We start from the raw sequence: 72,089 nt of genomic DNA on the forward strand, positions 1-72,089 counted from the left end.
AAGATGCGGAGAGATTTAGTGCATCTTGATGGGGGATAGAAGTGTATAGAGACTGGATACTCAAGGTAAAAATGAGGTGGTCAGGCCAGTGAACTGAAAGTTGTGAGAAGATTGAGAGCATATTAAGTATCATGGATGTAGGTGGGTAGGGGCTGAATCAAGGAGCCAGGCTGTAGTTCAGTGGGCCTACCTGGGCAGTCAGGTTTGTGGATCTTGGGTAGGAAGTAGAAAGGACCTATATATTTGTTGGCAGTGAATTGGAGATCTCCAGATTTGATGAGGTTAGCGATGATGCAGGAGACAGTGGTCTGATGGTACAGAGTAGGATCCTTTTCAAAGGGTAAGAGGTATCTTAGAGTCGCTGCCTAGCCTCAGCAAGGTAGAGGTCAGTCCACCACACTACAATAGCACCCCCTTTATCTGTCTGTTTGGTGGCAAGGTTGGGATTGTTGCAGAAAGTAGAGGTGAGATCCCCATTCTGATGTTTGGTCTGAACAACTGAATACTCTTGACCATGCTTGTATGCTTTTATGCATTGAGTTGCTGCCATATGATTGGCTGAATATTTGCATTAATGAGGCGTACAGGTGTATCTAATAAAGGGTCCACTGAGTGTACTGTAAGTTTGAAGGTACATAGTTAACCATGTATAAATCAGAATAATGACTTCTGAACTATATTTAAATGCAGATATACAGATGCAAGAAAGTTTGCGAACCCTTTGCAATTACCTGGTTTACCTTAAATGCACCTCTCCAATTCTTCTTCTAAGGTCCTTTGAAAGTTGTTTTGGTCAAGGCATGGTGCACATAAACAGATCTTCCTTGAGAAAAGTAGGGTCTGTCAGTAACCTGACGTATCTTTTTTTAAAAAATAGGGCTGGGCAACCCACACCTTCAATCTTGCCTCACTGATTGGAACACCTGACTCCAAATAGCTTCTGTAGAAGGCATTACCCCAGAAGTTCACATACTTTTTTTTGAACCTGGACCATGACTGTTTAAACTGTATACTCAGTATTGATGAGAAGTAGTACAATTGTTTGTGTGTTACTAGTTTAGGCAGACTATTTGCTTATTATTATGACTTAGATGAAGATCAGACCATATTTTGAGTAATTATTGCAGAAAATCAGGTAATTGCAAAGGGTTGACAAACTTTTTTCTTGCAACAGCGCATTAGTAAATATGCTATGATTATTAAAATCAAATAAATCTAAAGAATTGCAAAGCAAGCAGTCATTTTTTCTTCAAATACACTTTATTTACAACCTGCACAGACATGAATGGTTTGAAAATTTTAAAATTAGACACTTGCATCATTCATTTCAGTCAATTTGATATTTAACACTGCCAATTTCATATTCAGTATCTTTGTAAAATTGTAAATCATGGATTTGGCAGTGGTACTTGATACACTCTGTAATGTGACAATGGCTTTAACACTGTGCTCCATGTAATGATCCATAGAATAACTTAATCATAATAGTTAATTTTATTTCACTCTCCTTTTAAGTATGCAGTCTCAAATCCGATGTTCAGATGGCTCTACATCTTTCTTACCCGAAATGAGTAGAAGCACATAGTTTAAAGGGGATATTGTAATTGTTTTTTAAATAGATCACATTTGATTTAAATGATTGCAGCTCCAGCACAAAATGTGGCAATACTGACCTTCATTATCATAGCTGACAATGTCAGAGAATATTGGCACACAAATTTTGGACAATTTTGAAAGGCTGATCTCCACTACCGGCAGTTTACAGGGAACATTACGATCATGGCAAAGGCCAATATTACCAAATTCTGCATTTTTCATAAGCAGCACAGGAGAGGTCTATAGGATCAAACATTAAATAAACATCAGACTGATTTCTTTTACATGAAGTCTTTTGAATCTCCAAGTCTATGTTCAACATGCTTGTCTCCATGTTCTTTAATCTTCCAAATCCAAATTGTCTAATTCGTCATCTAGCTCATCAAGATCTTCTCCAGTAAAGAGATTTTCATCTACTGGGACACCATCAATATGACCATCTGCTAATTCTCCATCTAGTTTACCATCTTTTCCATTATCAACTCCTCCCGAGGCCTCATCTAATTTATTTTCTGCAAATAAATGAAATAATAATGAGAACGATTCTGCAATGAAAGTAAGTGTTTTGTGCATATTTCAACATGTCAAAAGAAAACAAGCCACATCCACATATCCAGACATTTAGCAAAATTGAGTTACATGGAATGAAAAAGAAACAGTTATGGTACATTGATAAAACTAAATGAATGTTTGCCAATTCGATCTGCTTAATATTTTCAATTAACGTTAAATTAAATCTTATTTTGCTTTCCAGTAATGAAGCACATCCACCATGATTGCCAGTTTTTTCCCATTTTTATGTTTGTTGTCCTTTATTAAATTTGTTTTCTGATAATTTAATAGGCACTAGCTCCAATACAGGGGGAAAATAAAAGCACTACTTGACACACTAAAGTAAAATTTGACTAGATCCAGATATCAACCTGCTTCAAAAGGATGAATATTAAATGCATACTTGGCTTTTACCTTTCTCCTCCATTCCTCTATTTAAACCAGAGCACTACTCCAATGATCTTGAGAATTATAAACAGCTACGTTGTAATTTGAATTGGGGGTTCACAATGTTTTGAATAAAACTTTAGGAGAGGAATTGTGGTTTGTGCAACAAAGAGCCAAAAAGATACTTGACAGAATCCTATAAAGCTGCTTCAAGGAAAACCTAAGCCAACCCAATTTCAAATAGGTACAATAGCAAACATCCTTCAATTCAGCCAATTTGGCAATAGCTTTTCATTATTTCACCATTTAGTCAGTCAACCAGTCTATTAAGTTAAAACATCGTCATAAAGCCACAGCGCTTAATTTAGAATTTACAACACATCAGGGAGTCTTTATGTTGCAGGATAAGAAGTGTTTTAAATTATCCATATTGCCCCACTCCAAAAATTGCACCATGCCTGTAAACTGAGTCAAGTGTACACTACCAAAACAGGTCCTGAAATTTAAGGAGTTTATGCTGACATTGGTAATATGAAGGTGAATTAATAGTACAAATAGAACTAGGTTCAATCTAACCACCACTACAGAGACAAGGTGACCAATTAAATATCCTAAGAGTCTTCTCGTACATGCAGTATGAAAAATGGAAAAGGAGGCTGAATAGCATTGATATGAAACGCTCAAAGAGGAAGGTAGGAATTTGTCTCAGATGATTAAGTAGCAGGATTAGTCTGAATCAAGCTAAGAAACAGCAAGGGCAGGAAGTATATACATCATCCTAACACTTGCAATGCAGTGTACAATATAAAATCAGAAAATTAGTGATGCATGTTAAGAGTTAATAAACTAATTAGAGGATTTTTAATATATTAGGCAAACCAAATAACCCAGTGTTAGCGCAAAGGTTAAAATCAGTGTCTATAAAATATGGGTTTCAATATCAGTACACAGAAAAAATAGTAAGGTTTTTTGGAACTAGTAATATGCAATGAGACAATTGATATGATAGCATAATCTTACAGTATGATTGACAGTATTGATCGAGAATTGATAGAATGTCTTAATGTAGACAATTGAGAAAGGTGCAGCTCAGTTTGAAATTAAGCTCTTAAATCTAATCTCAGGAAACTCATAAACCATAAGAACTGATTATGGTAGATTAGGATATTAATAAATACCTAACATTGAAATAATTTGTGATAAGTTTACAATATACAGAATTCTTCAAGGCAAAGGTAGATACTACAATGAAGGTGAAATCATACTAGGTTGAAAACAGAAGTGTATAGTGTGATTAAATAATATAAACCCCAGATTAAGACAGATTTACATTGTAGTAGAGGGAAAAGTACAACCAGGGACAGTAAAATACCAATGCAAGCAAAAAATAAAATCAGATTGGATACACCTAGAGGCCTGCCTTCACAGACACACAAGTCCTCCCAGAAATAACAGAACAGGTCTCGAGCTCAAAGCCTGATTATCTGAATCCTAGAATTAAGTCATGGAGTTGGCATAAACGCTAATCAGTATTTTACAAAATTCCAGATTCTAGTATTGGTCAGAGATTAGAAAAGAGAAAATAAAACTCCATTCCTCCGGGCAAAAATACAGACAACAGCAAGCTTTAGGCTAGTTAGAAATATGGAATATATTAAGACCATAGGACATAAGAATAGAAATAGGCCATTTTGGCCCAATGAGTCTGCTCTGCCATTCAATCATGGCTGATTTATTATTCCTCTTAATCTCATTCTCCTGCCTTTGCCTCAGGCAACCTTTGGCACCCTTACTAATCAAGAACCTATCAACCTCCTCGAAATATATCCAATATAGCCTCTTTGACTAAAGAAATTACCCTTCATCTGTTCTTAAGGAACATCCTTCTATTCTGAGGCTGAGCCCACTGATTCCAGACTCCCCTACTATACAAAATACTCTCTCCACACCCACTCTATCTAGGCCTTTCAATAATTGTTAGATTTTAATGAGACCACTCCACCCCCCAATTCTTCTAGACTCCAGTGAGTACAGGCCCAGAGCCATCAACATTCCTCATATGTTAACTCTTTCATTCCTAGGATAATTCTCATGAACCCCCTCTGGAGTCTTTCCAACTTCAGCACATCCTTTCTTAGATTAAGGCCCAAAGATGCTCTCAATTCTCCAAGTAAGCAAGTGGTAACACAGCACTTGGAAAATAACAATCAGACTGAAGAGATTCATATCCATTTATGAAAGGAAAATCATGTTTGACAAGTCTGAAAGATTTTGGAGTTGTATCCAGAGTAACGAAGGGCATCTTGATGATGCAATTTTGACTTTCTGGAGGCTTTAAAAAGATGCCACACAGAGTATTAAAATTAGAGCACAGAATATTGGAAATAATATACTGGCATGGATTAAGGAGTAATTAACAGAACAGAAGCAGAAGGAATTAATAGGTCATTTCTGGGTTGGGAGATCATGACCAGTAAAGTCCTATCATTGGGAACCATGGATTCAGCAAATGATACCACTGATGTGGACGAAGGGATGAAATGTGTAAAAATATCATTTACCAATGATACATAAATAGGCAATCATGTAGGAGTGTGTGGAGGATACAGACAGGCTCTAAGAGAATAGAAACAGTTTAGATGAAACACAACACAAAAACATGGGATCACCTACTTGGGTCATAAAAACAAAACATTTTTAATATGGTAAGATGAGCTGAGATTCAGAGTGACTTGGGTATCCTTGTACCCAGTTACCAGAAGAGCAAAAAGCACATGCACATTGGCATTCATTGCAAAGGTGTTTTAAGTATAATAGCAGAGCTGCTTTAACATCTGGTACAGGCCAGGTTTCCCTGCCCATGGATGGACAAACTTAAGATGGATGTGATGCAGCAGTACTCCACTAAACTGATAAATGGAATGGCAGGTTTGTCATTGGCATCAATTTCGCAGTTGCCTCATACTCTGGACTAAGGGTTCCCAACTTAGAGACCACGGTCCCCTTGGTTAATGGTAGGTTGGAAGCCTTTGTTCTGGAGTTTAGAAAAATAAGAGCCAATTTTATTGAAGTCTATAAAATTAATTCAAGCAGAAGTGATGTTGTGCATGTATCACAGCAAAAAAAAATTAAGAACCAACCAATCAGGACATATGAGAAGGAACTTCTCCATCCAGATGGTAGAAAATCTTTGCAATTCTCAGAGGAGTAGTTGATTGGTCAGATACTGAGGGTCTTGAAAATAGTGAAGGGAAAAATTACCATATTGAACCCCAGAGCAGATAGAAGGGACCATCTGCTTTAATCCTCTTTCTTATTTGTTCATTGGATGGTACTCAAGATGACATAAGGAGTACCAATCTTCAGGAATCTAAGGCAATAAGCAGTAAAATAAAAGTGATATCACACTTAGTCAAACCCAGTTATAAAACTAAATTCTGACATCAATTTCTTAGGAGGAAAATCTGATATTGATTACAAGCACTGTAACAGGTGGATGAAATATTAAAAAAAAACAGGTGGATGAACTATACCACTTGAAATTTAACTGCATGAAATTATTACATTTTAGATAATTTAAACATCACCAGTGAAGATCATGTCACTCAATGGAATACGAAATAGTGAAATCTGTGGCTACACATTCCTCATTTTAATAAATTCAGGTGGGTCACCTAGATCTTGCAAGAAATATATGAATGAACCCACTCACCATCTGCATCATTTGACATTTCTTTAGGTAAACTTGCAGAATGTGTTTCTCCCTTCCGATCAAATCCAGTTGAAACCGTAATGCCAGTCTTCTCTATTTCTATTGGCACAAATCGGGAAACATCAATGTCACTGATCTCTGCTGCCTCTTCGACCTAGAATGAAGAGAATGAGTTAAAGGCCTTATGACAGAAGTAGCAGAAGGCATCGTGTAGTGAAACTTACCTCTTCATTTTGTTCCTGAGGATATTGGGTGTCATCTGCTTCATCGTCATCCGCACTGATCAATTCAGGTCGGAATTCAAAGACTTCACGTCCACTCACCTGGATGTGAAGAATTATTCCAAAATTGAGTCTTTAAATAAATATCAAACAGCATCAATTGAGTAGGCGATGTTATAAGTACACATACACCAAAAGCTTTGCCAGCATTGAAATCTGCTTTCCTCTTTTCTAGGTCTTGCCGAGATTTTTCAATTTTCTCAAGTCTCTTCCTTTTCTTCCATTCCAAGAAGGTTTCAAGAGTGATTCTAGTTACTTCTGGTCCCAAGGCTGCTCTCTTAAATTTAAACACAAAATCTTAATTTACTTTTTGTTCAAAAGCTTTACCTTTTGACTCCATAAAATAGGTTCGACTGACAGAGTTTAGTACAGGACCAAAACAGTTACATTGAATCGCTACAATACACTGTGGTTAAGAATTCAAAATATTAAAATTGTACAAAACTGATATAGTTGAAGATTCTGCAGCAGCATAACGAAAATCACTGTGCAACACTATTGCCATTAGATCATTTAATATCTAGCACCACCATGTGGACGGACAGGTATATGCTCAATTACTTGTGGGATTTGTAGACATGTTGTGTCAGCATTAAACTACGGTACAAAATTCAGTTCAAGAGAAAAAAAAAATAGGAGATGGTTGATTTAATAAGAATGCAAACAGCTTTGTTTCCAAAGCCTTAAAATTTAGTTCTACTTAATTTTTATCTAAAAACTATTTTATTCAATGAGTTACTGAACACTGACTAGGGTGAGATTAATTAACAAAATACTTTCTCTGTACCTCTGTTTCTATTAAATCTTCTAATGAAATCTCCTCCTGTATTTCTTTCTTCTGGTTTTTCTTCAGCACAAAGCCCGGAGGCAAGGCATGACGGTACATACAACTATCTCCTCCTCCAGGACAGATCCAGAACCAGCCGTACTTGTTATTCTCAATGGCTTCAAGAAAGTGTTTACATACCTAACCCAGAAATAAGGAAATGAAGCAAATTTCAGTACAATTCAGTTCACCACATCCCATTACATTAAAAGTATAAGAAAATGCTACTAAAAGTAGTTATTCTTCGTACTAAATTACAATTATAACTCCCATTAAGATGCACATAAAGACTAGCTATACTTATTGGAACAAAATGGCTGCAAATATGGAGTCTGTACAAAAGAAATTCCTCCAAAATCTTGCAAGCCAGCAATTATGATGCAAACATCCGCAGCCTATGTCATCCTTGACAGTGTCAAAATACAGTAACAAGTGTACCTGAATGTATCCCTAAGTGTATGTGCATGCTCACACGCACAATTGACATAAAGTTAACACTGTTTAGTGTTGAAGATTACTTACTATTGATGTTTTCTTCTGCTCTGCCTCACCGTGTTTTTTTTGGACTACCTCTTCCAGTTTTTTCACATCCCAATTATCCATTGTGTCTGAGAGAAAAAAAAATGAGACTAACATTATTCTGCACTCTACCGAAGGTGGAAAGCAGTGGCATATCCTACACTAAAAACAGAAAGCCTCTATTAAAACTTCAAAAGGCAAAATAATATTAACACCATGACTGGCACAGTGAATGTAGGGTATGGCTGGGGGTCAGATATGTTAGCAGACCAGCTGGATCCTAGGAAACCTCTGGTTTGACATTTTGCTCATGCTCAACCACTTTTCGCTGCATGCATCTCTCTAGCCTGGTGATCTTGCTATAGGTAATAATCTCAGCAGCCTGTGATTGCTTACAAGCTTGTTAACATAAATCTCCAGATCGGTTCAATAAAACATGAGGAGGAGACACCAATACCCTTCACCTAACAGAGGCGAGGAGTCTACAGGATCTAGATAGTGATTAATCACACGGAAAGCTGCTACTGGTATCAAACATGGCTCATTTTCACTGCACTCAAGACCCGCAACTCAGTGCAGCCAGCATCTTCCCAGCCCTCCTACGTCTTCAAATTGCCCCAGTGGCTCACATCATACTTGGGTGCACGGAGATGATATCATTCATTTACTGTGTGAGTGCCTGCACCAGATTCCAAAGAGCAGCACAGCACAAGTGGATATCCATTTTAAAGCGCAGGAATCTGCAAGTTTGGATGTTCAGACTCCAGGAGCAACTCACATTCTGTGAATCAGTCATCCACAGAGTAATACAGGTCAACTTTCACTAATCCGACTACCTGTAATCCGGTTCCTTCAATAATCCGGCATTGATTATGCTTAATGTGATCTTTCTGCAATTCGGCATTTTCACTAATCCGGCACTCCTCAGGTCCCAATGGTGCCGGATTAGTGAAGGTCGACCTGTACTACAACGTGTGTCTCTATGATCACTCTACAATCCTGAATGCTGAAGGTTTTCATGCAAGATTTTTTTTTGCTCAATTTTCATGAAGCTTATCAGGTTGCAGTCAGTCAGAACATGCAAACTCCACAAAGCACCAGTCAGTAGAGCTGTGAGGCAGCAGTACTACAAGCTGTGCCACAGTGCTGCCCAATGAGTATGCAGGCAGAAGGCATCAATTATTAAAAATGCTCCATGCTGTATAATTCCAAGAAATATTGAGGCCCTGGTTAAGGAGGTGGTATATAACAGGGTTACAGGCAGGAAGGATCAAATGAGGTTCTTGAGGAATAAGAAATGCAAGAGAACACTAAGAAGGGATTCAGGGGGGCTAAAAGGCAGGAGGTTGCTCTAGCAGACAAGGGGAAGGAGAATCCCAAGGGCATCTACAGATATTTTAAGAGCAAGGGAAAAAATTAGTCCCCTTAAATTCAGAGTGGAACCAAAAGAGATGGTGGAGATCTGAAATTGATTTTTTGCATCAGTATTTACTCATGAGATGGACACGGAATTTTTAGAGGTGAGGCAACACAGCAGTGAGATCATGGACTGTACACAAATTGAAGAGGAAGTGGTGTTTGCTGTCTTGAGGTAAATTAGATTGGATAAATCCGCAGGGCCCGACAAGGTATTCCCTAGGACTTTGAGTGAGGCTAGTGCAAAAACTACAGGGGGCCCTCAGATATTTAAAACATTCTTAGCACAAGGCGAAGTGCCGGAGGATAGCTAATGCTGCTTGCCGTTAAAGAAAGGCTCCACGAATAAGCAGGGAAGTTATACGCTGATGAGTCTTAAATCAGTAGTGAGTAAATTATTGGAAGGTATTCTAAGGGACCAGAGATAAGTATTTGGATAGACAGGGACTGATTAGGGATAGTCAACATGGCTTTGTGCATGGTAGGTTGAGTCTAACCAATCTTAGAGAGTTTTTTGAGGAAGTTACCATGAAAGTTGATGAAGGCAAGGCAGTGGATGTTGTGTGCAGGACTTCAGCAAGGCATTTCACAAGGTCCCACATGCGAGGTTGGTAAAGAACATACAGCTGCATAGCATTCGAGATGATGTAGTAGATGTGACTAGACTATGACTAGTGGTGTGCTGCAGGGATTGGTGCTGGGTCTGTTGTTTGTCATCTATATCCAATGACCTGGATGATAATGTAGTAAACTGGATCAGCAAATTTGCAAAGAACACCAAGATTGGGGGTGTAGTGAAGAGCAAGGGAGGCTATCAAAGCTTGCAGTGGGATATGGACCAGCTGGGAAAAAAATTAGGGTGAAGAATGGCAGATTGAACTTTGCCTGCATTAAAACCCAAGTTAATTTTATTATCAAAGTACATACATGTCACCATATACAGCCCTGAGATTCATTTTCTAGTGGGCATACTCTTAACTATAACAGAATCAATGAAGGTTGCCCAACTACAGTGTTGAACCAGAGTGCAGAAGACAACAAACTGCAAATACAAAAATAAGAAACTGATAATAAATTAATCAATATGCACTAAATATTGAGAACAGGAGAGTTCATTGATTGTGAGAACTATTCAATGATGGGGCAAGTAAAGATGAGTGACGTTATTCCCTTTGGTTTAAGAGCGTGATGGTTGAGGGGTAGTAACTGCTCCAGAATCTAGTGGTGTGAGTCCTGAGGCTCCTGTACCTTCTTCCTGATAGCAGCAGTGAGAAGAGAGCATGTCCTACGTGGCATCAGTCCCTGATGATGGATGTTGCTTTCCTGCAACAGTGTTTCATGCTCAATGGTGTTGAGAGCTTTATCCATATCCACTATACTTTGTAGGATTTTCCATTCAGGGCATTGGTGTTTCTATACAAGATGTGATTCAGCCAACTAATATACACATCTATAGGCATTTGTCAAAGTTTTAAATGTCATGCCGAGTCTCTGCAAACTCTTCGGGAAGTACAGTCACTGCTGTCCTTTCTTCGTAATTGAACTTGCATGTTGAGCCCAGGACAGGTCCTCCAAAATAGTAACAGCGAGGAATTTAAAGTTGCTGACCCTCTCCACCTCTGATGAGGACTGGCTTCCTTCTCCTGAAGTCTATAATCAGCCTTTGGTCTTACTGACATTGATCAAATCAAGTTTAATTATCGTTCAAACCATACATAGTCAGCATTCCTCTGAGGCCAAGGTGCAAAACATTCAAGGTAGCAAACAAACATTTAAAAAAGAGTAACATAATTCAAAATAGAGTAAAGAAGCATGTTCACTTGTAAAAAAAATAACAGTGATAATGTCCAGCAATCGATGATATAGTCCACTGCTCAAACACGAAAGGACAGTACCAACGGCCAGGCCCCAGCCGAGCTCACCATGCAGTAGTGCATTTGCGTTGCTCACTTAATCTGCAGCAGGAAAGACTGATGCTTGAGGCCTAGTACTTGCTACAACTAAGGCTATGCAGCTCTGATGTCCACTGTCCCTCTACCAAACAAAGGTAACAGGCCTTCGGCAACTTATATTATCACGCGTCTTGTGACCTCAAGCGAAATGCCTGAGACAATCTTCCATGGTTATATTGCACCAACTCCGATGCTTCCGAGCAGCGGGCAGCAGCACGGTCTGCAGCCACATCAGCTCCTCCGGACCCAAACCAGCTCCTTCTCCAGCATGCCGGCCGACCTCTTTGTCTCCTTGACTGGCTCCACCAGACACCAGTCCATTTACTCCGATCAATCAGCAGCTCACAGATGGAGAAGGCCTGCAGCACCCGATGTTCTTACAGTGGAATTGTCTTGTAATCATAAAAGAAACCAAACTTTACAAAGAGAAAAGCACCTCTGGTCGGTCCCCAAGAGGCCGCCGTGTTCACACGTGCCACCATCTTACCAGAAGTTCACCCACATTATAAGACTAAGAAATTGTCATTATGTCACCACTCAGCCAGATTTTTCAATCTCCCTCCTACATGCTGTCTTTTTTTGCCACCTCTGATTTGGCCTTCTACAGTGCTGTTGTCAGTGAACTTGAATATGGCATTGGAGCTGTGCTTAGCCATACAGTCATCAATGTAAAGTGAGTAGAGCAGGAGGCTAAGCACACAACCTTGTGGTGCATCTGTGTTGACGGAAATCATGGAGGAGATGTTGCTGCCAATCTGAACTGACTGGCACCTGCAAGAGAGGAAATCCAGGATCCAAATGCACAAGGAGGTATTGAGGCCAAGGTGTTGGGTGCTTATTGATTAGTTTTCAGGGGATGAGGGTATTGAATGCTGAGCTCTAGTTGATAATTATACCTTTGCTGTCCAAATGTTCTGGGGTTGAGTGAAGAGCCAACAAAATGGCATCTGCTGTGGGCCTGTTGCGGTTGTTAGCAAACTGGGGCTCATCCAAGTCGCTTCTCAGGCAGTCGAGGTGTTTCATCACCAACCCTTCATTACTGTGGATATAAGTGCTACTGGCGATGGTTATTGAGGCAGGTCACTATGCACTCACTGGGCACTGATAACTGTAAGGAGTTTGTCCACTCTCCCTGTGACCTCCGGGTGCTCCGGTTTCCTCCCACAGTCCAAAGATGTACTGGTTGGTAGGTTAATTGGCCATCATAAATTGTCCCATGATTAGGCTAGGAGTAAAACTGGGTGATTGCTGGGCAGTGGAGCTCAAAAGTCAGAAGGGCTTACTCTGCACTGCATTTCAATAAATAAATAAATATAATTGAAGCCTGCTTGAACCAGGTAGGTACCACGCATTGCCAGAGTGAGGGGTTAAAGATCTCAGTGAACACATTTGTTAATTGATCAACACAGGTCTTTAGTACTTGGCCGGGCACCCTACTGGGCCGGATGCTTTTCGTGGGTTTACCTCCCTGAAGGCTGCTTGTACATCAGCTTCAAAGACTGAAATCATAGGATCACAGGGTATGTGGGAGTTCATGATGGCTCCTCCATGTTTTGACAGTCAAATCGAGCATAGAAGGCCTTGAGGTCATCTGGAAATGAAGCCCTGTTGTCTACGTCCTTTTAATTTAACTTTATAAGAGGTGATAGCATTCAAGCCTTGCGACAACTGTCAAGCATCCTTTGCTGATTCAAGTTTGGTTCGGAATTGCCACTTCAAACATGAGATTGTACCTGAATCTTGTAACTTTCTTCATCACCAGACTTGAAAGCCTCTGATCTGGCTCTCAGCAGATCTCAGATCTCATGGTTCATCCAGGGCTTCTGAATGGGGAAGACTCTGAATGATTTTGTGAGGACACTTGTCTGCAGCTGATTTAATGAAGTTAGTTATAATCATGGTTTATTCATTCAGATCCCTAGATGAATCCTTGAACATGGCCCAGTCCACTGACTCGAGGCCACTCCTCTGTCTCTTGCAACCACCTCTTTGATGTTATAATCTCTGGAGCTTTGCTCTTTAGCGTCTGCCATATGCAGGTAGAAGTATAGCCAAGTGATCAGATTTCCCAAAATGCGGTCTGGTCATGGAATGGTAGGCATTCCTTATCTTAGCTTAATAGTGGTCTACTACGTGTGGATCTCTGGTGCCACAGGTTATATATTGATGGTAACTGGGCAGGGTTTTCTTCAAACAAACTTGAAGTCTCTGACTATGATTCAAAATGAGTTGGGATCAACTGCTTTTTGTTTAGAGACAGCATCATGCAGTATCGCGAGCACTTGATTATAGTCAGCCGCTGGTGGTATGTAAACTGTGGTCAGGATCACGGATAAGAACAAGTGTGAGATTTTGCACCTTGGAGGACAAACCAGGATAGGACTTACATGGTGAGTGGTAGGGCACTGAGGAGTGAGGGTACAACAGAGAGACCTGGAAATACAGGTCCATAATTCCTTGATAATGGTTCACAGTTAAGAGAGGGCTGTAAAGAGATTTTAGCTCATTGGCCCTGATAGATCAAAGTATGGGCACAGGAGTTACGATGCTAAGTTGAAGTTGAATAAGAAATTGGTGAGGCCTAATTTGGAGTACTGTGTGTAGTTCTGGTCACCTAACTACAAGAAGCAAAGCAATAAGATTAAAAGATTGCACAGAAAGTATACAAGGGTATTGCTGGGACCTGAATTACAGGAAAAGGGTGAATAGGTTAGGACCTAGGACCTATCTAGCTTATTCTCTACAGCGTAGGAAAATGAGGGGAGATTTAATCAAGGAATACAAAACTATGAGGGGTATAGATAGAGCAAAGGTAAGTAGGATTTTTCCACTGTGGAGTGAGACTAGAACTGGAGCTCATGGTTAAGACTGCAATGTAAAATGTTTTAGGGGACCATGAGGGGAAACTATATGAGCTGCTAGCAGAAGTGGTGGATATGTTTGGTTTCAAATTTGATAGAAATATGGATAGGTACATGGATATGAGGGTTATGGTCCTGGAGCAGATCGATGGTAACAGACAGATTAATAGTTCAGCATGGGCAAGATGGAGCGAAAGGCCTGTTTATACCGTAGTGTTCTATGACTCGATGACCAAACTAAAAATTCATCAGGTCAAGAAGCATCCATAGAGAAAGCTAGAGAGATAATATTTTGGATTTGAGACAAGAGAAGGTAAATGTTGGAGTCCGGAGCAACAAACAAACCGGGGAAACTCAGAGGACCAAGCAATACCTTGATCACTGAGCTCCTCCAACAGTTTGTGTTTTGCTAACAATTCAGCTTTACTGTAGAATTTCAAAATTCCAACTAACCATCTGTCAAGAACCAAGCTATTAAATTTAAAAAAATTCAAAAGAACATTGTTTATAAATTGCCTGATGCTCTCAGACATTATTGATCTCAATTTATTGAATTCAATCTTTACATAAAAATTGCTGCATACCTTTAAGTACATTTACAACATAACAGACAAGCCTCATATAGAAAAAAGGAAGCAACAAAAACATTTGGAGGAAGATATTTAGACCTCTTTATATTTGACCCATAAAATGAATTCCTGTATTTTGTACTGACAAAGCAAACATTCAAACATGGACCCTAGAAGTTAATGCCTCCTTCTGTAACTGCACTTGACTTTCTGACTCACAGACTGCAATCAGTAAGGACAGGCAGCAACTTCTCCCATGATTATCCTTAACACTGGTGCACCACAAGGTTGTGCCCTCAGACCCTCTACTCCACTCCCTATACACTTATGACTGCATGGTCAGATTCTGCTTTTAGCTCCTTCTAAAAGTTTGCAGATCTGACACCACTGCACTGAGTCACATCTAAAATAATGAGTACAGGAAGTAGATGGTGCGGTTAGTGACATGTTGTTATGACAACAACCTTTCCCTCAATGTCAACAAAACAAAAAGCTGGTCATTGACTTCAGGAAGAGGGTAGTGCATGCTTTCCTGTATGTCAATGATGTTGAGATTGAGAGCTTCAAGTTCCTAGGTGTGAACATCTAAAGCCTGTCCTGGTTCAACCATGTTGATGTCACAGCTAAGAGAGCCCATAAACACCTCTGTTTCCTCAGGAGGTTAAAGAAATTTGGCATGTCCCCATCCACTCTTACCAATTTTTATTCATGAACCTTGGAAAGCATCCTGCCTGGATACAAGACAACTTGGTGTGTCAACTGCACCACACATGACCACAAGAAACTACAGAGTTGTGGACACAGTGAAATGCATCAAAGGAACTAGCCTCTTTCGTTTTCTCCTCTCTCATCAGGCAGAAGATACAAAGCACATACTAGGCTGAAGGACAGCTTCTTTTCCAATGTTACAACATTCTTGAACAGACTTACTGTACAATAAAATGGACTTATGGCCTCACTCTACCTTGCTATGATCTTACACCGTATTACTTATCTGCACTGCACTTTTTCAGTGTTTACACTTTATTCTGCATTGTAATTGGTTTATTCTGGCTTAATGCACTATGTAATGATTTGAGCTGTATGCAAGGCAAGGTTTTCTCACGGTATCTTGGTAATGTGCCAATAATAAACCAGAACCAATTAAACAAGTTTAAATAATGAACACTGCCACACACTTAAATTTTGGCCAATGACTTGTCAACTTACCCTTTTCAAGCTCCTCATCTCTGGCATCTACATATATACTGCGCTTTTCACTCTTTCTTTCAAGGGACATGTCATGTGAAAACTTGCATTTGTCACCTTTGGTACATTGCCCTTGTTTGAAAAAAGCACAGACCACAGATTTGGGATCAGCTCCTAAAAAGAAAACAAAAATTAAGCCAATTTTGATATAACCTTTATTCCTACTACATTATATATATGAAGCATTTCCAATTACCAAATAATAGTTAATATTACTGAACTAATACAAAGTTACAAAGTTAAGTACTTACTTCTGTTTCCCAACCACCTTCCTATTTTAACCAATGTACAGTACTACATATATATATATATATAAATATAAAAACATGGGGCCAGCCAACACACCAGTGTCGCAGTTATAGTGTAACGTTAAAATGGATAGAATTAGTGCCAGTTGGAAGATCAGGGTTTGATTCTGCCGCTCTCTGGAAAGAGTTTGTACGCTCTCCCTGTGACTGCATGGCATTCCTCCCCCATTCCAAAGGATGTACAGTTAGGGTTAGGGTGTTGAGGGTATCCTATGTTGGCACAGGAAGCATGGCAACACTTACGGGCTGCCCGAACAATCCTGACAGATTTGATATAAATGATACATTCTGCTGTATGTTTTGATGTATGTGACAAAGCTAATCTTTATCTTTAAAAATAAAACTAATTTTAGATAACACCGTGATTAATCAAGAATCTATCAACCTCCACCTTAAATATACCCAATGACTTGGCCTGCACAGCCATCTGTGGCAAAGAATTCCATATATTCACCACCATCTAGCTGAAGAAATTTTTCCTCATCTCTGACTGAAATGGATGTCCCCAATTCTGAGGCTGTGCCCTCTGGTCCTAGACTCCCCTACTATAGGAAACATCCTCTCCACATCCAGTCTATCCAGACCTTTCAATATTTGATTAGTTTCAATGAGGTTTCCCCACCCCATTCTTCTAAATTCCAGCAAGTATAGGCCTACATTCAAACGCTCCTCATGCGTTAACATTTTCATTCCCGGAAGCATTTTCGTGAACCTCTGTTCAATGCTAGCACATCCTTTCTTAGATATGGGGCCTAAAACTGCTCATAATACTCTTCTCGAAATGAATGTTAACATTGCATTTGCCTTTCTTAACACAGACTCAACCTGCAAGTTAACCTTTAGGAATCTTGCACAAGGACTCCCAAGCCCTCTGCACCTTTGACTTTTGAAGTTTCTCCCCATTTACAAAATAGTCCATGTCTTTAATCCTTCTGCCAAAGTGCATGACTATACACTTCCCTACATTATATTTCATCTGCCACTTCTTTGCCTATTCCCCAAATCCAAGTCCTTTTGCAGACACCCTGCTTCCTCAACACCACCTGCTTATATTCCCCACTCTTTTCCTCCTGCCAGTCAGCCAATCTTCTATCGATTTTAGTAACTTTCCCGTAGCATCATGAGCTTTTATTTTAAGTAGGCTCATGTGCAGCATCATCACAAAGGCCTTATGAAAATCCAAATAAACAACATCTGACTCTTCTTTGTCTATTTGGCCTATTATTTCCTCAAAGAATTCCAACAGATTTGTCAGGTACTGCTGTTCTGCCATCAATCCTACCAGCGCCTATTTCAATCAACTTTGGATGGCTCCTCTCTCATACCTCTGTAATTCATTTCACTCCACTGTAATACTGACATTCTCCTTCTTAAACTGCAGGGTGAATTCTACAATATGATCACTGTCTAAGGGTTCCTTTACCTTAAGTTTCCTAATCAAACATGGGTCATTATATAACACCCAATCCAAAGTTGCTGTTCCCCTAATGGGGTCAACCACAAGCTGTTCTAAAAAGCCATTTTGTAGGTATTCTATAAATTCCCTCACTTGGGATCCAGCGCCGACCGATTTTCCCAATCTACCTATATATTGAAATTCCCCCCATGATTATTGCAACTTTGCCCTTTTTGCATGCTTTTTCTACCTCCCACTGTAATTTGTAGCCCACATCCTGGCTACAGTTCCCTTTATGATAGCTTCTCAAAAATGTTTGCCCATGATTGGCAACAATTAGTATAGTTCTATTTCAGATCATTACATATATAACTTTCAAATGCTGTTGTTTGTTTCTAGCCAGAAAAAAAAACAGACTAAAACTGTAGACTTGCTGGAAACGTACATTAAGTTTATAAGTATCAATGGTCAGTCAAAATTTGTTTTGTACATACTTATTAAAAAAACGCATGAAAACTGGTTAGAGTTAAAATTATAGGTCTCCATTTCTGATTTTCAAAATACGCAAGGTAACTTCTTTGCAATTCTTGCAGGCTTAGACAGGATAGGTGCAGGGATAATGCTTCCTCTGGCCATGTGCCAGTCTCAACATAGGCGGTCAGCTTTTCGAATTAAATGAGACATTTTGTGATGCAATGCGCATGGTATCTTTGGAATTCACTACTCCAGAACCTCAGACATTTAAAATAAGGGAATCATAGAATTTGGGGTTAGTGCAGAGCAGAGCAATAATATAGAAAGATCAGCTAGGACAGGGGTTCCAAACATGGGGTCAACGGCCCCTTGTTTCACGGTAATGGTTCATGGCATAAAGAAGGTTGGAACCTGAGCTAAGATCTTGTTGATGACAGAACAGGGAGAAAGGAGCTAATTAACTTATTCCTGCTTTTACTTCTTGCATTACACTTTTACTTTGTTACAACAATAAGAAAATTTCCAGAATTCTCAGCATCATCGCAAACACACAGGCATATGTTGCTCTACAGAAATTAGGAGTGGGGTGCTACCGGGAATGTGGCAAGTAAGGTGGGGTATTGGGGGGTTTGGGCAAGAAACGATGGTAGTGGTAAGATACTGGATATTAATAAAACTAATATAACTAATGGATGTTTTCAATCTGAGTCTAGGACCCAAAGAAACAGACCTAGAATAGAAGGATATCCCTTTAGAATAGGAATGAGGAGGAATTTCTTTAGCCACAGGGTGGCAAATCTGTGGAATTCATTGCCACATATGGCTGTGGAGGCCAAGTCATTGGGTGTATTTGAAGTGGAGGTTGATAGGTATATGATAAGTAAGGGAGTCAGAGGTTACAGAGAGAAGGTGTGAGAATACGGTTAAGATGAACTATCAACTTTTTTCAGTCTTATAGTTTTTAATATTGTGTTTTTTTCTGCTGGATCTCATTTTTTAAAAATTGTGCAGGGAGTTGGATTTGGGGGTCGATGTGCCTGATTTGTTTTGTTTGGTTGCTTTGTGCAGGAAGAGGGTTTTAGGGGTTGATGTACCTGAACTGTTTTGTTTGCCCCTTGTTTGCGCAGAAGGCGGATGGGGTTGATCTGTTTTTTTTTGTGTGGGAGGAAGAACTTGAGGGTCGATGTGCCTGTTCCATATTTGTTCATTTTTTTGTAGGGAGGTGGGATTTGGGGGTTGATGATCATGTTGCCTTTCTTTTCTTTCTTGGTTTCATGGCCACCTGGGTAATTGAAGAATATTAAAGTTGTATAACATAGAAACACAGGAAACCTACAGCACAATACAGGCCCTTCGGCCCACAAAGCTGTGCCGAACATGTCCTTACCTTAGAACTACCTAGGCTTACCCATAGCCCTCTATTTTTCTGAACTCCATGTATCTGTCCAGGAGTATCTTAAAAGACCCTATTGTTTCCGCCTCCGGCAGCCCATTCTACACACTCACCACTCTCTGCGTAAAAAACTTACCCCTGACATCTCCTCTGTACCTACTTCCAAGCACCTTAAAACTATGCCCTCTCGTGCTAGCCATTTTAGCCCTGGGAAAAAGCCTCTGACTATCCACACAATCAATGCCTCTCATTAACTTGTACACCCCTATCAGGTCACCTCTCATCCTCTGTCGTTCTAAGGATTAAAGGCTGCGTTCACTCAACCTATTCTCAAAGGGCATGCTCCTCAATCCAGGCAACATCCTTGTAAATCTCCTCTACACCCTTTCCATGGTTTCCACGTCCTTCCTATAGTGAGGCAACCAGAACTGAGCACAGTCCTCCAAGTGAGGTCTGAGCAGGGTCCTATATAGCTGCAACATTACCTCGCGACTCTTAAACTCAATCCCACAGTGAAGGCCAATGCACTGTGTGCCTTCTTAACCACAGAGTCAATCTGCGTAGCAGGTTTGAGTGTCCTATGGACTCGGACCCCAAGATCCCTCTGATACTCCACGCTGCCAAGAGTCTTACCATTAATGCTGCTGCCATCATATTTGACCTACCAAAATGAAACACCTCACACTTATCTGGGTTGAACTCCATCTGCCACTTCTCAGCCCAGTTTTGCATCCTATCAATGTCCCGCTGTAACCTCTGACAGCCCTCCACACTATCCACAACACCCCCAACCTTTGTGTCATCAGCAAACTTACTAACCCATCCCTCCACTTCCTCATCCAGGTCATTTATAACAAAATCACAGAGTAGGGTATATTTTGATTAGAAATGAACCTTTGAAAAAAAATGTACAAATAGTCATAGAATACTACAGCACAGAAACAGGCCCTTTAGCCCATCTAGTCCACACTGAACTATTAATCTGCCTAGTCCCATCAACCTGCACCTGGACCATATCCCTCCATACCTTGTCCTATCCATGTACCTATCTGAATTTCTCTTAAATATCTTTGTATGTTTTGACCAGGAGCAAAACATATCTTAAGCCATGACTATTTGCAGCTTATATTTAAATAAAATGCTGCTAAAGTGAAAGGCATTAAGGAAAAAGTGATATTTTAATCGTCTCCATGAGACTTACTCTACACCATCATTTCAGTTAAATTTAAGAGGACAAAAAAATTACCTTTGCTGATCTTCTGAGCAACTACGACTGGTTTAAAAAGTTCATTAAGCTCTTGGAGTTCTTTCTTTTTATCATCCTTCTTAGATTTCTTTTCATCACCAAAAGGTATCTGAAGAACACAAGTACACTATAAATAAGGAAGCACAATGCTTGGAAATCTCACTTAAGGCACAAAAAACTTTATACTTTTTAAATTCATAGCCACAGTTCAGCAAAACCTTAGCTCTCAGGTGCAAATGTTGCCTGATTATAAAATATTTTCTTGAAAATTCTGATTTCAAATCATTTATTACTGTACTTTTACTCAAGTTTTGCATATTAATACGGATGGAACTGAAGGCATTCCTCAGACCAACACACATCAAAGTTGCTGGTGAACGCAGCAGGCCAGGCAGCATCTGTAGGAAGAGGTGCAGTCTGCCTGGCCTGCTGCATTCACCAGCAACTTTGATGTGTGTTGCTTGAATTTCCAGCATCTGCAGAATTCCTGTTGTTTGAATTCCTGTTGTTTGCATTCCTCAGGTCGAAGTTTTAAATAAAATTCAGGTTTTCCCTGAATTTGTCTGCAAGTTTACTCACAATTTCACACTTTACAAGTTCCAGTCTTTAATCTACTCTACCTGTTTTCCACCCGTTTGTCCATGCTTGACTTGATTTGTGACAGTTTTGATGTATTTCTGCTGTTTTGCTCCTTTTTTGTTCTTCAGACCAAATGTCTTGTCCTACAAGAGCATAAAAAAGTATAAATAGAAGAACATTAAGTAGATGAACTATGAGACAACGGCCTACTACACCTTTGTATGCTGAACCTTACATTTTGTTGCTCCACTCAGTTTGCTGATGGGTTGACAGAAGTCCAGCCCTGTTCTTCCCTTTCCTGCTCTCCAATAAAATGTAAAGTTACAGTAGCACTGCCTCGTAACTGCACATAAAAGGAAACTATTATTAGTCTAATAGCACCTTCACTGCTGAACCACAGTTTAAGCGATCACACACAAGATGCTGGAGGAACTCAGCAGAGCAGGCAGCATCTATGGAAAAGAGTAAACAGTCAATGTTTCAAGCAGAGACCCTTCATCAAGACTGGGGGGAAAAAAAAAAAGATGAGAAGTCAGGATAAAAAGGTGGGGGGGGGAAGAGGGAAGGAAGAAATGCAAGGTAGTATGTGATAGATGAAACCGTGATAGGTGGAACAGGGGTGGTGGGGGGAGAGGGAGTAAAAAACTGGGAAAGTGGTGAAAAAGATAAAGGGCTGGAGAAGGTGGAATCTGATAGGAGGGGACAGAAGGTCATGGAAGAAAGGGAATTGGGGTGGGAGCACCAGGGGGAGATGATGGGTAGGCAAGGAGATGAGGGGGGGGGATCTCCCCCCCCCCCACCTTCTTAATCTGACTTCTCATCTTTTCTCCACTCCTGATGAAGGGCCTCAGCCCGAAACATCAGCTATTTACTCTTTTCCATAATTGCTGTCTCCAGTATTTTGTGTGTGTTGCCTTGATTTCCAGCATCTGCATATTTTCTCTTGTTTCTAGTTTAATTGATCAGTCTTGCTGGTGAGGAACTGCACCCAGAGATCAAATGAGCACCCTACAGTATTCTATTGCCACGCATGGTCCTCAGGGAGATGAGGAAGGATCAACACTTAAAATATCTAAATATTATTTCTCACTTTCAAATAACTTGCAAGGAGGTTCACTCACTAAAATCAACCATTCTCGCCCCCCCCAATCTATTTCTTCAGCCACTGCACTTTTTATACTTTAAACCATCTTTTTAAATGTGTGTTTACATTGTAAACACATGACCGTATTTAGGCTCATTTTATTCCACATCCGTACTTTAACCTCTAAGTTTGTTTTATTTTATCTACCCTGGAATGTTGTTTTTTGTTGCATGTCATGCTAACACACCACAACAAATTCTTAATGTACATAAATGCATATGACGAATAAAGTTGATCCTTGATTTAGTAATCAACAGAAGTAGTGTATGGATGTATTTTCCCCCATATCCAACACCGGTGCACAAACACACAAAACAGGAGGCCATTCAGGTCTTTCTCGCCATGATGGTACCAGAGTGTGGCGACTTGCTACAAGCTGCTTCCTCAAGATTCACTGATTACTTCATTCAATATGATGGCTGATCACCCATTGTATATTCTTACAGGACTGAAAAACACACCTACTTCCTTCCTTAATATATTTAGTGATTTGGCCTTGCTCTCTACTGCAGGGGAGAATTCCACAAGTTCACTACTTCTAAGTGAAGAATCTTCTCCATCCCTATTCTAAATGGTATTTGCTATTTTCTGATGCTGTGATCCCTGGTTCAGGACTCTCAAGCCATCAGGAACATCCTCCCTGCATTTAGAGTGGTGCCATTATAGTTTGATGCAATCCCTTCTCATTCTTCTAAACTCCAGTGAAGAGAGGACTGACTGGCCTTGTATCTCCTCAGAGGTCATTCTCTCCATCCCAGGAACCAGTCTAGTAATTTTCTGTTGAACACCCTTCACAGCGAATCATCCTTCCTCAGGTAAGACCAAAAATAAAAAGCACACATATGATCTTATCAAGACCCTGTACAGATGCAACAAGATCCCCTTGCTCCTGCGTTCATTTCGTCTTATAGAGTAGGCCTACAACAGTTTGCCTTCCCAACAATTTGCAGGCCCAACACAAAGGCTTTCAGGAAGTGGTAAGGAAACCCAACATACAGGATCTCCACCTCACCTAATTAATCACCATTCAGATGAATGACTTTGTACATTCAGTTCACCTTATCCAGGTGATTCTGAATCTGCCGTGCAATTGCCCACTCAAACAACTTATCAATATCAGAGCCCCCATGCATCCTCATGACTGCTCATTTTCCTGCTGTCAGATCTGACATCTATAAATTTGAAAATATGCACGTGAACAGATGAAGCCTAAGCCTTGATCCCCACATCACTCCATCAGTCACTGCCTACGATTGACAGAAAATACCGCTTTATTCCTATTCTTATTCCTGAATGTCAACTAATTGATGGCAATAAAATACCCCCAATATTCTTTAATTTTGTACACCTACCACTTAAGGCCTTATCAAGAGCTTTCGGAAATGTTATTACACAAACATCAATTGATTTGAAATGGCCAAGCAGTTCTACTGACGCTTTAGGTCATACAGAGAATGGGGACAACTTCTAGTTACCAATAATACAATGCAAAGATGTGCCCTTGCAAAATTACTTACTTGTTGCTACTGCTTTAATGAATTTAAAGGTCAAAATCAATTCCATTTTAAAGGGTGATTTTTCAAAAACAAAGTTAAAGCAGTGTTGGATGTACTGGCTCCTAATTACCTCTTTCATGGCCCATCCATTGAGTGATGAGTAAAATGATCACAAACCACTTGTGATCAATTGCTGACAGGTACTAGTACTTGTACAGTCTGCATCAATACACATGCTTCTGTCAAACACTGTTAGTACCCCTAAAATATGCAAAGCATTACCATTCAGATGGTTAAAGTTGTTCAGATGAAACCCAAAATGTTGACTGCCCCTTTGCCATCACAAATGCTGTTTGACCGGCTTACTTCTTCCAGCAGTTCAGTGATTTGCTCAAGATTTTAAAAACATGGATACACATGCAGCCACATAAAAAACATGCATTATCACTTAAACTAAGAGATAATTAACAGGGTAAGTTCCTGAAAAGATGTAAAGTAAATTTTAACCAGTCATTGTGATGCTATTCAAGTCATTATTGAATGAACAAATACTCACTAACTTGTAGTGCACTGACAACTCGTTTTAGAAGTATTAAAAGACTATTACCTAAATTCAACAGATGACCTGCAGACGGGAACAGTGAGATTAAAAACTTTATGAAGGTACATCACTAGGTCACAATTGGTGTATTTAGCCAAAAAAAGGGTTGGAGGTCATTGAAACGTGACAAAAGACATCCAGTCTGAAAGAATAATCTATATTACGGTGGCAATTTTATTACAAATAGATTTCCAAACTTATTAACAGAATCCTGCTGTTGAATCAGACTTTGGCATTTAACAGTCCACGGAGTCCAACAAAGAACTTTAGATAGATTTCCCTAATATTTATGTCAGGGAATCTGCCAGATCCCAGGAGAGCTTGATACATCATGGGGTCTAAAAAGTACTGTTTTTGAGAAGTTCCTGTGAAAGAGAAGGATAAGCCAGAATATTTAAGAATGTTTGCCAGAGATTTTATTTGTTGAGACCATAAGACTGTAAGACATAGGAGTAGAATTAGGCCATTCAGCCCATCAAGTCTGCTCTGCCATTCTATCATGGCTGATCCCGGATCCTACTCAACCCCATACACCTGGCTTCTCGCCACATCCTTTGATTCCCTGACCGATCTGGAAACTATCAACTTCCGCCTTAAATATATCCATGGCCTCCAACCAGCCTGTGGCAGACATTCCAGATTCACTGCTCTCTGGCTAATATAACTCTGGCTCCTTAACTCTGTTCTAAAAGGTTGCCCCTCAACTTTGAGGCTGTGCCCTCTAGTTCTGGATACCTCCCACCACAGGAAACATCCTTTCCACATCCAGCCTATCTAGTCCTTTCAACATTCAGTAGGTTTCAATGAAATCCAATACATTCTTCTAAATTCCAGTGAGTACAGGCCCAAAACCGCCAAATGCTCCTCATATGTTAACCCCTTCATTCCCGGAATCATCCTCGTGAACCTCCTCTGGACCCTCTCCAATGAGAGTGCATGCTTTCTGAGATATGGGGCCCAAATGTGAATTTCGTTCTGATGCACTGAACTTATAGCACACAGTTTTGCCAACTGTGCCCAAACGGATTTTGCCCAATAAATCTTGTTAAAGATGTTGAAATTAGTGACCTTAATTTTATTAGTTTTAAAATTGTTATCTGAAATAGTCCACAAGTCAAAGTACCAGATTGAGGCAAAATCTGAAAATATAAGACAGATTTGTAAAGGTTGATTTGGAAAAGCTGAGAGTCTTTTAATAGTGAAATAGAGTTCGGGGACAGCAGCTTCTGTTGGAGTGAATCAGGTTTATATAGCGAACTCTGTTGTTTTGTGGCAGCAGTATAGTACTTCAATAAATAAGTAGCAAAAAGGGAATGGTAAGGTAGTGTTCATTGCCCATTCAGAAATCTGATGGCAATGAGGAAAAAGGAGTTCCTACTATGTTGAGTGTGGGGTCTTGGATGACGGGTGTTGTCTTTTTGAGGCACCACCTTCTGAAGATATTCTGTGATGTAGCTGGCTCAGTCTGCAACCAGACTCTTTTAATCCAGTGTATTGGCTTCTGCATACCAGTGAAGCAACCTGTCCATGATACTTTCCATGATACATCTGTAGAAATTTGCTAGCCTTTGGTGACATAACAAATCAACAAAAAGTATTTGATGCATAGCTGTTGGTGTATCTTCGTTGTGATGGGATCAATGAGTTGGGCCAAGGATACATCCGCTGAGATGTTGGCACCCAGGAACTTGAAGCTGCTCACTCTTTCCACCGCTGATCCACCTGTCACCTTTTCATTGCCACTTGAGATTCTGCCAACACTGGTGGCATTGTCAAATTTACAGATAACATTTGACCTATGCTTAGCCGCAGTCATGACTGTAAAGGAACTAGAGCAGTGGACTAAGCACATATCCTTGAGGTGCACCATCCAGCTGCTACCATCCGGGAAACTGTACCGCAGAGCAAAAACCAGGACCACCAGGCTCCAGGACAGCTTCTTCAACCAGGCCATCAGACTGATTAATTGACGCTCATACAATTGTAATTCTGTTATACTGACTGTCCTGTTGTACATACCTTTTATTTCAGATTATTATAAATTGCACATTTGAACAGAGACGTAATTTAAAGATTTTTACTCATGTATGTGAAGGGTGTAAGTGATATAGTTAATTCAACTCAACTTATCCGTGTTCACTGTCGGCAAGGAAGAGATGTTATTACTGATCCACACTAAATGTGGTCTTCTGATGTGGAAGCCAAGGATTCAGTTGCAGAGGGAGGTCCGGGGGCCCAGGTTTTGAAGCTTGTTGTTTAGACTGACAGGATTAGGTTGACAAAGGATATTGAAGCTCTGGTCATGAAAAGGGAGAAGGCATATGGCAGTTATGGACAGCTAGGATCAAGCATGCCCCTTGAGTAGAGAGATTCAGAAGTACATACAAAAAGGAAATATGGAGCGCAAAAAGTGGATATTAAATAGCTCTGACAGATAAGGTAAAAGAATCCCAAGAGGTTTCATTAGCATACTAACAGCAAAAAGTTATCCACTTACTTGAGAGAATAGATCCTCTCAATGCAGTTATTTATGAGAAGCTATAGTCACCTACATGTGTTGAGTAAGTTTTTAAATGTATATTTCTTGTCTGGATTTAAATTGGAAATCATGCAAATTATGGAATTAAGAGATATGCAGAGTAATACTTTATCCACATTACAAAAAAATAAGTGCTGATCATCTTGAAGCAGACTAAAGGGGTAACATATCAAGTCCTCAAGGCTTGACCATGGGTGTCCATGTACCTAGTGGCAGAAATATTTGTACCTTCCTTAGCCAGAGGTGAGGTACTAGAGGACGGTTCCAGTCTATTTCACTACAACCCCTACCTTGCATTAGTGTCAGTATGTTAAGTACATTATGGATAATTTGTGTCCATATGTTAACTTAGTTGTGCTACTCTTATTACGTACTATGCTATTGCAAAAAAAAAATCATGGCATTATACACAGTGTCTTATTGCCTATGACAACAATAAATACGAACCAATGTCTTGGTTTAACAAGCCAGGGAACTACAGGCCAGTGAGCCTAACACCAGTGGTGGGAGTGTTACTGGAGCGAATTCCAAGGGACAGGATTTAGCAGCATTTAGAAAAGCAATGATTAATTCTAGATATTCAGCATGACTTTATGTGTGGGAAATCAAGTCTCACAAATCTGAAGATGTGACAAAGACAATTCATAAGGACAGGGTGTAGTTGTGCTCCACAGGGGTTTTAGCAAAGTTTTTTTTAAACGACAAGGTTCCACATGGTAGGCTGGATTACATGGAATCCAGGGTGGGCTAGCCAACTGGATATAAAATTGGCCTGGTGGAAGGAGGCAGGTGGAGGTAGTGGAAGGTCGTTTTTCCAGATTGAAGGCCTGTGACCTGTTGTGCACTGCAGGGACATGCTGACTACAATATCATTTGTCATCTACAATGGAAGTTAACTCCAACAAGTGCAGTATTGCACTCTCAGTTAAACCGGGACACGACTTAGCTCATGGTAGGACCCAGGAAAGTGTTGTAGAACAAACAGACCCAGGAGAAGTGAAATCATAGACAAACTTGGTGATGAGGAATGTTTGGAACACTTGTCTTCATTGGTCAGGGAATTGAGTACAAGAATTGGAATTTCATGTTGCAGCTGCATAGAACTTTGACCATCTACGTACAGGAAAATTGCTGGTACAAGCTGAAAAGGGTGTACAAAAGATAAGGATGTTATTGATACAAACAGGTTTGAGTTATAAAAGAGAATGGATAGGCTGAGATGATTTTCCACTGCGGCATAGGATACCAAAGGTTTAGAAAATCATAAGAGTCACGAAGGTGAACGGTCACAGTATCTTTCTTAGGGAAGTAGAGTCAAAAACTAGGCGAGGGGAAGATTTAGAAAGAAGAGGGTGGTGGGTACATGGAACAAGCTGCCAGAGGAAAACTTTAGAGGTGGATAATATTATAATGTTCAAAGACATTTCAACAGATACACAGATTGAAAAAGTTTAGATAGAAATGTCGCAAATGCAGGGAAATGGGACTCGCTCAAGTTGACAACTTGGTTGGCATGAGTAAGTAGAGCTGAAAGACCCATTTCTATGCTGTATGACTCCATGTAAGCAAGGCAAAAGCAAAACTACAGTGTGCACTCAGCAATATCTAGAGCATAATACCTATTCCCACTGAGCAGTTTATGCAAGATGTTGAGTAGCTCTAACACTTATGATATGGGAAATTTAAGGACCATGGAAGTAAGTTATTTAATAGTCATAGAATTGGTGGGATCTCTCTCCACAGCAGCCTTGAAAACAGTGTATCATGTTGCATAGCACAAGCTATTTGGTGATATCCTAAAGAAGAATGAGCGCTTTGGGATGTGGGAGGAAACCAGAGCACCAACGGGAAAACACACTTTGTTACAAGGAAAATGTGCAAACCCCATGGAATGGACAAGATATCAGAAATGAACCTGAGCCATTGCACCTGCAGAAACACCGGACCTTTGTTTTTGAAAAAGCATTCAGGTAGACACCCGATGAGACCATGTACAAACAGTTCAATAGGTTCATTGGGTTATACACTTCATAGCTACTTAGTCATGAAACTGATTTCAATTCACCTTCAGAAGGAATTTCTCAAGATTTTCTATATCCAAATTGTGAAATCTATTTTGACTTTCCTGAGTGATTACCTTGCTGATAATACTTTATACTTTACGTACTTTATTGTCGCCAAACAATTGATACTAGAAAATACAATCATCACAACGATATTGGTTCTGTGCTTCCTGCTCCCTGCAGTACAAATCGATAGTAAATATTAAAAATTTAAATTATAAATCGTAAATAGAAAATAGAAAATGGAAAGTAAGGTAGTGCAAAAAAACCGAGAGGCAGGTCCGGATATTTGGAGGGTACAGCCCAGATCCGGGTCAGGATCCGTTCAGCAGCCTTATTACAGTTGGAAAGAAGCTGTTCCCAAATCTGGCCGTATGAGTCTTCAAGCTCCTGAGCCTTCTCCCGGAGGGAAGGGGAACGAAAAGTGTGTTGGCTGGGTGGGTCGTGCCCTTGATTATCCTGGCAGCACTGCTCCGACAGCGTGTGGTGTAATGTGAGTCCAAGGATGGAAGATTGGTTTGTGTGATGTGCTGTGCTGTGTTCATGAGCTTCTGCAGCTTCTTTCAGTCTTGGACAGGACAACTTCCATACCAGGTTGTGATGCACCCTAGAAGAATGCTTTCGACAGTGCATCTATAAAAAATAGTGAGGGTTTTAGGGGACAGGCCAAATTTCTTTAGCTTTCTCAGGAAGTAAAGGCGCTGGTGGGCCTTCTTGGCAGTGGACTCTGCTTGGTTGGACCAAGTCAGGTCATTTGTTATAGATGGTGAACACTGATATTTCTGTCATTTCATTGCAACAGAGCCTATGAAACTCAAAGGGTTTGCTCATCACTGCTTGCAATATTAAAATTTTACCAGCTTCCCAGAAACTAAAACATGTAACCTCCTGTAACCTTAAGAACTTTTTGAAGCACAATGAATTTAGGGTTCACAAACGTAGATAACTCAAAAATATCTGAGGCAGATTATAAAATTGAATTGTCTCAAACAAGTAAAAAACTTAAGACATTAAGTATTTCAGTAACTCAGAAAGAAATATGCTTAATAATCTACCCCAAGGATTTGAACACAAGAATCTAAGTGGATACTCCCAACATACTGAAAAGATATCTTCTTTTAGATTTAAAGCCAACCTAAGGAAGTTCCCTGTTTCCCTTTCAGGTGTACCTAAAAGAGCTCATTTTAAAGTTCAAAGCAAATTTATTGTCGAAGTATGTTTATGTCACCTTTTACTACTCTGAGATTCACTTTATTGCAGACATTCAGAGTAAATACAAAAAACACAATAGAATCAATAAAAAAACTGAATACAAAGAAGGACAAAAAGACAATGTGTAGAAGAGAACAAATTGTGAAAATACTAAAAAGTATAATAATAAATAAATGGAAGTAATAAGTATTGAGAATGAGTTGTAGAGTCCACGAAGGTGAGTCTGTAGATTGTGGAATTAGTTCAGTGTTTGAGTGAATGAAATTATCCACTCTGGTTCAAGAGCCTGATGATGGTGGGGTAAGATCTGTTCCTGAACCTGGTGGCATGGGACATAAGGCTCCTGTACTTCTTCCCTAATAGCAGCTGTGAGAAAGCATGGATGGTGGGGGTTCTAGATGGATAGTGCCTTATTGCAACATTGCTGTTGTAGCTGTATTCAATGGTGGGGAGGGCTTTACCTGTGATAGACTGGGATGTGTCCACAGCAGACCATGACACAACCAGTCAGAACACATCTATAGAAGTTCGTCGAAGTTTTAGATGACATATCAAATCTTCGCAAACATCTAAGAAAGTAGAGGGGGTGCTCTGCTTTCTTCGTAATTGAACTTGTGTGCTAGGCCCAGGACAGGTCCTCTGAAACAATAATTTGAAGTTGCTAACTCTCTCCACCTCTAATGAGGACAGTCTCATGGACCGCTGGTTTCCTTCTCCTGAAGTCTATTATCAGCTCTTTGGTTTTGCTGATATTGAGAGTGAGATTATTGTTGTGGCACCATTCAGCCAGATTTTCAAACTCCTTCCTACATGCTGATTCATCACCTGTTCAGAATACTGTTGCTCATCATAGCACTATTCTGAAGATCAAAGGAATAATCCTAGACATCTTGGTTAATATCACCACTAATTAAAAAAAAATGTGATTGGGCATTGCCACTTCAGAAGCATTGTGTGCAAAAATTGGCAGCATAACAACTGTCACAGGGTTATGAAAGGCAATATACAAAGATCTGACCTGGCTATCCTGTACAATATGAATATCAATACCACCCTGCACGCACCAATTACACTGTTTACTTAGTCACAAAATGCTCGAGAACTAAACATGCATGACTGTCTAACTTTTGCTAATTTACTGTGTGGCAATTTGGCCTTCATAACAACAGATTCAAGATTCAAAGCACATTTATTATCAAAGTATACAGGCAGTAGACAATCCTGAGATTTGTCTTCCTACAGACAGCCATGAAACAAATAAAATCATGCAACCCATTCAAAGAAAAACATCAAACCACAAAGTCACTGAAACGGTCGAGGAATGTTCATTCAGTTCAATTTAGCGATTTAGCGCTATGTTGTTCATTGACTGCAGGCTTCAGAGCCAGTTTGCCTCAATCCAGATCACACAAAATAGTAATAAAACAGGGAGAAAGCGGAAACACATCATAACATGATCTAAAGTCAAATCCACATCAATGAAACCTCGCCAAGACACTGGCAGCATGGGGGAGGGGGGGCGGGGAGGAGAAAGAGTTCGGTAGAACGCAGGCACCTTCCCCAAGCTGTCGGACATACGCTGGCAGATGGCACACCCGCTCACCTTCTGCTCGCGTTCTCCTTGATTTCAATCTTCCTCAATGCTTGAATGCATGCCTCAATGCATGATTGACTCAGTTTGCAAAATAAGCAAACTGAGTCAATCATGGGCTCAAGCCCCATTGCTGGCTTCTTAGCCTGCAAGCCACACATTATGCTTGAACCCTCAACGAACAATACATTTTAAACCAAACTTTTTTTAAAAATCTTGTTCATATGATCTCAAAGATTTTGTCTACCACTCCAATCACTCTTCAAAGAACTCTATCAGCCTCTGCATGGAGATAATTGGTCCAATTTCATCACCACTTTAAATCATGGTATCATTCTTCACAGATCTATAAAAATTTGATCATACAATGCCACAATTTCTCTCTCCCATGATCTTGATCACTTCTGTCATTTTTGTGTTGAAGTCTGGAGTGGATCACATTTCATATTTTATGGTCTAAATTACCCTTTTACAAGATCTCACCTGCTTAAGCAATCCCAACTGTAATTTAGACGAGATTTGCTCAAACTTTGGCCTTGATTCACAATTCAAAAATCACTACCATTGACACATTTGGCCCAATAAGACTGCTCTATATCTTTCTGCAAAACCAAGAGAATGGGAGTCAACATCACAACAGCATAAACAAGTTACAAATCATATGTAAGGGGTTTCTTCTTTTATGTTACTGCGAAGGTTCTTAAAATGGCTTCTTTGTTATGTTAGAATTAAAATGGCTTTTCTGTACTAATACTGCGATGTAAGGAGTTCTCTCTCTCTGCTTGTTTGGGTTATATTATTGATAAGAGAGGGAACGAACCAATTGGGATAAATGTTATTCTTTCTTGTGTGTCTGTAAGCTATTGCTTCGCGGGGTTTTGGGGCAGAGGGCACGACAGGGACAGAGACAGTGGACGCGATGCTGTAAGCTGGCCGACGGGATGGACCCTGAGCGGGAGTCCGAAGCCCAGGGTCTTCGGCGGGGAGAGGAGACGAAGACAGACTCGTGTGGAGCGTCTGGTTGACCACCATGGTTGTTGGTCCCAGGCAGCGGGTCAAGGTGGTTGGAGGGGATCAAATGGTGGAAAGAGGACTTGAGCTTCAACTGTTGTGCACGAAGTGATTGAACTTTGATAAGTTTGGCGCCTTTTACTTTCCTTTTATATTTTATCTCTATTAATTACATAGTTCCAGTAATATCTATAAATTGTAATCATTTAATCGTCTATGGTGTATTGTCTGTTATTTGGGCGGGGTGGGGTACATCACACAGCATCCACACAAACTATTACCCAGTTTCGCGGGGCTGAAGGCTGCTTCCCCTAGACGAAAGCGAGCTGAGCGAGTCTGAGGCTTATCGGGGGGGGGGGGGGGGCTACACATATTACACAACTTTGGAAAATTATTCAGCTCTAAGCTCTGCGAAGAAAAATTCCAGCTGGTACATAATACTTGACTTTCAGATTGTAGCTTTACTATCCACCTGTGCGAATACCTTAGATTCGTCCTTGGCCTACCACATCACGACGCTAACAGTAACAACCACAGACACGTCAGATTCTAAACAAGTACAAACACTTCTCCGTTGATTCAGCTTGCCTACTCTAATATCACCTCTTTCCTACAAGCTAAACTAGACTATTTGCACCCTCAACATATTCAAAAGTGAGCTGATTTTTTAAAGAATCACTGAGTAATTAGGACACACCCACAGGTGTTGATACAGAAATTTAGAAATCATTAACTCACTATTCCCTAAACTTAAATATCATATTGTTATCCTGATTCAGAAACTGGATGAACATCAGGTATAAAAGTTAGGATAATGGGCAGATATACTAATTCACAGGATGAGAGCATGGCGAACCACAAGTTCAAGTTTAACAATCACAAAGATAGGCAGCAATGTCACTTGTGAGAATGCACTAAATGAAAATGATTGAAGGCCATAAACATGACAAATAAATTTCAATACAGACCACAGAAGACCCTCTCCAGGTAAAATAGACCACTTCTTAAACAAAAAAAAATGCTATAAACACTTTCGTAGAATCTGGGGATCATTAAAGAGAAAAAAGTGAATATTTTTACAGGATGAGAATTTTGCATGATGTTATCCATGTCTGCATTTCTTAAATCTCAAAATGAAGAGAGATTATGTTGACATTGTCAAGACAAAAAAGTAAGCTGAAGTAGAAAACTTTCAATGGCTGGAAATTTCAACTTAAAATTAGACATTTCAAAAGTGAACTTAGATTTTCTTTCAGTGAAACTCTCTTCTATATTTGGCAGGTGAAGTGGGCTTAATAGTTCATTTTAAATCTGAATCAGACAGATTTGTGTAAAACGTAAACTACTACAAATATGGGGCAAAGTCAGGAAGATGCAAGGAAGTAGCAGATCAACCACATCCTCAGATTTCAGGGGGAAAACATTATTTTATATCACCTCAAACTGCCATTTTTCCCATCACAAAAGCATCAAGCCTCTAGAAACCATAGAAAAACTACAGCACAGAAACAGGCCTTTTGGCCCTTCTTGGCTGTGCCGAACCATTTTCTGCCTAGTCCCACTGACCTGCACACGGACCATATTCCTTCATACACCTCCCATCTATGTATCTATCCAATTTATTCTTAAATGTTAAAAAAGAACCCGCATTTACCACCTCGTCTGGCAGCTCATTCCATACTCCCACCACTGTGTGAAAAAGCCCCCCTTAATGTTCCCTTTAAACTTTTCCCCCCTCACTCTTAACCCATGTCCTCTGTTTTTTTTCTCCCCTTGCCTCAGTGGAAAAAGCCTGCTTGCATTCACTCTATCTATACCTATAATTTTATATACCTCTATCAAATCTCCCCTCATTCTTCTACGCTCCAGGGAATAAAGTCCTAACCTATTCAACCTTTCTCTGTAACTGAGTTTCTCAAGTCCTGGCAACATCCTTGTAAACTCTTTCAACCTTATTTATATCCTTCCTGTAACTTGGTGACCAAAACTGAACACAATACTCCAGATTCGGCCTCACCAATGCCTTATACAACCTCACCACAACATTCCAGCTCTTATACTCAATACTTTGATTAATAAAGGCCAATGTACCAAAAGCTCTCTTTACGACCCTATCTACCTGTGATGCCACTTTTAGGGAATTTTGTATCTGTATTCCCAGATCCCTCTGTTCTACTGCACTCCTCAGTGCCTTACCATTAACCCTGTATGTTCTACCTTGGTTTGTCCTTCCAAAGTGCAATACCTCACACTTGTCCAAGTCCCTCTGCAGGCTCTGAAAACCTTCCTCACTGTCTACTACACCTCCAATCTTTGTATCATCAGCAAATTTGCTGATCCAATTTACCACATCATCATCCAGATCATTGATATAGATGACAAATAACAATGGACCCAGCAATGATCCCTGTGGCACACCACTAGTTACAGGCCTCCACTCTGAGAAGCAATTCTCTACTACCACTCTTTGGCTTCTTCCATTGAGCCAATGTCTAATCCAATTTACCACGTCTCCATGTATACCTAGCGACTGAATTTTCCTAAATAACCTCCCATGCGGGACCTTGTAAAAGGCCTTACTGAAGTCCATGTAGACAATATCCACTGCCTTCCCGTCATCCACTTTCCTGGTAACCTCCTCGAAAAACTCCAATAGATTGGTCAAACATGACCTACCATGCATAAAGCCATGCTGACCCTCCCTAATAAGCCCCTGTCTATCCAAATGCTTGTAGATCCTGTCTCTTAGTAATAGTCTCCAATAACTTACCTACTACTGACGTTAAATTTACTGGCCTATAATTTCCCGGGTTACTTTTCGATCCTTTTTTAAACAACGGAACAACATGAGCCACTCTCCAATCCTCCGGCACCTCACCTGTAGACAGCGACATTTTAAATATTTCTGCTAGGGCCCTTGCAATTTCAACAGAAGTCTCCTTCAAGGTCTGAGGGAACATCCTGTCAGGTCCCGGGGATTTATCCACTTTAATTTTCCTCAAGACAGCAAGCACCTCCTCCTCTTCAATTTGTACAGTTTCCATGATCTAACTACTTGTTTCCCTTAATTCCATAGACTTCATGCCAGTTTCCTTAGTAAATACAGACGCCAAAAACCTATTTGAGATCTCCCCCATTTCCTTTGGTTCCGCACATAACCGACCACTCTGATCTTCAAGAGGACCAATTTTATCCCTTACAATCCTTTTGCTCTTAATATAGCTGTAAAAGCTCTTTGGATTATCCTTCATTTTGACTGCCAAGGTAACCTCATGTCTTCTTTTAGCTGTCCTGATTTCTTTCTTAAGTATTTTCTTGCACTTCTTATACTCCTCAAGCACCTTATTTACTCCCTGTTTCCTATACATGTCACACAACTCCCTCTTCTTCTTTATCAGAGTTGCAATATCCCTTGAGAACCAAGGTTCCTTATTTCTATCCACTTTGCCTTTAATCCTGACAGGAACATACAGACTGTGCACTCTCAAAATTTCTCCTTTGAAGGCTTCCCACCTACCGATCACATCTTTGCCAGAGAACAACCTGTCCCAATCCACGCTTTTTAGATCCTTTCTCATTTCTTCAAATGTCCTGACAACAGGTCCCAGCCCGAAACGTCGACTGTACTTCTTCCTACAGATGCTGCCTGGCCTGCGTTCCACCAGCATTTTGTGTGTGTTGCTTGAATTTCCAGCATCTGCAGATTTCCTCTGGTAAGCCTCTATGTAGCCTGTTATTCACTTTTAGAACTTAAGAGCATTTTAAATTTGTGTATTTTATAGATACAAATATATATTCAGTATTCAAGCCCCTCATCTTGAAACACGCTATATTGCACAATTCGCAAATCCAATTCAGTCTGCTGAAATACCCCTTCTCCCTTATACCTATCAATGACAGCAGCGTAGAGTTGTCATTTGGTTACATGCTGTGAACTTCCGTCTCCCAAAATCCTCAGTCTTTTCCTAAATTTTATTCCTTCCTCCGAACCTGGGAAATTGCTACGCCGCCAAATGAATTGCAATATGAAAACACGGCCCTGCTTCATTACTGAGATTCAAGCAAAGAAACATTTATTAAGTTGGTCACAGGTCAGAAACAAGGGATTAAAAGTGCAAACGCACGCCAATACGCAATAAAACAGACCCTAGGCGAACAGTGACATTTTCTAACAAACCAGCCCTTGTTTCAGATGCGAGTTACCGACAAAAACCACACGTATGAGGGTTGCCTGGGAAGGAAAAGGCCCAACCCGCTAGCTGGGAGGAGCCAACAAACCATGCAGCCCTGGAGCTCGGCCCATTCCCAACCGCATGGCCTCGGGGGGGGGGGGGGGGTGAAAGGTGGAACAGCGCTGACGCTTGCCCTCCCGACCCTGAGACACGCACATGCCGGGTGCAGGAGGCCGGTATGGGCCATGACTTCACCGCCACTTCCGGCCGGCACACATCCCCACCTCCCGTGTTCACAGACAAGAGCCAGACCCCGGCTTCCGGGCCTACACTAGGCTCCGTTCTCCAGCCCGCCTCCGCTCACCTCTATAACCTTCTCCTTCTTCTTCTGCTCGGTCTTCTTGCTGGGTTGGTTGGACGACTTCTTAGGGGGCATGTCACTGTGTCTACCGCTGCCTCGCTCGCTCCTCTGCCGCCGTCAAACTCGATGCTCCTCACACGCACGGGCCGCTGCCGTCCTCGCGCCGTCTTCTGGGTAATACCAGCTCGCGCGGACGCCCTGGCAACGACAATGAGAGAGGCGGAACCGGCGGACAGCACTGCGCAAGCGCGAAGTGAAAGCTCCACTTCCGGGTGTGTGTGTGTCTCTTAGAAAACCTGTAGCACAGTACCGGCGCTTCGGCCGACAAACCTATGCCGAATATGCCCTTATCTCAGAAATTACCTAGGGTTGCCCATAGCCCTCTATTGTTTTTTGAGCTCCATGTATTTATCCTGGAGTCTCTTAAAAGACCCTATCGTATCCGCCTCCACCACCGGCAGCCCATTCCACGCACTCAACACACTCACTGTGTAAAAAACTTACCCATGATATCTTCTCTGTACCTACTTCTAAGCACCGTAAAACTATGCCCTCTCGTACTAGCCATTTCAGCCCTGGGAAAAAGCCTCTGACTATCCACACGATCAATGCCTCTTATTATCTTGTACACCTCTATCAGATCACCTCTCATCCTCCGTCGCTGCAAAGCAAAAAGGCCAAGTTCACTCAACCTTTTCTCGTAAGGCATGCTCCCCAATCCAGGCAGCATCCTTGTAAATCTCTGCACTCTTTCTATAGTTTCCACATCCTTCCTATAGTGAGGTGACCAGAACTGAGCACAGTACTCAAGTGGGGTCTGACCAGTGTCCTATATAGCTGCAACATTACCTCTGGGCTCCTAACCTCAATCCCACGATTGCTTTCTTAACCACAATCAACCTGCGCAGCAGCTTTGAGTGTCCTATGGACGTGGGCCCCAAGATCTCTCTGATCCTCCACACTGCCAAGAATCTTACCATTAATACTATATTGTATCTTATATAACCATATAACAATTACAGCACAGAAACAGACCATCTCGGTCCTTCTAGTCCATGCCGATCTTCTTTGATGAAGAACGAGCCCAGCACCAAAATCTGTCAGTGAAAGGAATGAGCAGGAAGAAATTTTTAGGGATTTCAGAGTGAATCTGCAAAGACAGGACTCGGCCACGGTGGGATAATATGTTTGAACAGTGAGGGAATCAAATTGAAAGCAATGCTGGGGATATCTGAAATATTGATGTGGCATTTTCACCAAGGTTCGACTAGGTAGCTGCTGTGGAAGAGGTAGTAGCAGCAAAGACCGAATTACTTCTTTCCACGGGTGCTGCCTGATCTGAATATTTACAGCACTTCCTATTTTTTAATTCAAGTTTCCAGTGTCTGCAATTAAAAAAAAATCACTTGAATTTACTGTCTTATCTCTTCCATGAGTGTCAAATGTGTCGTATTTGTCTTGTTCAACCTCAGTGGTGGGGAAAAAATTCGATTGCTTTAAAATTAGACCTTGATGGTCAGCATGGACAGTGGTTAAAGGGCCTGTTTTGGTGACACACAGGTCCTCCCCAGCTTAAAAACGTCTGACTTATGTACAGTCCTTACATACAAACAGCTCACAGGAACAGAACTATGTCATAACCGGGGAATAACCTGTATTTCTCTCTCTCAGTGACAAGGTGTTGATGAAAACTCATTCCCACAACCACATCTCTTTTTTTCAGCGAATGCCTGCAGCTCCTACAGATTCTACATTGGTTCCATCTGAAATTCTATTTTTCACATTTCAGATCCGGCCAAATCACAAGCAAGTTCAAACAATCCAGTGTTTCTTCAAGTCACTGTTTACACTGCATCCTTTGATCCAGGATGTTTCTACATATGCTCACTCTTGAGTTAGCTATGGAATAATATTGATTTACTCAATCTCAAAGCTCTCCTTGTTAGTGGATCCACTTTGTCTTTCACCACATTCATTTCAGCAACAAATAACATTTATTGCTTATTTATGTACTGATTGTTATAGCTTTCTTTTTGTATTTGCACAGTTTGTGTCTCTTGCACACCGCTTAAATACCCAAGTTGGTGTGGTCTTTCATTGATTCTATTATGGTTTTTATCCTATGGATTTACTGAGTATGTCTGAAAGAAAATGAATCTCAGGTTTGTATACAAGAGACATAAATGTACTTTGAAAATAAATTTACCTCAAACTTTTGAACTTTGAATATTTCCTTCCTTTTAGGTATCAAAGATCACAAACTTCAGCATCCCGAAGGTTCAATATCTCTCCAGATCTCACTTTCTTTTGAACCCATCTCCCTACATTCTTCCAGTTCCACCCACTTCCCCATACCTGGCTGTGTCTTCGTTATCCCTTCAGTGGATGGGGCACAAGATTTGGTGCGCTGTGTTGCTGCTGCACAAAAAATTGGTGAGCCTGTTCTTGGAGTATTGTGTGCAGTTTTGGTCACAATAGCAAGGATGTGATTCAGCTAGAAAGATGCTGAAAAATTTCACAGGGCTGTTACTGTGACTGGAAGGAGAGGAGAGATTGGATAGGCTGGGATTGTTTTCCCTGGAATAAAGGAGGCTGAGGTGGGGTGGGGGGGCCCTATGGAGGCTTATAAAACCTTGAAAGACACAGATAAGGCGGACAGTTACAGTCTCTTTTGTGCGTGTGAAACAAACAGCCAGAGGAAGTATAGAGGCAAGTACAATTGCACTACTTAGAAGACCTTTGAATGGGTTCATAGATTAAAAAAGGTAGACATGGGCCCTGTAGGTTGCCGTAGAGTGTTGATCTTCGTGGGTTTTTGAGCACCTGTATTTACTAAAAACATTACCTTAACTACAGCCTTTAAATCCTTGTGCTTTGAGTTAAATCTTCTTCAGAATCACAACTGGCACATGTTTCCTGCATTCAGAGGACTTTTGTTTAATGCCTCAGCAGAGTCAACATGTTGGAGAGAATGACTTGGCTCACGGTGTCACTCAGTTGCTCCTCCGAGGCTCTGTTGGTATTCCTATGTCTAACCTCTTGCTTTTGTCTCTTCATAGGGAACCTGGCCTTCCTCCACTCCTGGGTCAAGTTGTGAGCCTGTCTTCCGCAGCTTCTGGATTGAGTCGGTGCCTGCGACTGCCCTACGACAGAGAAAGCCTGCCATTCCTCCGTATAGGTCTAGTCCTCCGAGGGCACACCGTGACAGTAGAGGGACATGGACCAAGTGCAGCTAACTGTGACTAACTCAGAAAGGCACCTTGCATGGATGAGTTGTACTGAAGGGTTTGTTTCACTGCTTTATAACTCTATGAATCTATGATCCATCTTGACGACTTCTTGGCATCCTTACTGTCACAAATATCAGTTTAAGCCAATTCAAACCACTCCACATGAAACTAAGAACCAATTAAAAACATGGAAGAGAGTATGGGAACATTAAAACTGAAGTACTGAACACATGCTGCAGGACTAGTCATGTCCCTATCCAAGATTTTCTATTACAGTTATAGGGCTGGCACCCACCCAAGATCTAATTCTGCTCACAAATTTCAGGACAAATCCAACACAACTAACTATTCTCAAACTGGTCTACTTTCAACCATCTGCCAAATGATGGAAGGTGTCATCAACAGTGCTGTCAAGCAGCATTCATTCTCTCCTGACTTGTTCATTGCTGAATTTTACTGCATTACCTGCCTCCAGACCTTCTCACAGATTGGCCCTTACATGAATCAAAGAGCTGAATTCCAAAGTGAGATGAAGTGGAACTGACTGCTGTACACACCAAAGCAGTATTTAATGAGCGGTGCCTCAAAATCTCCTGGTAAATTGAAGGAAGTGTGCATCAAAGGAAGACACTCCTGGAGTCATTAATTACACACAGGAAGCTGCTTACCATCACGCAATCTATGACAGTCAGACTCTAGTTGTTACATTTTAGTCAAGTCAGCACCAGACCTCACTGCAGTGATGCCTCAGTAACATGTCCTAGGCTCAGCTAAAGTCGTTTTTACCAGTTATCTTCCTCCTATTATAGGGTCAAAAGTGAGATGTCTGCTGATGATGCAAATGTTCAATTGTTTTCACAACTTCTCAAAACTTAAGAAGTCTTCAGTTGCATACAGTAAGACCTAGATAACTTTCAGACATGGCAATAAGTGACAACTAAAAGTGCCAGAAATGTCCATATTCAACTACAGAAGACTGAACATACCACCCATTAAATTCAATAGGAGTATCCTCCCTATCATTGCAGAGATCTCCCAGCTTGAAGAAGTCTCTGAACAAATACCAACAACATATCACCTTTGGAACCAGAGGAGCTAACACACTTGACCATGGTTATAACACTTCCAAGAACGCTTACCATGCCAACCTACACCCACACTTTCGAAGGTCCGATCACCTGGCTACACTTCTACTCCCTGCGAATAGGCAGAAACTAAACACCATAGCAAGGAAGGCGGAGGAGCACTTACAGGACTGCTTTAAGTCTATGGACTGGACAATATTAAGGGATTCGTCTTCAAATCTGAATAAATATGCCATAGTTGTCACCGAATTTATCAAGACTTGTGTGGATCACTGTGTGCCTTCAAGGTAGTACTGGACATAGCCAAACCTAAAGCTGTGGATGAACCAGGAGATTCATAGTCTGCTGAAGACTAGATCATGGCATTCAAGATCGGTGATCCAGAACTATACAAGACATCCAGGTACAACCTACGGAAGGCTATTTTAAGAGTGGATTGAAGTTAGAGACACAATTCAATGCATATCAGCTCTGGCAGAGTTTGCAGGCTATTACTTCCTACAAGGAGAAACCTAACATCATGAATAGCTGTGATGCTTCACTTCCAGATGAGTTGAACGCCTTTTATGCACACCTTGAAAGACGGAATAAAACGACAACTATGAGAATTCCTGCAGCATCTGGTGACCCTGTGATCTCTGTCTCAAAGGCTGACATCAGAACATCTTTCATGAGAGATGAACCCTCACAAGACATCAGGCCCTGATGGTGTACCATTGAAAACCTGTGCCAACAAAATGGTGGGAGTGTACAAGGACATCTCCAATATCTTATTGCTGCAGTCAGAGGTTCCCACTTGCTTCAAAAGGGCAACAAGAAGAGCAGGGTGAGCTGCCTCAAAGACTATCGTCCAGTAGCACTCACATCTACTGTGATGAAGTGCTTTGAGAGGTTGGTCATGGCCAGAATCAACTCCTGCCTAAGCAAGGACCTGAACCCACTGCAATTTGCCTATTGCCACAATGGGTCTACAGTGGTTCTCCACTCTCCTTGGATCACCTGGACAATAGTAATACCTACATCAGGCTGTTGTTTATTAATTACAGATCAGCATTCAATACCCTCGGTACTAATCAACAAGCTTCAACACCTGGGCCTCTGTTCCTCCCTCTGCAAATGGATCTTTGAATTCTTCATCTGGAGACCACCGTCAGTGCAGATCAGAAATAACATCTCCTCCTTGCTGATAATCAAAACTGGCATACCTCAAGGATGTGAACTTAGCCCACTACTCTACTCCCTCTGCAGCCATGACCACGTAGCTAGGCGCAGCTCAAACACCAACTATACATTTGCCAATGTCACAAGTATTGTTGGCAGAATTTCAGGTGGTGACAAGGAGGCGTGCAGGAGTGAGATAGATCAGCTGGTTGAGTGGTGTCACAGCAACAACCTTGCACTCAACGTCAATAAGACCAAGGAATTGATTGTTGACTTCAGGAAGGGGAAGTCGAGGGAACACACTCCAGTCCTCATTGAGAACTAGCAGTGGAAAAGGTGAGCATTTTCAAGTTTCTGGGTGTCAACATCTGAAGATCTATCCAACGTATTGATGCAATTACAAAGAAGGCTCAACAGTAGATGTTCGAGGAGACTTGCTATGTCTCCAAAGACTCTAGCAAATTTCTGCAGATGCACTGCGGAGAGCATTCTAACCGTTTGCATCACTATCTGGCATGCACGGTAATGGAAAAAGCTGCAGAAAGTTGCAAACTCAGCCAGCTCCATCGCGGGCACTAGCCTCACCAGCATCGAAGACATCTTCAAAAGGCGATGCCTCAGAAAGGCAGCATCACCTCTCCACCTCCAATGACATGCCCTCTTTTCATTGCTACCATCAAGGAGGAGACACAGAAGCCTGAAGACACATGCTCAATGTTTTAGGAACAGCTTCTTCCCCACTGCCATCAGATTTCTGAATGGACAGTGAACTCATGCACACTACCTCACTATAATTTTCTCTTTTTTGGCTCTCTTATTGCACTACTTATTTAATTATATGTGTCTTACCGTAATTTTTTTTAGATGTTTTTATTATGTATTGCAATGTGCTGCTGCTGCTGCAAACAATATATTTAACGGCATACACCATTGTTACTAAACCTGATTCTGAGTGAAGATGGTTGTTTTCAAATGTGCTGTTTCCTGACTTCTGATCACAGTGCTCAGCTCCTACTGTGCCTGCCTGACATTGGTCTGAGGTGGAATCTACAACACTAGCAGGATGATAGCAGAAGATCCCTTCAGGAGATAAAATTGATAATATTTGACCGCAAGATGTTCCAGGATAGGAGAGCAGAGACAGGACCATCACGTCTGGGCACCACAATGAGTTAATCATGAAGTACACTCCTCTTCCTCTACCTGACTTGTCTTTGCAGAGAATGGTGGAACCATTGGACTGCAGCTCCGCGTCTGAAATGTCAGGGGGATAGCCACGTTTCTGTAAAGCAAAGTACATAGCAATCTCTGATATCCCTCATGTACTGCAATCTTGCTCTAAGATCTTCAGTTTTATTTTCCAGAGACTGTAAATTCACCAGCAGGATATTCAGGAGTGGAGGTCTAAAGTATTTCAATTGCCCTCCCTGCTTCCAACTTTCTTAAATTGAAACTGTTCTTGTGATCTGAGTCTGCCGTCTGCGGTCTGTTTATTTTGAGGATCGACAGATTTTTTAAAACATCTTAAAATGATTTACCCATCACGGTGATCGTGGATTTCAGCTGGAGTGGTCCTAAAGTTCCTGCAGGTTGGAAGTTGGTTACATGTACACTGTTTAAAAAAAAGGTGAGAAAGCCTGAAACAACAGACTGGTTAGTTTAACACGGTAGTAGAAAAATGCCAGAGTCTATTATAAAGAGATAATATGGAAAATATCAATGGGATTAGACAAAGTTAGTGTGGATTCCTGAAAGGGAAATAATGTTTGGCAAACCACTGGAGTGCTTTGAGTGGTAGAACAGAGTACCCAGTAGATAAGGGGGAAACCAATGGATTTGATGTACTTGAATTTTCAGGAAGCCTCTAATAAAGTCCTTAATTAAAGGTTAGTTTATATAGTTAAAGTGCATGTCATTGTCGGTAATGCATACTGAAAACTAGCTGACTGATAGCAAAAGAGTGGTGCAAGTGTGGAACAAGCTGCCAGCGGAAGTGGTGGATGCAAATTTGTTTTCAACTTTTAAGAGAAATTTGGACAAGTACATGGATAGGAGAAGCATGGAGGCTATTGACCAGGTGCGGGTCAATGGGATGAGGAAGAATAACAGTTCGGACCGAAAGGAGTGTTTCTGTGCTGTAGTGCTCTGTGGCTCTCCTTTCATTGATTATGCATGCATTTCCTGTAAAGTAATTTGAATGAATACCATCTTGTTCAATTGAAAAAATGCTACCAACTCAGCAAGCAGTTATGTAAAGTGCAAGATTTATTAGTTTTATATATTATACATGTATAAAATTTACAGCTGTCCTCATTTTAAATGCTGCCATAGTGAGCAATGAGACATTCTTCCATGTTTGATAGATGGGGAAAAGGCACATAGTTTTCTGGTTTCACTCTCAGGAGAACATTTCTCATTTCCTCAGAATGTCTTCATTAATCTGTATCGTTTCTTCATTATTTTTGTGGTATCCATACTTCAAAAATTGAAATTTGCCCACACCACAACAGAATTATTTACTCTCTGTCATTACTGCATGCAAGTGTGACCTCAGTATTTGCACTCATTATGCTGACAGAGAAGGTACTGATGCAAGTACCACATCAGAACTTAAGTAGAAAAATTCAGACTGAAACTCCAAGACTCACAGACAAATTCAAGTTTATTGTCATATGCACATGTACATGTTTGCACAATTACATGTATGCAAAGGTGCAATGAAAATCTTACTTGCAGCAACATCACAGGCACATAGCATCACCTACGCAGCATTAGCAAGGAAAACATAAACATAAATTATACAGATTTTTTTTTACAAGAAAGAGCACAATTGGAACAAAAAGAAAAGAAGCAAAAGAAAATCTGCAGATGCTAGAAATCAAAGTAATATACACAAAATGGTGGAGGAACTCAGCACATCAGACCAGATCTATGGAAAAGAGTAAACAGTTGACACTTCAGGCTGAGACCCTGCATCAGGAACCCTCGGCCCAAAATGTCGACTGTTTACTCTTTTCCGTAAATGCTGCCTGGCCTGCTGAGTTCCTCCAGCATTTTGCTTGTGTTAAAAAGAAAACAAGATCAATTTTAGTGCAAAATGATCCAAATGTTCCTAAATAGAGATTTTTCCAGATAGTTCAAGAACTGAATAGTTGAAGGAAAGTAACTATTCTTGAACCAGGTGATGTGGGACTAAAGACTTCAGTACCTCCTGCCCACTGGAAGCTATAAAAGATGGCATGGCCTAGATGGTGGGGATCTTTGATGATAGATGTTGCCTTCTTGAGGCAGCATTTCCTGTAGGTACTATCCATGGTGCGGAGGGATGTGCCCATGATGTATGGGGCAAAGTCCACTACTCTCTGCAGCTTCTTACATCCCTGTGCATTCAAACTGTTGTACCATGGTGGGACTAGTCAGGATACTTTCAACAGGACATCTGTAGAAGTTTGTCAGTGTTCAGTGACAAACTGAACCTCCTTAAGCAACACACACAAAATGCTGGAGGAACTCAGCAGGTCAGGCAGCATCCATGGAAGTGAATAAACAGTTGACAGATTGGGCTGAGATACTTCTTCAGGAGGCCTTCCCACTTCCTTTCCAGTCCTGAAGAAGGGTCTCTAGTTCAAAAGAAGTATACTTAGAAGTTTGGTAAGCTGCCTGCAACACATTGCCATGGTTAACAGCTTATTTTCTGTTCAGATTACCACCAAACAATAAACAGCTTCTAACAGTTTCCTTATTCAATATGCTGGAAATGATGAAAATATGTCAATGGTAGCATAACTTGCTTGAAATCATTTTCATCACATTTTCAGTTCTAATGACTCAAGACCAGATAAGGTTTCTGATCTAACCACCAACTTATTGATTTTAAGATATACACTTAAAAATTAAAATGCTATAATTATATAAATATTTTAATTATACAAAGTGATATAAACTATCCACGGGACATTTTCTTAGGATTAATGTGGTCTTGCACTGCTTCTGGTGGATAATTTGTGAACATCAGGCTTTATTTTTGGTGTTTCTAAATGCATTACTACTTCAAGGTTATCGTTTGTGATCTATTTGCACTGTTTTAAATTGTTGAGACTCAGTAAAGAAAAGACAGGTTTACAAATTATCGTATGACCAAAGAGACAGATTGTTGTGTATCTCTGTTGCAGAAACTTTTCCAAATTAAGCCATCCAATATTGAAACAGTATAGCTTGACATGGACTCTAGGATGAGTGGCAATCATTTTTGTCTCCTGCCACAAGCTTTGTAACTTTGCCACAACTTCTACTCTACTTCTGTGGCCATTGCCTGAAACTGTACTGGACTCTTCACAACCCTGACTTTGTGGCCCTGGACACTTCATAGCACAGGTTTCCTATTTTCTCCTTACCACCATGATGGCCTCCAGTCCTTCAGGTCCATTTTGCTGCTCAATGCTGTCCTTCTGGGTGCAGGAGGCCCTGAGCTACCCTGTTTCACAGAACTGTTGCATTTCGACTCTATCCACCATCCCTGCTTTGAATCTTCTATAGCTTTGCTCATCAGAGCAATATGACCGTTTCAATCGTTCTGCTGCTGTTTTCAGAATTGACTATTCCACTGCTTGTTGCTGAACTCTCCAAGCCTGAAAGCAGAGTCTCTGAGTAGGTACAGACCTAGCATACTGATCTAAAATGATAAAATACCAGTGATTCACAATCATATTCCACAATTTTAGGCTATATTTTAACTACTTACTAACAATTTAGTGGGACTTCTGAATGCTATACTCTTTCAGTTTTTCCCACCTTTTCTATAATAGTGGCAAGTATATGGTTTGCATTGCTAAATCAAGAAGTTTGTGAAGTGTAAAAAAGTAGTAAATCTTTACTGTTCTAAGATCACAGGCTGCTTTTGCAAGAACCACACCATATCTCCCAGTGTTATCCAAATATCATTCTTCTGTTGGGAGGCTCATCTCCCAGCTCCTTAGTTAGAGCTGAGACAGTGGAGCACAGCTCAGGGCTTTTTTCAGTGTAAGCTGCAGACCGTGTCCCTCACGTGAGCTTTGGCAACTGGTGAGGCTTCCTGACAGGAGCTGGGGACTTGGGACAGGGTCAAATGTGCAGCCAGTGGCTGGGGCCAGGAAGTTGTTTAGGTACACGAGCGGATGGGGACAGGATTAAATGTGTGGCCAGAGGCAGGGTCAGGGTATGTGGTTAGCCTGGTGGTTGGAGCTGGGTGGTGGAGGAGTGGGGACTTTGAATGGGCTGAAGAGGCAAGGACTGTGATTGGCCTTACATGCTGCTCAGTTCAGAAGCTGGCAATCAAGAATATGAGAAAGAAGTGAGTGAGAAGACAGGTGGGAGCCTATGGGCAAGGGCTCCAATACATAAGCCCACATGTATGTACTTGTACAAATGAGTGTGCACATTGGTCAGTGCCTATTGTGTGACTAGTAATGTGTAAGCAATAAAACCACACAGCAGAGACTTGTCTCTGGCCAACTTGCGTGTTCTTCGCCACTGCATCAGAACCTTGCTCTGTGAAGTCAGTGCAACAGTAGATGTATGATGGCCACCCACATTAAAATAAATCAAGAAAGGGTTACTTCCATTCCAAAGTATGAGTCCAAAACCTGGAATATCAGGATCTTAATGGACAATCACCAAGATCAGAATGCTGCCTCTAGAGGTGCTAATCATCCACTCTTCACTTGCCCTTTAAAAATGGCAATATCTTTTCACAAAAGTTTTCTCATTGAAAAATTTTTAAACAAAAATTAAATACAATGTTTTCTTTACCAATCCCTCAGCAGCCTTTCACTGGGCTTGCTGAAGTGGTACTGGTCCAACTTGCCACAGTTTCAGCAAGTGAATTTATTTCCCAGCCTGAGAGCTGCTAACTCTAGCAAGTTCATTTTGCCACAGTGACTAATAGCTTGCCCTCTAGTGAGCCTATGGCTGCTTAAAGCTGCTGCTCCTGAATTGCCCAGTTGTGAGGATAGCCCCACTGGTTTGCCTCGTTTGTTTTATTTAGGAGACCTGGGAGCATTACAACAGCCGTATTATACAGGGCGCCACAGTAGCATCGTGGTTAAAATGGCGCTTTTAGCTCGGGGTATTCTTGATAGAGGTGTATAAGATGATGAGAGGCATTGATCGTGTGGATAGTCAGAGGCTTTTTCCCAGGGCTGAAATGGCTAATGTGAGAGGGCACAATTTTAAGGTGCTTGGAAGTAGATACAGAGGAGATGTCAGGAGTAAGTTTTTTTACGTAGAGAGCGATGAGTGCATGGAATGGGATGCTGGTGACGGTGGTGGAGGCGGATACGATAGGGTCTTTTAAGAGACTCCTGGAGAGGTACATGGAGCTTAGAAAAATAGAGGGCTATGGGTATCCTTAGGTAATTTCTAAAGTAAGTCCATGTTCAGCACAGCATTGTGGGCCGAAGGGCCTATGTTGTGCGGTAGGTTTTCTATGTTTCCGGAGTTCAGAGTTCTAATCCGGCATTGTCTGTAATGACTTTTTATGTTCTCACCGTGAGTGCGTGGGTTTCCTCCAGGTGCTCCAGCTTCCTCCCACCATCCAAAGATGTACCAGTGAGTAGGTTAGTTGGTCATTGTCAATTGTCTTGTCATTAGGCTATTGATAAGTAGATAGGTTGCCAGGCTTGTTGTGCTGAAGGACCTGTTCTGCACCATCAATAAATAAATAAACAAAAACTCAGAGTAAATCACACAGCGACTAATATTCTTCAGGATAAAATAGGCTTGTGGTGCCAGTGAACGTCAGTTTCGGCGTTGTAAGTTGTGGAATCTGAACTTTTTCACTTCAAGTTACATTTTGTGTGATATGACAAATTTGAGACTGTAATAAGTCCCTGCATTCTGACCATTTTGAGACTTTCTAATTTCACACCTTAACCTTTCCTACATCAGCATCTGTGACCTTGGTTTGTCCGAGACTATGGCAGAGGCACAGAATAACTTAAAAGCAGTGAGCAGATGGTGTAGAGTCATCTGCTGTCAGATCCTGGCCTCAGCTCACAGCACTCTTCCATCCTCATTGTGTTGTGGTGTATTAAATTTTGTAAGACTATCGGATGAAAGTCTGAGCAATTCCAAGTGATGCGTTAACTCTTTGTGAGCTCGCAGCATCAAAGTGTCTGTACAAGTTAGGCTCTGTAGGTTTGTTAAACAATTGCTAGTAGCAGCTAGGTTCTTTCTGGCCTCAGGCACAGTGGCATCAGGATTTCTGTCCATGAACGTGAGTTGTCTGAATGAAAGAAATCATGCTGAGTTAATGGCATGAGAGGGAAAGATCAAATAGTTTGTCTGTCACTGTGTGTCTTGCTATGCTTGTGGATTGAACCCCTATTTACTGAGGCACCTTTTGCTCTGTTCTTGGGATTTCACCTAGACTAAGGGATTGTGACTGGACCCAGGATGATTTCACGAGTTAGAATTCTGAGTTCCCCTGACCACTGCAACAATCAAGTCCCCTGATGATAGCAACAATCAAGTGGAGACTATGAATCGTGAGCCATGAAATCTTTGTGGAAAGCTTTGTAACTCACTATGTAGCATTTAGAGTGGTTTATTTGCACTTTCTGTTTTATGATAATAAATTAGGCTTAGTTTACTTTGTTGTGCTTGTGCTCGAATGTTGAAAGGCCTAGACAGGGTAGATGTGAAAAGGATGTTTCCCATGGTGGAGGAGACTAGTGTCATGGTTCCATTTGGCTGTTCCCCTTTAACGCTCCTTTCTCCCTGATTATGCCGTAATTTCAGTCATTAGATTTCCAATTGCTGCTAGTTTACTTAATTACAGTACACCTGGTTTGCATCAGAGACTGTGAAATAAGTACGATGGCGTCACTGTCACAGGTTGCCAGTTTGTTGGTCTATTCTCATGTGATACTTCATTCTCTTGTCCAATTAGACCTGTTAGTTCTAAGTTTAGTTCCAAGTTCAGCTCTAGTTTCTAGATAGTCCCTGTAAATCCCGTCTCCTTGTCAAGATTCCTCTGGTTTGCTGTACTACGTTCACGTCTACGCCAGCATCCCCAACTCAGTGGACGTGCCGGTGTCCTGCACTTGGGTTCTCCTCAGTCGCCCCGTGCAACAACTAGGACAAGAGGGCACAGTGTCCTTTCCTTATTAATCTTTTTATTGATTTAAAAAAAGCATAGATACAATCAAGAGAAGAATTAGTTCAAATATATATATCATTAACAATATGCCAAGATTAAGATAGACATTCTCAAAAGCATAAATATTGAAAACTAGTATAAAATATATAATAAAAAAAATGAAAATAGCAATTACCAGTTTATGAAGAGAAAGGAAAAAAATTGGGTTTTAAATGAAAAGAAAAAGAACACTACACTATATAAAAAAAACAAAAAAAAGGGACTGGGTAGTCCATTTTGAGGATATGACCAAAAAAGAAAGAAAGAAAGACTTTCTGATCAAATCCAAAACTTCAAAAAAAGAAGATTGAAATTCCGATTCCCAAGCGCGTTTAATTTTATCATTAGATATCATTCATGAACTCAATAACCGTTTATAGATTATAGCTATCAACCCTTTTTGAAATGGTTTAAACTAAAGGAGAACATCTGTCATATTAGCTGGATAAGCAGAAGGGTAATTTGGTAACAAACCACGTAAAAAAAAATCCTAATTTGTAAATATCTAAAAAAGTGTACATTAGATAAATCATATTTATCTACTAACTGAGAAAAAGACATTAAACAGTCCCCTAAAAACAAATCTGAAAAAGTTATTATTCCCTTGGTTTTCCAAATTAAAAAAGCCTTATCCAAAATTGATGGTTTAAAAAAATAATTGAGATAGATATTACTAGAAAGAATAAATTATTTAACTCAAAAAATCTACGAAACTGAAACCAAATTCTTAATTGTATGTTTAATAATGGGATTAAATTCTTGTCTGCTAATCTTAGAAAACAAAAAGGGAAGAGGAACTCTCAGTAAAGAGGGAAAAGAGAATCCTTTCACCGAGTTTACCTCTAGATCCAGCCATGAAGGACATAGAAGAGTGTCCATTTAAAACAGAGATGCGGAGAAATTTCTTTAGCCAGAGGGTGGTGAATTTGTGGAATTTGTTACCACAGGCAGCTGTGGAGACCAGGTTGTTGGGTATATTTAAGGCAGGGCTTGATAGGTTCTTGATTGGACACGGCATCAAAGGTTACAGGGAGAAGGCTGGGGAGTGGGGTAAGGATGGGGCAAAAGGGTCAACCATGATTGAATGGCAGAGCAGACTCAATGAACCAAATGGCCGAGTTCTGCTCCTATGTCTTATGGTCTCTGCCTCGTGTAGGGTGGATTTTTATGACGGTGTTGCGACAGTTAAATACTGAAAAAGGCCAGCTCTCTGAGGAAATCATGCAACTGCAGCACAAGTTGGCCTGTTTGAGTTCTCAGTACACTATTTTAAATGAAATGGCATGCGCAGCACAAGAACGTGCAGAGCCTTCTGAAGTTAAACAATTAGATTGGCTAACGTAATGCAAAAACGTTGTATGCAGCACAACTGTATGACGGTGGATCCAGTAAAGGTCCAATCTATAGTCCTGCAGGAGGATTGGGATCTGGATACCTGGGACAGGGATATCAGGTATGACGATCAGTTGGATGGGGGCAAGAACAACGTAATTGAGGCGACATATAAAAGTTAAGGAGGAATGCCGGAATGCTGATAAACAAAATCAAACTGTAGGGGCCGTCCCTGTCACCACTGAGACCACACTGTCACTGGACTGCAGGATTTAGCCAAAAGGCTGCATTAGTGCCAGTGGAATCCTTGCCCAGGTTGCTCACCCACCTATGGAATTTAGGAGCCTCCCAATTGTTTTTTTTTAATAAGCATGAATTTAGTCAGTCAGGTTTGTTAATGATGGATCCTTTGGTTTTGGCTGAATTGCTGGCTGGTCAGGCTGACAGAGCTGAATGCTCCCTGTGGGCAGTGAGTCATACAAGTTGTTCAAGCTCACTACTCTGCCCCTTAGGATTGGGATGTGTCTCCTTGTATCTGGAAATCCATCCCCCTCCGGAGGCTGCTCCACGCCTTCATGATGTGGCAGCGTAATCTGCCATTTGTATTAATAATGCCTTTAACAGCCCTGAGGTTGACCCCTTTTCCCTTGGTATGCACGCCCAGTTGATGGATTGGGACCCTCATGGCAGCAAGGGTCCATACACAATACGATCAACCTAACAAAAGCATTGTAGAATCTATAGATACACCAAAGCAATAGCTTGGTGCATACATTAAAAACTAGACTCAATAGATAAATGAAATGAGCCAGATGAAGAAAACAGTATTTTCATTTCAGGAACAATGAAGAGGGTTTATATAGGACATTGAAGCTAAATTCAAAATACCAAAATGTCACCAAACATAACACAGAATTACCAACAAACATCTGATTAAACAGGGCAACACACAATCAAGAAGCAAGCTGGATTGAGGCTGTGTGCTGAGCCCTCTTCTGTACTCCCTTTTCACCTATGACAGCTTTCCTGTACACGGTTCTAACTGCATAATCAAGTTCGCAGACGACACCACGGTGGTTGGCCTGATCAGAGGGGATGACGTGACGGCATACAGGGATGAGGGCCAGTACCTGGCCGCGTGTCCCCATCTACATCAACGGAGCTGTAGTGGAGCGTGTATCAAGCTTGAAATTCCTTGATATCCACATTTCCGAGGATCTCACCTGGTCCCTGAACTCCTCCATCCTGATCAAAAAGGCATAACAGTACCTTTATTTCCTGCGGAGCATCAAGAAAGCTCACCTCTGTCCCAGGATACAGACAGACTTTTACCACTGTACCATTGAGAGCATACTCACCAACTGCATCTCAGTGTGGTATGCAATTGTCCCGTATCGGACCGCAATGCGTGTCTTGAAAACTGTCCAGCGGAGTATCGGCACCCAATTGCCCACCATTGAGAACATCTACCATAAACGCTGCCTGGGCAGGGCAAAAAGTATTATCAAGGATGCATCTCACCCTAACCATGGACTTTTCACTCTCCTCCCATCCGGTAGGCGCTTCAGGAGCCTCCGCTCCTGCACCAGCAGGCACAGGAAGAGCTTTTTCCCTGAGGCTGTGACACTGCTGAACCTCACATCACAGCGCTAAGCAGTATTGCATCCATATTGCACTGTCTCAGTATTTTTATATTTGTGTGCTGTAGCACTTACTTTTTCTTCGCAGTTATTTTGTAAATAACACTATTCTTTGCATTTCTGGTTAGATGCTAACTGCATTTCATTGGCTTTGTATCTGTACTTGACACAATGACAATAAAGTTGAATCTAATCTAATCTAATAAAAAAATTCACTCACGCAATTGAAGACATGCAAATAGCTGAAGTTACAATGGATGTGCTAAAAGCGGCTAAAAAAGTACCTACAACTGGAAAAGTACAGCAGTGTTATTATTTATAGTTAATGGTATAAAAATTTACTTCCCTTCATCTGTACCTATTGATACATATCAACAGTTTTCTTAGAAATTCTGAAAAAATGCCAGTATTTTTGACAAAAGTTAAAACATATCTCTTACCTAAGGAGAAATCACAAATGACCTATCAAAATACTGCCCTATTACTTGTTTACAAATAATATATAACATTGTAACATCATGCATCTCACAACTAATCACCACTCAGATAACCACAATATACTTACAGAAGAGCAGAAAGGATGTAAAGAAAAACTGATAATGGATTCTGTAGTTCTACATCAAACACGGTGGAAAAGCAGAAATCATTTATGACTATCAAAAATCATTTGATTCTGCTCCACCCTCATGGTTAATAGAAGCTCTTAATAGATATAAACTAAACCCAATACTTAAGAAATTCCTACTGCATTTGATGAAGCATTGGTGTATCTTAGTCACTCCATCGATTAACAACCAAGAAAGAACTACCACCATTATCAAAATAAACCAAGGTATTTTCCAGGGCAACTCTCTAAGCCCCCTATGGTTTTGTCTAGCTTTAAATCTGCTCTCTAATTTAATGAAATGGATGAAAATAGCATATCAAATCAGAAATAACCAAATGAATTGTACCTTGCCACTCCTTCTATACATGGATGATTTGAAATTATAAGACATCAGTAAAGCTCAAACCATTAATTCAAATAATAGAACTATTTTCTAAAGATATGAAAATGAACTTTGGACTAGATTAGTGCAGAACATTGAACAGAAAGGAAGTTGCAATAGAGCTAGTAGGATATATAAGAGAGCAGTAAGATACATTACAATTGTTCGATGAATATGAAACATATACAGTAGGTAAGTATCTGGGATGTCAACAAGCAAAGAAAATAGATCATAGTGTGATAAATGGAAAAACTTCTACAGAATTTACTCCAAGACTCAAGAAAATCTGCTTAACAAAGCTCAATAGTTAAAATATAACAAAGGGAATAAACAGTTTTGCCATCCCCATATTAAAGTATTCTTTTGGCATAATATCTTGGTCAGAAATGAATCTGGAAAATTTACAAAGACAAATAAGAATTGAAATGACAAATTTTAGAGAACACTTGAACTCACTTAGATTAATACTGCTTAAGACAGAAGGAGGAAGATGAATAACAGATATAATACATTCACGCAACAGTCAAATAAAACTTCTAAGGGTATATTTTCATCAACAGGATTCAGCATTCCACATCAACATATGTAATTCTGATAAACCGAAACCTAAATTAATGCACAACCTAGAAAAATGAAGAAATTATCATTACAAATGAAAAATTAACCATGGAAGACATCCTCACTATATGAGCAGTCTAGATGTCAATAAGGAAACATCAAATGCCTGGCTTGGTGTTGGAGATTGCTTCCCAGAAACAGAGGGGTTCTTTGTGACAACATAGGACCAGGTGGATAACTCAGAAAACTATCAAAAATGCATAATAAAAGACCAACAAATTCAAGATGATAAATGCAGAGGATGCCAAGAGAAACTGGAAACAGTCCAACACATTATTGGAACCTACAGCAGTTTAACTCAATCTGATTACTTACACAGGCACAATCAAGTGGCAAACATCGTTCATCAAAATCTTGCTTTAAAATACAAACACATAAAAGACACCATACCTTACTATAAATGCAAGTCTCATTCAGTTTTAGAGTCAGACAGAGTGCTACAAATTATCTTGCAACCAATCCATTATTACAGATAGGATAATACATAATAACCATCTGGATATAATATATATAATATCACAGGATAAATAAGCAAGAACAACTTACTTAATAGATACAGCCATTCTAAACACATATGATGTAAAGAAATCAATAAGGGAAAACAACAGAAATATTCTGAATTATAAGAGGAAATTGAAAGACTATGGAACATAAACAGCCTATATATTGTCCCAATAGTAATATCTACATCTCGTCACTAAACAATAGTGTTAAACAATTAGACCTACACAGCAATATTTATGTAAATCTCCAAAAAAAACCACAATACTAAACACCACTAGAATAGTCCAAAAGTTCCTAGCAATTGAGAAATGAGTATGCTTGGTTATGCCTATACCTCAGGTTTTACCAGTTTTAGCTGTGAAAGAAATGTTTTAAAATAAATAAATAATAATAAATAAGCAATACATATTGAGAACATGAGATGAAGAGTCCTTGAAAGTGAGCCCATAGATTAGGGAACAGTTCATTGATGCGGCAAATGAAGCTGAATGAAGTTATCACCTCTGCTTCAACAACTTGATGTTTGTCAGGTAATAAATGTTCCTGAACATGGTGATGTGGGTCCTGAGGTTCCGTATAGATGTGCTCAATGGTGAGGAGGGCTGTACCTGTGATGGACTGGGCCGTAGCCACTACTTTTTGTAGGCTTTTCTGTTCAAGTGCATTGTTGTTTCCACTCCAGTCCATGATGCAACCAGTCAATATACTATCTACCACATATCTACAGAAAAATCTTTAAATGTCTTAAGTTTTAAATGATATGTCAAATCTCTGCAAACTTTTAAGAAAGTAGAGGCAGTTTCACTCAAATTGAAGGTAGCAATTTCCACACCATGAGACATGTGATGACATTTTTGCCAAAGGATTTATCAAGATACTTTGCCAAAGAATTGCTTTTAATTCGAAGAACTATTAGCAAGAGAACTAGACCATACTTCAGTGAATTGAAAATGAATAGCTTCCCTAACATCAAAGTTCAAAGTAAATTTCATTATTAAAGTACATTACCATATACAACTCTGAGATTTATTTACTTGTGAGCATACTCAACAAATCTATAGAACAGTAACTATAACAGAATCACTGAAAGACCACCCAACTAGGACATTCAACCAGAGTGCAGAAGACAACTAACCATGCAAATGCAAATATAAATAAATGGCAATAACTAACGAGGACATGAACTGAAGAATCCTTGAAAGTGAGTCCATAGGCTGTGGGAACATTTCAATAATGGGACAAGTAAAGTTGAGTGAAGGTATCCCCTTTGGTTCAAGAGCCTGATGACTGAGGGTCAATAACTATTCCTGAACCTGGTGGTGTGAGTCCTGAGGCTCTTGCACACCTTTTGCTACAAGCAAGCAGCGAAAAGAGAACATGCCCTGGGTTGTGGGGATTCCTGATGATGGATGTTGCTTTCCTGCGACAGCATTTCATACCGATGTGCTCAATAGGGGGAGGGTTCTACCTGTGATGGACTGGGCAGTAGTCACTATTTTTTGTAGGATTTTCCATTCAAGGGCATTGGTGTTTCCATACTAGACTATGATGCAGCCAGTAATCATACTCCCCACTACACATCTATAGAAGTTTGTCAAAGTTTTAGATGTCATGTCAAATCTCTACAAACTCCTAAGGCAGTAGAGATGCTGCTGTGCTTTTTTTGCAATTGCACTTATGTGCTGAGTCTAAGACAAGTCCTCCTAAATAATAACAACCAGAAATTTAAAGTCACTAACTCTCTCCACCTCTGATCCTCTGATAAGACTGACTCATGGACCTCTGGTTTCCTTCTCCTAAAGTCTATAATCATCTCCTTGGTCTTGCTGACATTGAATGACAGGCTGTTTTTATCACATCACTCAGATTTTCAATTTCCCTCCTTTAGGCTGATCACCTTTGATTCAGCCTATATGGACAATAGTCTTTGAGACAGGTCACCACACTCTTCTTGGGCACTGATATAATTGAAACCTGCTTGAAGCAGGTGGGTACCCCAAACTGCTGAAGTGAGAGTTTAAAGATCTCAGTGAACAGACTAGCCAGTTGATCAGCACAGGTACCCCTTCTGGCCTGGATGCTTTCTGAGGATTCACTCTCCTGAAGGCTGCTCACACGTCAGCTTCAGAGACTGAGCTCATAGGATCATTGGGACATATGAAAGTTCGTGATGGTTTCTCCATGCTTTGATGATCAAAGTGAACGTAGAAGGCATTGAGCTCATCTGGAAGCAAAGTCCCGCTCTCTCCTATGTTGCTTGATTTAATTTTATAAGAGATGATAGTACTCAAGTGCTGCCACAATTGTCAAACATCCTTTATTGATTCAAGTTTGGTCCTGAACTGCCTTAGTATAATGCAACTGATATTACCTTCCAGCAGAGAGCAGTGGATGCCCAGCAATAAAAACTTTCATCAAAGTCCTTCTCAAATATTAGAGCATCACTGTACCTAACAAATAAACCAGTTCCATTTCTCCATTGATCATGCTCATGCTGTAGAGGGAACTGTGTTGCGCTCTGGATGCATTATGGATATAAAGATGCCATCACCTTATTTTGAGTTACAGCTGGTGTGTTGTCCAATATTTATTCCACTGTCAACATCACTAAAAAAAAGATTAGCTGGTGAAAGGAGTTGTATGCAAATTTGAAAACCATTAATTTCAGTGGTGCTTGCTCTTCAATAAAATACTCCTGGTTGTAAAGCACTTACAACATCCAAACTGTCAAAAGGTGCCAAGTTAATGTTATACAATTTTATTTTGCAGTAAGGGTCAGTTTCACAATCCAGAGGGCTTCTCAGGGTTTCCTCTGAAAAACATGATTTATTTTGTCAAAACCAATCAGTAAAGTGCACAAAACCTATGTGTGTTTGTTAAAATATTGGCTTTCAGAGATCAATTATTTCTGCTTCCTTAAATGGAAGTTTCATCAGAACAGGGAAATCTTTTCCCACAAGTGCTGCTTATCCATAAGGTACTATATCTGTAAAGCAGTTTCTGTTTTACTCCATTTCCAGTAATCGTTGGTAAGCTCTGTGCACTATACTGCATACCTTTAATAATAGCTATACAATCAAATAATCTGACAAAACCACGTTCTTCCTTCATTGCTGCATGTGGAAACAGAATGAATTGCATAATAAAAATCAGGCATTTTTACACAGACTGAGAAATGGGTGAATTGCTTCCATGACTCTATCATTGAACGGTGGTGGTATCAGGCAACTGTTACTATATCACTGTCTTTTCACTTAACGAAGGGATGATATATTCTCTTTGTAGACTGTTATAGAAATACTTTCAGGAGAGAACAGACAGAAATCATAGCAGTAAAATCTAGAAACGACGCACTATGAATTAATGGTAAAAATGTAACTCTTGAGAAATAAGGAATATGTAACCACAAGAGTGTGCTGTTACATTATTAATTGTTTCTTGCCATTGAATAGATACTGCAAGGGTCAGAGGCCCTGTTTATAAGGCACAAGCTTACAACCAGTGGCAATCCATGCTTGTTCCCTAAGGGCAAAGTGCTTGCATATTCTGCATGGAAAGTGATTATGTGTATAAATGTAACTTCAATGCATGTCATAAGTCTCAGTGATACAAAGTGGTTAAAGCCCATGATTTTCAATGGAAGAAATGATGCACCAATAGAACACAAACTTGCAACAGTGGGGCTCTTTTACTATAGAATCCAAAAGCGTTAAACTGTAAAAAGATGATTGCTTGATATATTTTTTTTCTAACAGAGCAAACTGGGTTGCAAGACAGTTTTAGAAGAAAATGTGGAAACAGATTATTAAATAAGACTAGTTATGGGAAGTGTTTTATTAGTTGTCTTTTACAGTCTGTTGTTACAGGACGGCAGGGAGTTTATTGGGAAGAGGCTGCTTCTTCCTTCACCCATGAGTTCCCCATTCCAACAAATCATTTTCTGGAGAAGAGTTGAAAAGTGCTATTATTCTTTGTGAAAAAGGGAAAATGAAGCTGAAAGACCGAAGGTGCAAGCACATTAATTTCCCAGGCACTTCATGTGAAGGTTTATTTTCCGGTTTGGCCAAGCACTGATGGGTAATAGAAGTCCCTGTATTCAGTAGTGTAGGTATGAATCTACTTTCACTTACATTGAGATGGCGCAAAGAACAAGATGCAAAGTTCCTTGTTCAGCATTTTTTCTGAAACTTCAGCATTATTTTCATGCCACACAAATCAAATATTAAACATTAGCTGCTTTGAAATGAATTGGTTCTTTGGAAGAACCAAAAAGGATGAATCATCGTAAAAAATTTAATTAAGGTTGTGATTACTATTTGAAATTTTAATTACTATTTTGGTTGCCTCAGATATGTCTTAAGGATACATGTCGGAAGATGGAGATTTTTTTTGACTGACAAACATGATACTTAAAACAAAATTAATTGTGCTATGGTTAATAATAAAACATAATCTCAATCCTCAGCAGTCACCCCTTCTAAAGATAAATATTTAGACTATAAATTCTCTGTTTATTTTGAAATATGAATCATTTATGGTTCCATTGTGGAACTGATTGTATTCAAGGCAAGCTTTACCTATTTTCACTATAAAAGCAGACATGAACCCAATAACATTCTTAAAATCCTTAAAAATATTCAAGGATTAATGACAGGGTTGCATAGACATTTATATCTCAATTGATTGATAGATTCTCTGAAGCATTAATTGTTGTGTGGTTTCTTGTTAAATATTTTGCCTTACTCCACAATCTCAGACTCTCAGCATCTGTTTTCTTTTCATGACCAGCAGATGTTTGTCATACTTCACCTTTAATTCTCTTTGCCGCCAACACACACTGTCAAAACTGTAAACCTGTCAAATTCACTCAGCCCAAAAGCAGTGGGGCATTTTTCTTCCCTGTCACTTATCACTGCTTTCACTTGCCTCTAGTGCTACAAAGGTGGGTATGTGGAAGGAACCTATTCTTCAACCTGTCATATCCTGTAGAGCAAAGGCAAGCAACATTCAGAAACAATTTTCCAAATGTTTCTCAATTGTAACCCAAGGAGTCAAATATGAAATGTACTGCCTATGACAATAAGATTTAAGGACCTTATTAAACCATCCTTTTTTTTCTACTCAGACCAATGTCTGAAACAAAATTTTATTTTAATTGGCTACTTTAATTAAGCCATTTACACAATCAATTCAATGAAACAGAAAGATAAACATCTTCCCCTTATGCATTTTAATAAAATCTGGTGTCTGAGAGACAGACAGAAGAAAAGTTCACATTTAAACTCAGCAAAATACATGATATGGCACTTCATGAAGAAAGTCTGATTTAATTGGTATTATATTCCCAAAGGAAATGTCTGGTACATCCCAAATGAGCAAGACTATCCTGGCTTGAATCCTAGATAGGATTTTGATGACACTGTTGGAACTTAGCGAGATATTTAGCTGTCATCCTTCAGACAAATAGAATTCCGGAGTTAAAGGTATACAGTATCCATCAGTCAAGATTCCTGTTGAAGGTCCTGGCCAAAATTGTACAGGGCAGTGGCAAATACTGTCAAACCATTGGTGCTGCCACTACCTCATCACCTTGGAAGAACCACCTCATGAATTCTCTTTCCCTGTCATCTGTGTTTTGCTGGAGGAATGATGTGAGGGCAGCATGCCTTCATCTCAGAATCTCTCAAACAGGAGGTTATTTTTAATTTGGCTTTACGAGCCCTGAGGTAAGTCACCAGGATGCCCTAGGAAGTGTCCTCATCTGGAAGGAAAGGGCATTTTAGCATCCTTTTCCTCTCCATTCCATATGATCATGGAGAAATAGGCTGTGGTCCCTGGAGTGGTTCTGCTTCTTTCACTCTCCATCTTGGATGCTTTGGTAATGATCCTGCTGCATTATTACTAGTACTTCCCTTGAAGCCAATAACATGCTGCAACATGGTGGTGCGACCCACCTAGAAGCAGAGCCTACATTGTTAATAAGAGTGCATGGAAAGGGATGGAAATGTTCTGCTTTATACAGATCATTATTCTTGATTCTGGACTACATAATGAATATCCACCATATGGCAGAAAAAAAGATCACTGGTGTTCAACACTGTATAGAGGACATGAAGTTTTTAAAATGTTCAACAGGATATTTTATGCCAATCTGCATTAATGTCCTCATTCTAAGGTACAGTCACACACAACGTGGACTAAATTGGGTAAATATTAGCTATGAATAGATTAATTTGACATGCCATATAATTCAAGTTATAAATTTAGATTTGCTTGCAGTTCCAGTTAAATAATTAATTTTTCCCTCCATAATCTCTTATACTGCATGCTACTTTTTAAACCTCAAAATATTGATTGGATGAGCATATTTTCTGAGCATTTTGGCAGTGGAGAAATTCTACAGCATACTTCAGACAAAAGAGTTTTATAATCACTTTCAAAGCACAGTATTCTCAATATATGCTGAACTTCTATAATTCTAATTACAGTAAATTAAAATTACACTAGATGATTTAGACCAAAGTGTAATTTGAAAATGCTATCCAATTACTGTTGTTCCACCCACACCACCTGCTCTTCCCCTTCAATCCTGTTTTACTTTTACATTTTGTTGTATATCCAATTCCTTTGAAAATCAGAATCAAATGTGCTTTTCTTAATAGTTGGATTTTCAGTCCTACAGCACTAATTATCTTCTCACTCTAAACCATTGATAAGAGGTGCGAAAAAAGATTTAAGGCAGCACATTCATTAGACTTCCCTTATAATCACTGTGAAGAATGTTTCATCTTTGTTTAAACACTTGGTTCTGACTGCCCTGCTGATATCAAGAAATTGAACTCCATGGTGTAGTACAATGCTTCAACATAACAAAGTATTGTGCTTAGGACTGGTCTCTTTGGTTACTGATGAAGGTACAAACACGATCAAGTAACAAGGATGATACAATAACTGAAGATCTGTAAATATTGGGGCAGATTGGATTATCTGGGCCTTATTTTGTATGAAACAAAATACTTGATAGCCCTTAAAATTAAAGGGTGTTTGAAAGGGCAATTGTTAAGAAGCCATCTGCGTTGTAACTTCATGTATGTCAGGTAGTTAAGGACCACATCTGAGTGGCCATCATTTCTGTTGTCACAGGAGGAAGAAACTGAGACTGGCACAGTGCAGGCTAAACCATTCCTGAATTTCTGGTGTGGGCAGGCATGGGTGCTTGAGGGTGAGAGTGGTGAGTATGGAAGATCGTCTCCTCCTCCTGACCCAAAACCAAGACTATCGATCAAACAGCTCTTCAACTGACAGCATACATCATTGATGTCATCTTCAGTTTACTTTGTCATATGAGTGACACCCTCACATCGTAGTATTTAATATATTTAAATCATGCTCCGCTGAATTTAAATAGTCTGTTTCCCAAAGCATAGGAAAGGCAGTTAACAGGAGTCAAAGCTGCTTGCTGAAGAGTGGGGTGGCACGGCAGCATGGTGGTTAGTGTAATGCTACAACAGCATCAGCGACCTGGGTTCAATTCTGTCAGTGTCTGTGAGGGGTTTGTACATTCTTCCCATGACCATGTGGGTTTCCTCTGGGTGATCCGGTTTCCTCCTACGTTCCAAAGGCCTTCAGGTTAGTAGGTTAATTGTGTAATTGGGGAGTGCAGGCTTGTGAGCTGGAAGGGGCTTGTCACAAAAAACTGTGGGTCAATTGTTTAAGAAAAATAACAAGATGTACTGTGCTGTATCTCTAATTTAAAAACAGGATAGTTTTAATGATAATCCTTTGGGTTAGGAGGAAATTGCTTCCCTTTATTTACCAATAAGCCTCTCACAATTCCTGTCTGCAGCCGGAAAACATAATGAACAGTTTCATTCGTCACTGTGCCAATCTCAAACTCTTGCCACAGACGCTGACACTCGCACCATCCAGCTAACTCAGAAACTGTGATTACTTCAACCCTTCCTATTGTGTTCTCATTGAAAATACGGACAGTCCACGGCTTATGTAGGGGGTCCATTCCTGAGAGCTACACTGAAGTTGATTCTCCATTAATCAGAAATAGCCATTTTCTATAGTTACACATATCATGTCACTGTACATCTACCTGCAGTCATTCTTTCATTGAATATTCACCATAGCATTGTTAAACTAATGGAACATACACTGAATCCAGTCATTACAGAATACCATGAAATATGATGTTATTATTATTATTATTATTACTAGTTTGAAAAGTTATGTGAAAAGTATAGAGAACACGTGTAAGATCAAAATTCTTTTAGGTCACTTTCCCTGTATCATGAGCGACAAAAGCTGCTCTTTCACTCCCTCCCATTCTTCTATCCAGGGCCTGAAATCTCCTTCCAAGTGAAACCATACTTTACATGTTCCTCTTTCAATGTAATATAATCTATGTTGCTGCTGTTGTGGAAGACTTGATTGCTTTGCAGAACACCTCTGTCCACCCGTAAGCATGTCCTGAGACTATTGGTCATATTATTTCTTTTCTCAGTCCCAATCCCATCTTTGTACTTGGGCTTCTACATATTCTAATGAAGCTCAAGAAACGTTCCCTTCCTTTGCAGCCTTCCAGACCCAACATTGTGCTGAGGAAATTGAGACTAGAAACACACTTACTTTCTGTTGGTTATGAGTCGTTTATTTTCATTTGAGCTTGCTCCAGACCTATTTTTCTTGCCCATTTACCACACTTCTTTGCTTTGGGGCATAATCCCTTTTTATCATTTAATCTCTTTTGCTTTCTGCCCAATTGCACACCATGTCTGTCGTCTTTTTCTGATCTACATAATCTTCATAGCCTTTGAGAGAGAATTCCAAAGGTTCATCTCTCCCTGAGTGAAGATCTCAATGCCAACTGAATGAGGAGTACCTGCTAAAGTGGCCCCTGAGTGTAGGTTAAGTAAATGGGAAAGGACAGAAGAAATGGAATGTTACATAGAAAAATGTGAATCCCTCAAGTTTGGTGGAAAAATAAATAGATATGTAATGATTTTTTCTTAAACAGTAAGGGATTTAAAGTCATTGATGTTCAGCATCATCCCTGAGTTTCGCTTTGTAGGAAATAATGTCTTGCAAACCCTGCCAGATTTGTCATACATCCAATGTCACCTCCAATCTCATTCAGAGTTGTCTCTTCGCCTTTGAAATAGCTCTCTGTAATTCATACCTGATTTTCTGGTACAGTCACGGGTATAGGGAGAGTAGAGCAGCGGGCTAAGCACACATCCCTGAGATGCACCAGTGTTCATCGTCAACGAGGAGGAGATATTACCACCAATCCTCACAGATTGTGGTCTTCCAGTTAGGAAGTTGAGGATCCAATTGCAGAGGGAGGTAAGAGGCCTAGGTTCTGTAAACTATAACTCAGGATTGTGGGAATGATGGCATTAAGTTCTGAACTATAGTCGATGAACCGCATCCTGACATAGGTGTTTGTATTGTCCAGGTGGTCTAAGCTCGAGTGAAGAGCCATTGAGATTGCATCTGCCTTTGACCTATTCTGACGATAGGCAAATTGCAATGAGTCCAGGTCCTTGTTGAGGTAGAAGTTCAGTCTAGTCATGACCCACCTCTCAAAGCATTTCATCACTGTAGATAACATTGCTTTGAAAGGGAGAATATAACTGCAGCCGTGAAGATCCCTGCTGCACCCAGTGACCTTATGATCCCTGTCTCAGAGCCCAATGTTAGGCTGTCTTTAAAGAGGATGAACCCTCACAAGGCGGAAGGTCCCGATGGAGTTCCTGATAAGGCTCTGAAAACTTGTGCCAACCAACTGGTGGGAGTATTCAAGGACATTTTCAACCTCTCACTGCTGCTGGCCTGATGTTCCCACTTGCTTCAAAAGGGTAACAATTATGCTAGTGCCTAAGAAGAATAATGTGAGCTGCCATCACCCAGTAGCACTCACATCTACAGTGATGAAATGCTTTGAATGGTTGGTCATGACTAGACTGAACTCCTGCCTCAGCAAGGACCTGGAGCCATTGCAATTTGCCTATCACCACAATAGGTCAATGGCAGATGCAATCTCAATGGCTCTTCACACAGCCTTAGACAATCTGGACAATACAAACACCTATGTCAGGATACTGTTCATCGACTATAGCTCAGCATTTAACACCATCATTCCCACAATTCTGATTGAGAAGCTACAGAACCTGGGCCTCTGTACCTCCCTCTGCAATTGGATCCTCGACTTCCTAACAGGAAGACCATAATCTGTGCAGATTTGTGATAATATCTCCTCCTCACTGATGATAAACACTGGTGCACTTTAGGGCTGTGTACTTAGCCTACTGCTTTACTCTCTCTGTACCCATGACTGTGTGACCAGGCATAACTCAAATACCATCTATAAATTTGCTGATGCCACAACTATTGTTGATAGAATCTCAGATGGAGATGAGAGGGTGTACCAACTAATGGAGTGGTGTCGCAGCAACAACCTTGCACTCAATGTCAGTAAGACGAAAGAACTGATTGTGAGCTTCAGGAAGGGTAAGATGAAGGAACACAAACCAATCCTCATAGAGGGATCAGAAGTGGAGAGAGTGAGCAGTTGCAAGTTCCTGGGTGTCAAGATCTCTGAGGACCTCACTTGGTCCCAACATATCGATGCAGTTATAAAGAAGGCAAGACAGTGGCTATACTTCATTAGGAGTTTGAAGAGATTTGGTATGTCAACAAATATACTCAACAACTTCCATAGATATACCATAAAGAGCATTCTGACAGGCTGCATACCGAAAGAAACTGCAGAAGGTTGTAAATTTAGTCGGCTCCATCTTGGGTACTAGCCTACAAGGTACCCAGGACATCTTCAAGGAGCAGTGTCTCAAAAGACAGTGTCCATTATGAAGGATCTCCAGCACCCAGGGCATGCCCTTTTCTCATTATTACCTTCAGGTAGGAGATACAGAAGCCTGAAGGCGCACACTCAGCGATTCAGGAACAGCTTCTTCCCTTCTGCCATCCGATTCCTAAATGGACATTGAACCGGTGAACACAACTCACTTTTTTAATATATATGTTATTTCTGTTTTTGCATGATTTTTAATCTATTCAATATATGTAGCCCCCCTGGCCAGCCTCAGGGTTGCTCAGCTCGCTGTCGTCTAGGGAAACAGCCCTCGGCCCCGCCAAACTGGGTAATTAGTTTGTGTGGATGCTGTGTGATGTACCCCACCCCGCCCAAATAACAGACAATACACCAGATACGATTAAATGATTTATAGTTTATAGATATTACTGGAACTATATAATTAATAGAGAATAAAATATAAAAGGAAAATAAAAGGAGCCACACTTATCAAAGTTCAATCTCTTCGTGCACAAACAGTTGGAGCTCAGGACCCTTCTTCTTCACCCTGCGACCCCTCGGACCCCCTCGACCAGCCGCCTGGGATCAACAATGGTAGTCAACCAGACGCTCCACATGAGTCCGTCTCTGTCTCCTCTCCTCGCCGAATGCCCCACTTGGAGTCCGACCCCGTTAGCGGACTCACAGCACCTGGTCCATTCTCTGTCTCTCTCTCCCGCCTTCTGCCCCAAAACCCTGCGCCTACAATATCTTACAGATACACCAAAAACATAACAACTATCGCAATTGGTTCATAACATCTTCTTATCAGTAACGTAATTCAAACAAACTGCTAGCGGGAAGGACTTTCTCAGCAGTTAACATAACAAAGAAGCCATTTTAATTAGACTACGCAGTGACATAAAAAAGAGAAACCCCCTTACATATATATACACTGTAATTGATTGATTGATAGATAGATTTTTTTTTTCTATATTATGTACTTGAACTGCTGCTGCTAAGTTAACTAATTTTACAACACATGCCGGTGATAATAAACCTGATTCTGATTGTACCTGAACCACTAAAAGCCAAAATGCAGGTTCAGCATGTCATTAGAAAGGCAAGAGGATTTGAGCACAGGGGTAAAGTGTTATTTCAAATATATAAAACTCTACACTTGAAATGTTGTGAATGATCTCCCAAGTTAAGGAAGAATATCCTTCAATAAGGGAATACAGAAAAGACTCATCAGATTGATTACTGAGATGGCCAGGAAGTTATCCCATGGATGATTAAGCAGAGCAGAGCTATACTCTCCAGAATTTTGAAGGAAATAGGAAGATCATAATAAAATATACAAAATTCTTAAAAGGCCTAATAGAGTAGACAAGGGGCAATGCTTGCTCTGGATGGAGTGTCTAAAACCACGGGTCACAGTATCGAAGTAAGGAACAGACATTTAGGACTACAGGCAGAAGAAAGATCTTCACCCAGGGGGAGATGAATTAACCAGCCCTCAATCAATGCCAGTACTGTATATTAATCCCAGTGTAATTTTTTTTAGTTTTATTTAATAATGTCTTGTTTGCCTTGTTCCAATTAATAATAATTTTTCGCATTTTCCCTGACTCTGATTGCAGACTCATTGCTTTTGACTTTCTCTTTCATTTTTCAAACAGTGGAATTAATTGGCTGTATTCAGATCAATGGGATCTGTTCTCTAACCAATGACATTTTGGAAGATGGAAGCCCATTCATCCATTGCTTCTATTGCCATCTCTTTCAGAAATCTAGGAGTTAGAACACCAGATCCTGGGAATTTATTGACTTTCAGACCCATTATACATTTTTTGTTTTCGAAGATCCTCGTCCACTGTGCACCTGCTGTTCTCTGTACTTCCAGGGATGCCTTTTTTAGGTTCTCCTTGAACATGAACATAAATTATTTATTTAATTTCTCCGCCATCCTTAACTTCATGCATCTCTGATGAAGGATCATTGCTCTGAAATATTAACTCTGTTTCTGATTCCACAGATGATACCTGAATAGCTAAAAAGTTCAAGCAATTCTGTTGTTATTTCAGATTTCATAAGTATTTACATGAGCAAAGAACAGAAAAGTATAAGATTTTTTGGCTTGTACATTTTGAAGCAGAATGTAATAATATGAGATAATGTAAATCTGGGGTGGGGGGAGGGGTCAACTTGTTAAACTGACCAGCCTGACGACATACTCTGTAATCCAATTTACTACATACAAGCACCTTACAAATGAATCAAATTACTTTTGACAGAACTGAATAGCATTATAGCTGCTAATGTACAGATTAACTGTATAGAACACAAAACATAGCAGGGTACAGTACAGTTACATGTTCGGCACAGCATTGTGGGCCAAAGGGCCTGTATTGTGCTGTAGGTTTTCTGTGTTCTGTTTTCTATGCTCTAAACAGGCCATTCAGCCCACAATGCTGTGCTGAAACAGCTAAAAAGCAACTCAAAAACACCCGAACACTAACTCCTCCTACCTACATTATGACCATATTCCTCCATTTTCTTTACATCCACCTGCCTATCTAATCATCTCTTAAAAGCCTCGTATGTATTTGCCTCTATCACCAAACGAAGGCAGTGCATTCCAGACATCCACAACTCACTGAGTAAAGATCTTACTCCTCACATCCCCCTTGATCCTTCCCCCATCTTACCTTCAATGCTTGCACACTGCACATTTAGATGGAGACGTAACATAAAAATTTTTACTCCTCATGTATGTGAAGGATGTAAGAAATAAAGTCAGTTCAATTCAATTGTCCGCTGGTATTAGACGTTTCACTCTGGGAAACAGATGCTCTCTGCCACTCTATTTATGCCTCTCATAATCTGGTCAGATCTCCCCTCAGTTTTTAGCGCTTCAGAGGAAACAACTCAAGTTTATCCAGCCTCTCTTGATAGCACATGCCCTCTAAACTAGGCAGCATTCCGGTAAATCTCTTCTGTACCCTCTTCAAAGGCTCAATATCTTTGCTATAGTGGGGCGACCAAAGTTGTATGCAGTACTCCAGAAGTGGCCGAACTACGGTTTTCTAAAGTTGCAACGTAACCCCCTGACTTTTGAACTCAGTGCCTCGAGCATTCCAAGCATTAACCACCTTATCAACCTGTGTAGCCACTTTCAAGGAGCTATGAACATGGATCCCAAGCTCTCACTGCTCGATAACACTGCTAAGGATCTTACCCTTGGATGTCAATATTGAGTACAAGCTGGTTTAAGATGGCATTATTGAAAGCATGCAATAGCTTACTGTTAGATCAAAGGTAAAGGAATTAGGTTAAAAGCATTACAAATAACACTTTTTTTGGGAAGTAAATTGTGGTGGTCTGCAGACAATGAAGAGGGGAGTGAAGGCAAAGCAAATTTGCGAGATGTACCCTGCCAGTGTGCGGCAAAATCAAAGCACTTGGCGTTAGAGCCATGCTGGCTGGAGTGAACAATTCAAAGAGGAGAACGTGAGATAGAGGAGTCCCAATGCCCGTCCGACTAACTCAGGTGTGAGGATGGATTGCTCTCAGTGCAGAGACAATTTGGAGAGATTGAGAACAGCTTCTTTGGCAGCAAAATCCAGGTCTGAAGTGAATCGCTGGGTGGCATGTTCTAGGCCCGGGTCCTAATGCGAGGTAAATTCCACTCTTTGGACAATTTAAACACTGGCCCAAATAGACTGGAATGGTAGGGGATTGAGAATCAGGCAAGGTTGGATTGCTCTGGGCACCAAGCTGATTTGGACAGGTCAAGAATGGCTGCTTCAGCAGTGAAATCTAGGCCTAGAGTGTCTACGAAATTTGTAGTGCTTTGTCCTGCTAACACAATGAACAGAATAGCAAGGCTTTGGGCCTACTTGGGGGACTTGGATCTAAGGACTCAGTTTGGTGGCTACTGTGGTGGGGGGGGGCATCTGTCGTACAATGCTTTCAGTGTGATTCACCCTTCCTATTCCCGAGTTCTACCCAAATGGACTCAGTGTCTGACCTTGCTGTTATGTCTCCCCTGAGTGCAGCTGTGTGTGTGATATCATCCCTGATTTGTAGCGCAACCCTCCCTCCCCCCCTCCCCATTTACCTCCTCCTTTATCTTTTCTAAGACTTTGAAAACTTGGTATATTAACCATCCATTCCTGCCCCTTTTTCAACCCAGTTTCAGTAATGGCTACAGCACCATAGTTCCATGTACTGACTCATGCTGTAAGTTCATCTCCCTTACCCATAATACTCCTAGCATTAAAATATACACAATTCAACTTACCCGGCTCATCATACCAGTTATTTCAATTTTGCCTTTCAATACTTTCCCTGATATCTACCTTCTGGTCTGATCATTCCCTTCCTGACCTGGGACTCCGGTTTCAACCCCTGGAAAACTAGTTTGAACTCTCCTGAGTAGCATCAGCAAACCTCCCGGCCAGGACACTGGCTCCCCTCTGATTCAGGTGCAATGTCCCTCTTACACAGGTCACCCCTTCCCCAGGAAAGATTCCAATAATCCAAGAACGTGAAACCCTGTCTCCTGCACCATCTCTGCAGCCACTCATTCGTCTGTGCCATCATCCCATTCCTACCTGCTCTAGGCTGTGACACAGGAAGTAATCCAGAGATTTCAACCTTGGAGGTCCTTCTCTTCAGCTTCCTGCCTAACTCTGTATACTCACTGTGTAGGACCTCTTCAATTTTCTGCCTATGTCACTGATGCCAATATGCTGCATGACCTCTGGCTGATCCCCCTCCATCTTGAGGATATCCTGCAGCCGCTCTAATAAATCAAGGACCCTGGCACACGAGGGTAACATGCCATCTTGGTGTCTCTTTTGCAGCCGTAAAATCTCCTTTCTGTCCCCGAACTATTGAGTCCCATATAACCACCACACTGCCTGACTTTATTCTTTCCCACTGAGCCTCAGAACCACCCGTCTCACGGCTGCTGCCCTGATCTGATGGGTCATCCCTCTCAGCAGCATCCAAACAGGATA

The 72,089-nt window shown here is 40.5% G+C and overlaps 1 protein-coding gene across 1 annotated transcript; it reads right to left on the reverse strand.

Moving 5' to 3' along the window:
* Nucleotides 1–1,241: 1,241 nt before the first annotated feature.
* On the reverse strand, nt 1,242–37,697 carry zc3h15 (zinc finger CCCH-type containing 15). The gene is made up of 10 exons (XM_072261725.1): nt 37,509–37,697; nt 21,357–21,458; nt 20,737–20,845; nt 15,881–16,033; nt 7,877–7,962; nt 7,316–7,495; nt 6,659–6,805; nt 6,472–6,570; nt 6,248–6,401; nt 1,242–2,108 (listed from the first exon to the last, which is right to left on the reverse strand). The coding sequence occupies exons 1-10, from the start codon at nt 37,578–37,580 to the stop codon at nt 1,936–1,938; spliced, it is 1,275 nt and encodes a 424-aa protein (XP_072117826.1). The 5' UTR covers nt 37,581–37,697; the 3' UTR covers nt 1,242–1,935.
* Between the last annotated feature and the right edge of the window lie 34,392 nt (nt 37,698–72,089).

The sequence above is a fragment of the Mobula birostris genome, chromosome 6, assembly GCF_030028105.1.
Source record: "Mobula birostris isolate sMobBir1 chromosome 6, sMobBir1.hap1, whole genome shotgun sequence".
Lineage (NCBI taxonomy): Eukaryota > Metazoa > Chordata > Chondrichthyes > Myliobatiformes > Myliobatidae > Mobula > Mobula birostris.

What these genes read in the sequence shown, in the direction of transcription:
- zc3h15 (XM_072261725.1), bottom strand. Translation starts at nt 37,580, where the DNA reads ATGCCCCCTAAGAAGTCGTCCAACCAACCCAGCAAGAAGACCGAGCAG. An exon ending in AGATGAGGAGCTTGAAAAGG is followed by an intron (nt 7,963 to 15,880) that starts GTAAGTTGACAA and finishes TTTTTCTCTCAG; the next exon opens with ACACAATGGATAATTGGGAT. An exon ending in CTCAGGAACAAAATGAAGAG is followed by an intron (nt 6,402 to 6,471) that starts GTAAGTTTCACT and finishes TCTTCATTCTAG; the next exon opens with GTCGAAGAGGCAGCAGAGAT.